General features: G+C 41.7%; 1 pseudogene; it reads left to right on the top strand.

Annotated features, from left to right (window-relative positions):
- The first annotated feature begins 23,398 nt into the window (after positions 1-23,398).
- Positions 23,399-71,502, top strand: LOC129626888 (S-phase kinase-associated protein 2-like; annotated as a pseudogene).
- The last annotated feature ends 587 nt before the right edge of the window (positions 71,503-72,089 follow it).

The raw sequence follows: 72,089 nt of genomic DNA, 5'->3' as shown, positions 1-72,089 counted from the left end.
TATTTGATTAAAGTTGTTTTCATGAAAAGAGAATTAATCAGATTTCATTGTTTCAGTTTTTATAATTCTGTATTTGTTTATTGGGGCTTCCCAGGTGGCACTGGTGGTAAAGAACCTGCCTGCTAATGCAGGAGACTCGAGAGGCACAGGTTCAATCGCTGGGTCGGGAAGTCCCCACATGCAATCCGTGAGACCTGGTGGAAAGATTCATTAAGACTGTTTACTACAAGTTACATGAATTCCATCTGAACAAACTCAAATAGATAGAAAGGGGAGAAGGAGCCTTGGGGAGTGTCTGACGACCTCACAGTAGAGCCGCTGAGTAGACAGGGTTCCAGGAAGAATTGGACATAAGCACTCCCTCCCTCCCATATGACGGGGCCTTTCTTTCCCTCCTCCTGCCCCAGACTGACTTCGAGCATCTCTCTTACAGAAGATCTTTTCCCCAAAATTTCAGATTAAAGTCCTAATAGGCCCAATTTTGTTGGTGGCCCATTTTTAATCCCATCGTTGGTGCCAAGAAAGCAGTGACATGTTGTGCAAAGTGGTAGCTCCTGAGATAACCACATGGGTGGGAGGGAAGACAGGATGTGATGGCAAAGCTGTGTGTCTAGTTTAGTAACTTTAAAAAATGTGGCTCTAACTTAGTTGCTTGGGAGTTGATGGAGATATTCTACATAGTGGATGAAGGTCTAGAAACAAAGATCCTCTCTGTTCTGTGAAACAGTAATTCTAATGATGCGCTCAGTATCATGACACCACTGTGAAGACCCACTTTCACTGCATAAGGAATTTTTCCCAGAGAGGAAATCTCACTAAGTTTTAGCCTCACCTTTGAATCTAAACATGGAAACCCAGGAGTGAATAAGGGGTACTCTTAGCACCTCTCTGAGACTCTGGATCCCTGAGACATAGCTTAAAAATTTTTTTTTGTTATTGGAGTACAGTTGCTTTACAGTGTTGTGTTAGTTTCTTGTTGTGGTTTAGTTGCTAAGTCATGTCTGACTCCTTGTGACCACATGAACTGCAGCCTGCCGGGCTTCCCTGTCCTTCACTATCTCCTGGAGTTTGCTCAAACTCATGTTCATTGAGTCAGTGGTGCCATCCAGCCATCTCATCCTCTGGCGCCCCCTTCTCCTCCTGCCCGCAATCTTTCCCAACATAATGGTCTTTTCCAATGAGTTGACTCTTTGCATCAGGTAGCCAAAGTATTAGAGCTTTAGCTTCAGCATTGATCCTTGCAGTGAATATTCAGGGTTGATTGCCTTTAGACATAAGCAAGGAAAAATGATTAGTTTTTTTGTAGATGGGCAATATTGACTTAGTAACTGTAACAGAGGGAAAAGATGATGCTAAAACTATAACAGCAAGTATAAAGTGTCTACAATAACACCTAACCAAAATAACCATAGTCTTTATGGAGAAACCTATAAAAAATTAATGAAGCCCATAAAATAAAACTTAAATGAATGTAGAGCTATATTCCATTCATGGGAAGTCTGTATGTTATAAAACTGTCCATTCTACTCAAATTATAACAAGTTTTACACAAACTATAAAGCTTGCGAAAGTCAAGGGTAGGTGAGAGTCTGGGCACAGGTCTGCCGTGTGCTGCTGAGGGGAGGCTAAGCCAGCATGGGCACCTGGACAGCATTTTGGCAGAAATCGCTTGAATGTAAAATATGTATATCCCATTACTGTGAATTCCACTACATGGTATTTATACTTAGGAAATATTTGCATGTGCAGTTATACTTCAAACAACAACCACATAAGCTCATAGAAAAAGAGAGCAGATTTGTGGTTCTCACAGGCAGTGAGTGGAGGGGAAATTGGATGAAGGTGGTTGAAATGTACAATCTTCCACTTACAAGATGGATAGGGATGTAATGAACAAGTGCGTAATGACACTGTGGTACATCTTATCAATATATGAAAATTGTTAAGATAGTAAATCCCAAGAGTGCTCATCACAAGGAAATTATTTTTTTTCCTTTTCTTTTGTATCTTTATGACATGATAGAAGTTCACTAAACTTATTGTGATCATTATTTCACAGTATATATAGGTCAAATCTTTATGCTGCACATCTTAAACCTACACAGTGCTGGATGTCAGTTATATCTCAATAGAACTGGGAGAAGGAAAATAAAGGAAAAGGGGTTTAGTTTTAAAAAATTTGCACATGAACCAAGGAAGCCATAGTCAATGATGTCCAGACAAGCTTGAATGCCCATCATGAAAGTGTTAGTTGCTTAGCTGTGTAGCCTGCCAGGCTCCTCTGTCCATGGGGTTTCCCAGGCTAGAATACTGGGGTGAGTTGCTGTTCCCTTCTCCAGGGGATCTTCTTGACCCAGGGATCAAACCTGGGTCTCCTGCATTGCAGGCAGACTCTTTACAATTTGAGCCACCAGGAAAGCCCATCGAGAAGGCAATGACTAAAAAATAAATGGTAGTATGTTCACATGATGAGAGTCTAATTGGCAGTTTAAAGTTTGCCTGTGTGACCTAAAATGCATACCCTGCTTGAGACATTTAAGTTGCAGACTATGTGCAGTCTGATTCCTTTCACTTAGTTCGGGATGGGGAACACGTGTATACCCGTGGGGGATTCATGTTGATATATGGCAAAACCAATACAATATTGTAAAGTAATTAGCCTCCAGTTAAAATAAATAAATTTATATTAAAAAAACAAACATCAAGATTCTTCTTTTGGAATCTGCGGGAGAGGGAGAGGGTGGGATAATTTGGGAGAATGGCATTGAAACCTGTATAATATCATATATGAAACGAGTCGCCAGTCCAGGTTCGATGCATGATACTGGATGCTTGGGGCTGGTGCACTGGGACGACCCAGAGGGATGGTACGGGGAGGGAGGAAGGAGGAGGGTTCAGGATGGGGAACATGTGTATACCTGTGGTGGATTCATGTTGATATATGGCAAAACCAATACAATATTGTAAAGTTAAAAAATAAAAAAAAACAAACATCAAGATTCTTCTTTTTTAAAATTTGTTTATTTTTTAATTGAAGGATAATTGCTTTACAGAATTGTGTTGTTTTCTGCCAAGTATCAACATGAATCCTTCTTATTGGGCCTGTCTCTGGGTGTGTGAATAAGTAGAGCAGGCAGTGAAGGGATACACCTCAACCTCCTCGCAGACTCAGAGTGATGCCAGATGTCGGTATTATCTGTGATGTTTTTTAAGAGGAGGATTTCTTCTTCTTTGTCCTTATTTGGGGCTTTCCAAACAGCCTCTTCCAACAACACAAGAGAGGACTCTACACATGGACATATACCGAAATCAGATTGGTTATATTCTTTGCAGCTGAAGATGGAGAAGTTCTATACAGTCAGCAAAAACAAGAATAGGAGCTGGCTATGGCTCAGATCGTGAACTTCTTATTGCCAAATTCAGACTTAAATTGAAGAAAGTAGGGAAAACCACTAGACCATTCAGGTATGAGAGAAGCCTGCATGCCATAATGAAGACCCAGCATGGCCAAAAAACACTCTACCCCAGGGCCTGTCATGGGGTGCAGTTTTCAGTACAGTGTCCAGGGTGGCCTCCTGGGAGTGGGGACATGTGTGTGAAGCTGTGCAAGTGGAGAAGGGGCTAGTGATGTAACTCATTTTCTGAGGTTGGCTTGAGGAGGGAGTGTCATGGGTGTTTAAAATGCATTGTCTTCACAATGGAGCCTCTTAAGTTCTGAAAACCACATCAGAGCAGAGTGTCGCCACTGAGGTATGATAAAGCCTCACTAATTCCCTTATCAAATAGAACCCATTTTATTTTCCTACAAGGGTGAAGTAGAATATGATTCAATCCAACACTGCTCTGACAGTTTTAGTCTGTTTTCTGTGTGGATAAGCAATGAAGAGTCAGTTGGCCATCTATGAAGGGGGAGCGCGGATGAGTCTGCATGGTAGAGACCCCGCCAGCATCTCAGTGTCATGAAGGGTGCTCTGAGGCTTCCCCTCAGCACCTCCATGTTATTACCAGTGTGGGGGAGATGGGGTGCACCCCTCCCCCTGCCTTCCTCTCCAGCTTCAAGCTGCTCAGAAAAGGTGGTTTCCATCTCTCAATGAGACCCACTTGCTTTGACATCAGGGATGGTTGGTTTTTTCAGGGGTCAGCTTCTCTCTGTGGGGTGAATATAATGGCTCAGGGTGGGGAGTCCAGGCAGAGGAAAGACACTCCCACAGAGGGTGGGAGGGAAGGTGCAGACAGGGGTCCATGGCGGGCGAGTGCTGTGCCGCTGGGGCTGAGATGCTGGGGGATTTTAGGTGACCCGACTCGATGGACGTGAGTCTCAGTGAACTCTGGGAGTCAGTGATGGACAGGGAGGCCTGGCATGCTGCAATTCATGGGGTCGCAAAGAGTCGGACATGACTGAGCGACTGATCTGATCTGATCTGGGACAGGAGCATGGTAGTGGCCATGGTTGGCCAGCAGGTCTGAAGTAACAGGCATCCTCTGTATGTGGGAAATGGTCACAGTGGAAGGAGCAGCATGGCCGCCAGGTATGATCTGTGGAGCCCAGATCTGAGGAGGACAATGCTAGCTGCCAGCTCATGCTCCTCCCCATGGCTCCAGCCCCCATGGCTGCCCACTCGCTCGTGTGCTCAGAGCTGTGGGGACTCTTCAAGTAGGATTTGGTCACAGCACTCCCCTGCTCACTGCCCCCAGGCTCCCTGCTGCCCCTGGACTGAAATCCAAGCTCCCGATTAGGGTCCACCTGTCCACCTGCACAGCTGCCCACCTGCATACCTGTGATTAAACTGGAGGCCGTGTAATGGGCGAGTGAGAAAGATAGGGGGTGGGGAGGGGGCAACAGGAGTCACACTGCAGTGTCCTGGAAACAAGGAACTCATGGTGGGGAAGTGAAAGTCCCTCAGTCATGTCTGACTCTTTGCGACCCCATGGACAATACAGACCATGGAATTCTCCAGGCCAGAATACTGGTATCCCTTCTCTTCTCCAGGGGATCTTCCCAACCCAGGGATCCAACCCAGGTACCCCACATTGCAGGCAGATTCTTTACCAGCTGAGCCACCAGGGAAGCCCAGGAATACTGGAGTGGGTAGCCTATCCCTTCTCCAGGGAATCCTCCTGACCCAGGAATTGAACCGGGGTCTCCTGCATTGCAGGCGGATTCTTTACCAACTAAGCTATCAGGGACTATATTGGGGAACACGGTAGGAAAAAAGGAGTTGACTTTTCAAATTTCCCTTCATTCTCCTTCAGACTTCATTTCTTTCTTCAACAATTTTTTTTTTCTATCAAAGCCAAGTACAGAGTAAGACTAACAGTCCCCCTTCACCTGGCTGGCTCACAATTTCTATATAATTCCAGTTGATTTTTACTTTAAAAATTAGTTTTCATTGGAGAGTTGTTGTTCAGTCACTCGGTCATGTCTGACTCTTTGGGACCTCATGGACTGCAGCACGGTAGGCTTTCCTGTTCTTCACTGTCTCCTGGAATTTGCTCAAACTCATGTCCATTGAGTCGGTGATGCCATCCAACCAGCTCATCCTCTGTTCCCTTCTTCTCCTGCCCTCAATCTTTCCCAGCATCATGGTCTTTTCCAATGAGTAGGCTCTTCTCATCAGGTGGCCAAAGTATTGGAGCTTCAGTATTGGAGTAGAATTGCTTTACAATGTTGTGTTTCTGCTGTATAGCAAAGTGAATCAGCTGTATGTATACAAATATCCCCTCTTTTTTTGGATTTCCATCCCATTTAGGTCACCACAGAGTAAATGAGTAGAGTTCCCTGTGCTATAAAATTACAACACAAAATCAAACTGCCATGGAAGCCAGACTTTCTAGAGGAAATATTGCCCTCCATTAGCGAGAATGAAGGTCATGCTAGGCACACAGCCCCATGATGTGCATAGTGTGTGTAGGTGTGTGGAGAACTCGACTGTGGAGTTGTTGCTGTTTTGTTATCATAAACAGACATGGTCTAGAGTCCCAGTTGCTTCATCTGTCTTCTCTCTGTTCCTAACATGGGAATATCTGTAGCAACCATGGTATGTAATTGCTGTGCCAGCACCAAGTCCAGTAAATGGTGTGTAAGAAAAATGAGGTCTCTTTTTCTCTCTCTCATCTGCATCTTAAACATCACAGTGGCATGGGTGTGGAACATGCCACAAGGTGGAGTTGAGAATATATATGAACTAAACTCCAAGCGAGGTTTTAAGTGACTGAGCATGCAGACCAGTGGTCCCTGTGAATTCAGGATGCAGAACAATCATGAGTTTTGTCTTTCTCTCATCCCTGCATACAGCATGTGATGTGAAAGTTGCTCAGTCATGTGCAACTCTTTGCGACCCCATGGACTCTACAGACCATGGAATTCTCCAGGCCAGAATATTTGAGTGGGTAGCCTTTCCCTTCTCCAGGGGATCTTCCCAACCCAGGGATCAAACCCAGGTCTCCCACATTTCGGGCAGATTCTTTACCAGCTGAGCAGCAAAGGAAGCTCAAGAATACTGGAGTGGGTAGCCTATCCCTTCTCCAGTGGATCTTCCTGACCCAAGAGTCAAACCAGGGTCTCCTGCATTGCAGGGGGATTCTTTACCAGCTGAGTTATCAGGGAAGCCCTGTATACAATATGCATTAGGACTACTCTGTAGGATGTGGAGCAGGTTGAAAAAGAAAGTGTTAACAGCATCCAGATTTATACCTGAAGGACTTGTGTTTCTGAGTCCTGGGCAGAAAATTAAAATATTCGGGGGTCCCCAACTTCTGGCCATGGACTGATATCTCCAGTCAGATCAGCAGAGGCATTGGCTTAGAAATAAAGTGTTGTGGCGGATTCATTTTGATATTTGGCAAAACTAATACAATTATGTAAAGTTTAAAAATAAAATAAAAAAAAAAAAAAAAGAAAGAAAGTGCTCAGTAAATGCAGTGCGCTTGAATCATCCCGAAACCATCCACCTCACCCACCGTCCTTGGAAAAATTGTCTTCCTTGAAACCAGTCCCTGGTGCTAGAAAGGCTGGGGAACACTGATAAGGGATCGAACTGATGACCATGCATTCTGTCCTGTCTGAGTCTGATGGAGCAGTGCTGGTCCCACTGCAGAGACCTGCAGACCAGAGAACAAGGCAGAAGAAGGTTGTTAAGTTCCCCATCCCTGCCCCAGACATCTGCCATTTGGGTACCACTTTCCTAAATATTTTATATCTCTGTATCACTTTACTATTATTTATCAGTATTTTGAGCCTTCGTGAGCCTCCAGTGGGCTTGAGACATGAATTATCTGAGAAACACTAGAAAGAACATTGGCTGTGATGTGGAGAAAACCCAAGAGGTGATGGTGGAGGTGAGGGTCCTGGCAGGAGATGTCTCAATGGCTCCCAGAGAGGTCACGTTGCTCACTCATGGAGGGGGTGACAAGTGGCCTTGCTGGGTGTCAAGCTTTGAAGAAAGAGCTTAGAGATTTGCCGATGCACTGGATATGAGGAATGAGAGAGGTCAAGGGAGCTCCTGGGACTTTGTGTTGAGCAGCTGGAGGGATGGGTTGTCTTACACTGAAATGAGGAGACTGAGGCTGGAGCAGGGATGGGAAAGGGGGAGGAGGATGCACCATTGGATGTGTTACATTTGAGATGTCCACTTCCCACCCCAGAGGAAGGGCAGGTCTGCAGGGCAGCGGAGACATTCAAGCTGGAGCTACAACTCTGAGACCCTTACAGAGACCACACTTAAAAACCACAATGCCTGTGATATCAGTATAGGAGTGAACACAAAAAAAGGGAAGTCTGAGGATCGGGCCCTCATGCAACTCACCTCGCCCCCTACCCCACCAAAAATAATTGTGCATTTGCTAAGGAGAAGACAGCAGAGAGAGGACACAGCCATGCCCATGAGGTTAGGAGAAAGTGAGTTTTCCAGGCAGCCAAAGCAAAAATTCTTTTCCAAGAGGAGGGTGAGGGGCTGTGTTAAGTGCACCAGTCTACTCTGGGGTAAACTCTTTTTATTCATATTGATGAGACGTTACCTAATATACATTTTATTCTTGAGCCAAATAGGTCTAGCGACTTCCATGAATCATATTCTAAAAATTCCTGTGTTCCAGCTTTATTTATAAAAGAAATCATCTTCTCTCACATTTTAGTTTGTGAGATACTTCTTAAATTTTTAAGTATGTGTGTTACCTAGTCATCATTTAATCACTGGAGAAAAAAGAGTAAATGCAAATAAAGCATACTATAGACTGAATATTTGTGTCTCCACCTCTTCCAGATTCATGGGTTGAAGTCAAACACTTGATGTGATGGAATTAGGATGTGGGGCCTTGGGGGTGATGAGGTCACGAGGGTGGGGCCTTCCTGAATGGGATTAGTGCCCATATAATAGGGACTGTTCTCCTGCTCTTCTCAGATGAGGAAACCCAGGGGAACATGGAAAAGCAGAACCTCCCCACACCAATCTGCTGGTGCCTTAATATTGTACTTCCGGCTTCTAGAATTGTGAGAAGTTAATTTCTGTTGTTTAAGACACCCAGCCTGTGATATTGTACTGTAATGGCTTGAACAAATTAAGAAAAAGCATAGCTAAAAAATAATCCTAAATCCAACAATATGGGTATAACTTCATTTAATTTGTTTCTAAGTTTTGGTATGATAAATATAATTTTCATGAGTATATATTGAATATTAAATATATATATATATATTTGAGTAATATAAAATAATTTCCTTCAAGTGAATTTCTAGAATTAACATTTCTGGGTCCAAAGCATTTGCAAAATTCCACTGAACTTCTTAAATCACTGCAATTTATAATATATTTTAATTCTCAGATGTTAAGTTTCTTTCACTATTTTTTATTTTATAAGTATAGAAATGTGTATATGCACAATATGTTCTCACAAACTGAATTTTTTCAGATTTACTTGGTATGAAAAAAATCTCACTGGCATTTTAATTGGAATTACTTAAAATTTACATGATAATTTCATTTTTCATGTATGTATTTTTCTGTCTAGGAGAATGGTATGTTTCTTCATTTAGCTGAATTTATTGTGTATTCCTCAGTTATTTTTATCTTTGTCTTTTGTATGCTAAAGTGATGATTATTTTTAAATAATTTTGGACTTACAGGAAAGATGCATGACTAATATAAACAAAACTTCCTCCAGAACTATTATATAAAGTCAGTTATACACCACATAAGCCCCATCACCTAAAATATTTCAGTCATTTTTACAAGTAAGACATGTTTGCCATGTAGTAAATTTCCATCAAAATCAGGAAATTAACTCATTATGTTTCTACCATGCAACCCATAGACCCATAACTGCCAGTTGTTGCAAAGATGTCTCTTACAGTGTGTGTGCAAGCATGCTCAGTGGCTAAGTCTTGTGTGACTCTTTGCAAGCCTATGGACTGTAGTCCTCCAGGCTCCACTGTCTATGGAATTGTCCAGGCAAGAATATTGGATTGGGTTGCCATTTCCTTCTCCAGGGAATCTTCCCAACCCAGGGATCAAACCTGTGTTTTTTTTGCATCTCCTGCATTGGCTGGCAGATTCTTTACCACTGAGCCACCTGGGAAGCTGGAAGACAGTCAAATCCAGGATGAAGCATTGCATCTAGTGTCATGTCTTTTTAAACTTCCTCAATCTGGAATAAATCCAAGTCTTTCCTAATTCCCATGACCTGACACTTTTGAGTGTGACAGACCTTTTTTATGGATCACCTGTGAATGTGAATATCAACTTCTTCATGATGGCTTTGAGTTCATGGACCACTGGTAGGAGCATCCCAGGAGTGATGCCACATCCTCCTGGTTGTCCCATGGCTGATGTCCACTTTGGTCTCTTGAAAAAGTGTATCTGTGTGTTGGAGTGTCTTTCTTATGTTGAAGTCTTAAGCCCTGCTTTCTGAGTGTGACCTTATCTGGAAATAGGTCTTGCAGATGTAATAAAGTCAGGTTGAGGTCACGATGGATTAGAGAGGGCCCAAATGCAGTGACCGGTGTCCTTATGAGAGGAGAGAGATCTGACAACACAAACAGAGGGATGAAGCCACGTGATGATGGAAGCAGAGAGTGGAGTGATGCGGCCACAAGCCACGGGCACCGGGGACTGACAGTCGCCACCAGAAGCCAGAAGTTCCAGGAAGGACCCTCTCCCAGCACCTGCAGAGAGGAGCCTGGCTCTGGGAACACGTGGACTCCTAGCTCCAGTGTCTTGAGAGAATACACGTGTGTCATTTTAGGTCACCCCGTTTGTGGTAATTTGTTGTCTGCAGTCCCAGAAAACTAATACAAGGTGGTATCTGCCAGATTCCTTTACAATAAAATTAGTTTTCCCCTTTATAGTAAATAAGTTTCTTTTTCCCTTGGGGAGTCCTTTGAGATTAAGTAAGGAAGTCCTTAAAAACTTTTATTCACCTGTTTTTAGGATCCATTGATGCTTCCTGACTCAATTATTACCATTGTTGTTGATGTTAAAAAATAAAAAACTAAGTAAAAAATCAAAAGAATTTCCTTTTTTGATTTTTCATTTAGTTTTATTTTTTTAAATAGTTGTTATAAATTTTTTAAATTAATTTTTATTGGAGTTCAGTTCAGTCACTCAGTCATGTCCAACTCTTTGCAACCTCATGGACTGCAGCATGCCAGGCTTCCCTGTCCATCACCAACTCCTGGAGCTTGCTCAAACTCATGTCCACCAAGTTGGTGATGCCATCCAACCAGCTTATCCTCTGTCGTCTCCTTCTCCCCCCGCCTTCAATCTTTCCCAGCATCAGGGAAAGATTTAAAAAATTTTTAGAATATAGTTGCTTTATAGTGTTATGTTAGTTTCTGCTGTACAGCAAAGTGAATCAGCCATACATGTACATATATCCCCTCTTTACTACAGAGCCCTGAATAGAGTTCCCTGTGCTATACAGTAGGTTCTGATTAGTTATCTACTTTATCAGTCAGTTCAGTCACTCAGTCATGTCCGACTCTTTGCGACCCTATGAATCGCAGCATGCCAGGCCTCCCTATCCATCACCAACTCCCGGAGTTCACTCAAACTCACGTCCATTGAGTCAGTGATGCCATCCAGCCATCTCATCCTCTGTTGTCCTCTTCTCCTCCTGCCCTCAATCCCTCCCAGCATCAGGGTCTTTTCCAATGAGTCAACTCTTTGCATCAGGTGGCCAGAGTATTGGAGTTTCAGCTTCAGCATCATTCCTTCCAAAGAACACCCAGGACTGATCTCCTTTAGGATGGACTGGTTGGATCTCCTTGCAGTCCAAGGGACTCTCAAGTCTTCTCCAACACCTCAGTTCAAATGCATCAATTCTTCGGCGCTCAGCTTTCTTCACAGTCCAACTCTCACCTCCATACATGACCACTGGAAAAACCATAGCCTTGACTAGATGGACCTTTGTTGGCAAAGTAATATCTCTGCTTTTGAATATGCTATCTAGGTTGGTCACAACTTTCCTTCCAAGGAGTAAGCGTCTTTTAATTTCATGGCTGCAATCTCCATCTGGAGTGATTTTGGAGCCCCCAAAAATAAAATCTGACACTGTTTCCACTGTTTCCCCATCTATTTCCCATGAAGTGATGGGACCAGATGCCATGATCTTCGTTTTCTGAATGTTGAGCTTTAAGCCAACTTTTTCACTCTCCTCTTTCACTTTCATCAGAGGCTTTTTAGTTCCTCTTCACTTTCTGCCATAAGGGTGGTGTCATCTGCATATCCGAAGTTATTGATATTTCTCCTGGCAATCTTGATTCCAGCTTGTGCTTCTTCCAGCCCAGCGTTTCTCATGATGTACTCTGCATATAAGTTAAATAAGCAGGGTGACAATATACAGCCTTGACGTACTCCTTTTCCTATTTGGAACCAGTCTGTTGTCCCATGTCCAGTTCTAACTGTTGCTTCCTGACCTACATATAGGTTTCTCAAGAGGCAGGTCAGGTGGTCTGGTATTCCCATCTCTTGAAGAATTTTCCACAGTTTCTTGTGATCCATACAGTCAAAGGCTTTGGCATAGTTAATAAAGCAGAAATAGATGTTTTTCTGGAACTCTCTCGTTTTTTCGATGATCCAGCAGATGTTGGCAATTTGATCTCTGGTTCCTCTGCCTTTTCTAAAACCAGCTTGAACATCTGGAAGTTCATGGTTCACGATTGCTGAAGCCTGGCTTGGAGAATTTTGAGCATTACTTTACTAATGTGTGAGATGAGTGCAATTATGTGGTAGTTTGAGCATTCTTTGGCATTGCCTTTCTTTGGTATTGGAATGAAAACTGACCTTTTCCAGTCCTGTGGTCACTGCTGAGCTTTCCAAATTTTCTGGCATATTGAGTGCAGCACTTTCACAGCATCATCTTTCAGGATTTGAAATAGCTCAACTGGAATTCCATCACCTCCACTAGCTTTGTTCATAGTGATGCTTGATACATAGTAGTATATATATGTCATTCCCAACCTCCCAATTTATCCCTTCCTTCACCCCTTGGTGTCCATAGGTTAAAATTTCTGTTCTAATTTATGATTCAAAAGAGTGAAATAAAATAGAAATTATTTGATTTGAGGTAACTGCCTTGTAAAACATTAGCACATAAGGCCAGTTTGAAGAAAAGGAGATTTATCTCCATGACAAGGTTAAACACTTCTTCCATCATCAGCCAGCTACTCAGGCATTCTACTTCATCCTGATAACATGCCAGTAATGGGCGTCTTTCTAGAAATAATATGTTTAATCAACATTTTCAAGTTCACTTTCAAAGGGAACTATAAAGTTTAACATCTCTTCTGTATTTGTGTTTACATTGCTTTTTTAATGTGTGTTACATGTTTCTATTTTTTTCTCTCTCTTGTATCTCTCTCTCTTTGGCCATTTTACCTGAGGTTTATTTCGAGGCTCAGCACATTTATCTGTAAAGGACCAGGGAGTGAATATATAGGCTGAGTGAGCCATTCGGTCTCAATCACAGCTATTCAGCTCTGCACTTGTAGCAGGGAAGTAGCCAGAGACATAAATAAATGAATGTGACTCAGTTCCAATGGAACTTTATTATGGCCACTGAAATTTGAATTTCATTTAATTTTCATGTGTCACAAAATATTATTCTTCATTTTCCCATAACTATTTAAAAATCTAAAAACCATTTGAACTCGAGTATCGTACAAAAACAGGTGGCAGGCAGGATCTGGCCTGCAGGCCATGGTTTTCCAACCTCTCGTCAATTTTACAGATTTGGTCAAAGATGAAACAAACAAAAAAACACAACTTTGTTTATCATATCGATAGCTAATTCTTTGTTCTTTAAATTACTTAACATTTTAAGAATTTAGTCATCCCTTCCATCTACTGTTTTAGTATTTATTTTTACTATCTTCTTGAGTTTAACGTTTAGGTTTCCTTTTACTATTTTTCATGAATGTTTAAGTATACAGCAGTCTGTATAATAGTATAACAACCGTATCCTCATTACCATGCTTAATAAGGAAGAGATTACAAAGAGAGAAAAGCACTTCTATGCTTGGCAGCCTGGTGGACAAGCTAACTTTCATACCCTCCCAATGGAAACCATTAAAAAAAAAAAAAAAGCTGGATTAATTGTTTTGAAATATATCGCCGAGCTGGATAGACAGGAGTCAGCAGAAGGCTGAGAACAATTTAAAGTCAGGGACCTCACAGGCCAGATTAAACAGTGTCACAGTGGCTTTGGCTCTCAGAGGGTTAGCTGCCAGCTCTTCGAGACCCAGAACTTGTGCTGTGGTTCCTAAGGGAACATGGGACAGGAGGCAGGCTCCCACCGTGTCTGGAACAAAGAGCTGGGGGCCTTGGGGTTCCCCCTCCTTGGGAAGGGTGGAAACGGGATTAAAGCTGCATGGCTTGGGCTGGGCTCATGACCATTTGTAACCCTGAGGAGCTGTCACTCTGCTTGTCGCCTGAATTCACACCATGGGGTTGAAAAGCTGACTTTGAGAATTTCCTGTAAAGTGGTCTCAGGTTGATAATGTCTGCAGGTGATGGAAGTGATGCTACTTCAGGTAGATCTGAAAAGAAAAATATCTGCAAGACACATGAACTCACCATTTAAAAACCTCCAAAGGAAAGAACAGAAATAAAGCAAAACTCAGCCTGAACAGAATTGGGAAGTATACTGATCAGATTTAGAATATAAACTAAGTAGGTTTAATATGTTTTAATAGAGAAAAGAGAGGCTCGAAAATATAAGAATGAAGCATGGTATTGAAAACTGACATCGAAAATTTGAAAAAGAACAAAATGGAACAGCTGAAAATGAAAAACATGGTAAAAAATTTCAGCACTACTGGTAAAGAGTGAAATAGACAAAACCAAAGACATAATTGAATCCATGAATAGAAGACAGACTAAAAGCATCACCCAAAATGCAGCCAAAGGAGAAACAAAAAAATGGGGGAAAAAACCAGGTTTGCTGGGACATAAAATGAGAAGTTATTATATATATTTGCATATGATATATACATATATACTGATTATATATATGTATATACATATATAAACACATGTGTGTGTATGTGTGTATGTATCAGACTCCCAGATTCAGGAAATAGTGTGAGGATGAGGCAATATTCCAAAACACCATCACTAAGAATTTTACCAAATTGTTGCAAAATACCAAACCTTTTGCCAACAAAGGTCCATCTAGTCAAAGCTATGGCTTTTCCAGTAGTCATGTACAAATGTGAGAGTTGGACCATAAAGAAGGCTGAGGGCCAAAGAATTGATGATTTTGAATTGTGGTGTTGGAGAAGACTCTTGAGAGTCCCTTGGACAGCAGGGAGGTCAAACCAGTCAATCCTAAAGGAGCTCAACCCTGCATATTCATTGGAAGGGTTTTTGCTGAAGCTGAAGTTCCAATACTTTGGCCATCTGATGTAAAGAGCTAACTCATTGGAAAAAAACCCTGATGCTGGGAAAGACTGAAGGCAAAAGGAGAAGGGGTGGCAGAGAATGAGATGGTTTGATAGCATCACACTGACTCATTGGACATGAGTTTGAGCCCACTCTGGGAGATAATGCTGGACAGGGAAGCCTGGTGTGCTGCAGTCCATGGGGTCACCAAGAGTTGGACATGACTTAGCGACTGAACAGAAATGCTTGTTGTACACAGTTAGGAAAAGAGAGGAAAGTAGAAAATAAATGTAAGGTAGCTGTAATTTGTCAATTGTTAGTATTTTGGTATATTACTTTTCATTGTGTCTATTAGTATTTTTTAGTTAATTGGTTTCATACTGATTATAGGACCCATTTTTGAATCACTTCTATAAAATGAGTCTTTTTCCTTATCATTGAATATTCTTCAGAAATATCACCACAGCTACTGAATGTTCCATGGTTTGAATGTAGTGTAGTATGCGGAGATTAGCTACTTGCTTGCCATTCTCTACTTGGGTACACAGATGATTTTTTTTCCAGGCCTTAAAAATTGTTTTATTTATTTATTTTTGGCCATGCTGGATCTTTGTTGCTGTGCAAGCTTTCCTCTAGTTGTGGCGAGTGGGGGCTACTCGCTAGCTGTGGTGCGCGGGCCTCCATTGCGGTGGCCTCTCTTGCGGCGCACGGGCTCCGGGGCACACAGACTTGGGTAGTTGCAGCACGTGGGCTCAGTAGTTGTGGCGTGCAGACTCAGTTGCTCCGTGGCATGAGGGGTCTTCCCGGATCAGGAATCAAACCTGTGTCTCCTGCATTGGCAGGTGGATTCCTTATCAATGAGCCATCAGGGAAGGCTTTTCCAGGCTTTTTGGCATTACTTTGGGGCCAGTGACTGTGTTCGGTGGTGAAATACGACAGTGCTGATGTGTACCGTTTCCAGGCTCCCAGTTCCTCGTGGGATCCTGGCTGAAGGCAGTGGCAAGGAGGGGATGCTGAGGGCTCTGAGGACCCCCCAGTGGTCGGTCGCAAGTGGGGACCTATATTCTTCTTATTGGTGTCAATTTAGAAGTAGACAGCTGGGTGCAAAGGGCAGAAGAATGAGGTTATAGAAGAAAGCATAATCACTTGGGGAAAACAGCTGAAAAAATGTATACAGATGTCAGTTACTTTCAAAAGTGAAACTCCAGTCTTAGATGACTTCTGCATGCAGCTCTCATCAACGCAGAGAGAGATGGTTCACTCAAGGTTTGTAATGAACATCCCACTCCTGGGCATGCAGAGCAGGTGCTTTAGAAAGAGTGCCCAGTTAGCTTCCTTAGTGTGTGACTTTCTGTTTTCTATCCTTTGCTGGTTTACAGTTGTGCTTAGAATGTATTTGTTTTAAATTTATGCCCTGTTTGTGTACTATGAATACGTTATCAATATTTCCCACTTTGCTGATAACTTTTACAATTCATGTTTTTTATATATTTCTTTAACTTTTTAAATCTTACGAAGTCAGACCTATTTTTGTTGTTATTGTTTGTAATTTCTTCTACTGATTTTATTCTCAGACCCTTAACCCTCCTAGAACAAGCATTTTTTAAGGCAGATGTTAAGTTCTACATTGTTTTTTACTTTGCACTTTATGGTTGCAGGGGTCCGACTCTTTGCAACCCGTGGACTGTAGCCCACCAGGCTCCTCCGTCCATGGGATTCTCCAGGCAAGAATACTGGAGTGGGTTGCCATTTCCTTCTCCAGGGGAATCTTCCCAACCCAGGGATCGAACCCAGGTCTCCCGCATTGCAGGCAGACGCTTTAACCGCTGAGCTACCAGGGAAGCCCATAACACTTAACACAAACATTTTAAAAATAATTGTAGTAAACGAAAACTTAATTGTGCCATTTATCTTGTGCTTTTTGAACAAGTGCTAACAGCTTAAGTTAATCCTTGCAACGATGTAGGAAGAGAGTACTGTTATCAGTGTCCTAGTTTAGAGATGCAGAGGGGGCTGAGGAGCCTTAAGTATTATGATGATGGAGCTCAGAACTGGTGACCTTGGTTTGCACCCAAACTGGCCAACTCCACACCCCCAATCCTGCAGCCTGGGTGCATATATGTGCTGGCAGCACTGTGTTCATGCAGGTGTGGGGGGCATGCATAGAGTGGAGGGGACACTCCTCATTGTACACAGATTCTTATAGGAATTTAAGGTCTCATCGTGGCTATCAGTTCTGTTCTATTGATCTCTCTGACTCATGCATTATTATCTCATTATTAAAATTTTAGTAATTCTCAAAAAATCATATTAAATGCCATTCTACATTAGCGTTTAGCTTTCCTCAATGACTTGCAGCTTCATCTTTCTTTGAACTTCATTTAATACTGATATTTTCTTTTGGAATTCATTCTAGGAAAATGTTTAACATTCATTCTGTTTTATTGATTACTTCTTTGCACACTTGTCTTAGATCTTGTACTAGACAGCAATGTTTTAAGACAAGGGATATATTTTTAATAACTTTTTTTTTTTTTTGGCTGTACCAGGTCTTAGTTGCAGCATGTGGGATCTAGTCCCCTGACCAGGAATTGAACCTGAGCCCTCTGCATTGGGAGTATGGAGTCTTAGCCATTGGACCACCAAAGAAGTCCCAAGACAAGGGATATTTACCTGTAGCACCTACACTGTGATTTCTAGTGGTCATTCAATAAAAGTGTGATTTAATTCTTTTCAAATGGATCACATGGGTTGAGTTTAGTTTATGTAGCACCTATACATAGTAACACTGTAACAGCTCCTGCTACATGCCAGGCTTTGTTCTAATGCACAGGACATCTTGGTTAGGCAGGAGTGATTACTACCCTATTTTACAGGTGCGGAAGCTGAGGCCAGGAGAGGTCACACAGCCTGGCAGGGTTGGAACACAGGCCAGCTGAGAGCCGGCTGGCCCCGCCACACATTTGGTGTTTACTATGCTACTCGGTCCCCAATGACTGGAGTGTTAGATGGTGAGAGATGGGTGGTATTTGAAGTTCCCGCAGAGGCCTGTGGTCCCCACCCACCGGATGGGTGGTAGAATCCAGGTAGGCTGCGAGGAGGCATGGATTTGGTCTCCGCAGAAGAAACAACTTGCATCATATGGGAAAAGCAGAAACAAGCTGTTTGTGGAGATTCTGTTGAGAAATCACATAGTTTTGGGAGGGGGCGGTGAATATGCTACAAACCAGTCATTGCTATTTTGAAACTAAATTTAAATTAAGGATTCTTTATCAAATCTAAGCAATTAAAAATTTCACTTAGTCGTAGTATTGCAGTATATATATGTGTGTGTGTGTGTATATATATATATATATATATATATTTTTTTTTTTTCTGTCTGTACAGACAATGTTACAACAAAAATGGTACCAAGCAGCAGAAGGATTTTCATGTTAGGTCTGGCTTGCATTTTCCAGGTAGGGGTTGTGTTAAGTTGAGGAGATTGATTATGTTGTCCCCAGTTTATTCCAACAAGGCATCAGAGTAGATGATCTGACTGCCACATGCATGGTCGTGCAGCTGCTCCCTGTTCTGTTTGTCTCCAGCTCCCTGAACTCTGTGAATTCAGTTGCATGCAGGACAGCCTGGGAGGAAGGCAGGCATCACAATGATAGGGGGTTGGGTTGACATCCAGGGAGGAGGCAGGATGGATGGGGGTGCAAGTCCAGCTTCTTCAAGCTAGTTTCTGTTTGCTGTGTTACTTTGCTGTTGGAGCTTGTCTCCTTTCATTCAAAAGAAAAATAAAAAAGCTTTTTTCCTTGTGCCCCAAAATGATCCCCCAAGCTCCTCTACTTTTTAGGATTTGACCTTAATAAAAAGGTTCCATAACCATTCCATTTGAAAAGGGGCTGGGGAGTCAGATGTCAGAGAGCAAGAAAATGAAATTTTGCATCAGGCAGAATTTCCTCACCAATATTTCAGAAGGATTCATAATTCTGTGGCTGTGTACAAATGATCCATTTTGTTAATCTGAATTTCTAGGGTCATTAAAATTTTTTTCCCTCTGCTCTGGAGTAGTTTATTACTTTGAGAGAGAGGGGGAAAAAAGCCAGTTTAAAACCAGGTAAGGGAGAAAGCTGACAAAAACATAAATTAGAGGAAGAACTTAATTTAAAAAGTGTCAAAAAGGATAGATAGTCTTAGTTCAATAATAAAGCCTGGTCCGAGAGCCTTCTATCTTTAAATAAAGTGCTCCAGCACTCTATTACCTGTGTACAGCCCATCTTTGATTTCCAATCTAAGTCTATTTTTGCTTCTCGTGATTAGCATACAAATGTGAAAAAAAAGAAAAAAGTGGTTACATGCGTGACGATTAGGACATGCCTTTGACTTGAATGTCAGTGTTCTGTCAGCCTAGAGGTGAGGAAATGAATGGCCATTTGCGGGCTCCTTCGAGGTGCATCTTGTCTGAAAATGACTCCAATCCATCTCCTTTTATTTGCATGCTAAGTTCATCACACAGATCGCAAGTCTATAAGCATATATTTGTTTTAAAAGAAACAAAGGGCAAGAGCATGCAGCAACTTGTTAATCTGTGGGAAGCGGCCTTTCCCTTCCTTCTGCACAGGAGCTTTGAGTCCAGGATGGAGTCCACACGTGGGGGCCCTGCCCTGTCAAGAACCACATGCCAGGTACAGGGATGGGAGGGCTGAGTCCTGACACAGACGTGAAGTTGGGCACCAACCCGGTGCATGGGAGGATGGAGGCCAGGGATGCCTTCCCCTAGTTTTACCTCTGAGAATGGTGTTGGGAGGCATCACCTGTCCTTGGGTTTGATGAAGATGGCACCTAATTTACTCTCTCTTTTTTTAAATTGTTATTGTATTATGCTGTGTTAATTTCAGGTGTACAGCAAAGTGAATCAATTATACATATGCATGTATCCATACTTTTTCAGATTCTTTTGCTATTTAGGTTATTACAGAGTATTGAGTAGAGTTCCCTGTGCCCTATAGTAAATTTTGTTGGTTATCTATCTTATATATAGTAATGTGTACATGTTAATCCCAGTCTCCTAATTTATCACTTCCCTCCACATTTCCCCTTTGGTAACCATAAATTTGATTTTGAGATCTGTGAGTCTGTTTTGTAAATAAGTTCATTTCTCTCATTTTTAAATTGGCTTCCACATATAAGTGATATCATATGGTGTTTGTCTTCCTCTGTCTGACTTACTTCATTTAGTGTGATAATCTGTAGGTCCATACATGGTGCTGCAGATGGTATTACTTCGTTCTTTTTTATAGCTGAGTACTATTCCTGTGTGTGTGTGTCTGTGGTACATCTTCTTTATCCATTCCTCTGTTGATGGATGCTGAGGTTGCTTCCATGTCCTGGCTATTGTAAATAGTACTGCTATGAATATAGGGGTGCATGCTTCTTTTCAAATTATGATTTTCTCCAGATAAATGTGTAGGAGTGGGATTGCTGGATCATGTGGAAGTTCTATATTAAGTTTTTTTTTCTTTGTAGGAGCAGGGAGTGGGCCCACAATAGCTAAGACTTCAAATTCCCTAATAATATGTTCAGAGAGTCCCCTGCCAGACTCCTGCCTACCAACTTCCTCGAGTCCCCATCGGAATCCTCTCTGAAGAGAGTGTCTCTGGGTGGAGGGAGTCTGCCTGCCTCCTGGCACCTGGATGGGCTTCGGTCCCCTCGTGCGGGGCTGGAAGCAGTGGGGGAGGTCACTGCTGTGCCAGTGGCTGCTGACGGATGGCCCCATTTACATCAAAGGCAGTTAGTATGCATGAAACCACTCAAGCATCGTTTGTTTCAGGGAGTCCAACCGGTCCATTTTTCAGTTCCTTTCTGGTTCAGGGTCAGAAGCAAATGAAGGATCTCAGATTGGCTTCATTTGGGGTCAGTGATGCTTCCTTCTTCATTTATAGCAAATTTGTTTAAAGTTATCACACTTTTACCATGTGGAAAGGTCCTTCTCTAAAGGCCAGGGAAGCTGTAGCAGGGCTGGAGCCCCTGGTGATGTCGCAGGCAAGTTCATGTGGATGGTCACAGTCACACACACCTGTGTGCAGTGAGGAGGCAGCCATGGGCAAACGTGCAGAGACGCCGGGCTCTGGACTGCTGGCCAAACCCAGGTCGGCTTGCAGTGCTGCTTAAATCCGATCTTAAAGGAGACAGCCCCTTTCCAGTTTGAGAAAAAGCTTCAGATTCCACTCCAGGACAGGAAATGATTAATATGATTTTGGAGTTCCACTCAAAAGATTGCTAACATTTGTGTGGTGCATTATAGTTTAAAAACAATCTCTTACTTGTCAATAATGAGGAAGATGTTATTGCCACTTAGTAAGGAAACTGAGTCTCTAATTAGTTTAATCAAATTTCATAGACAAAATAAAATAAAGTCATGTCATCAAAAAAAAGGAAAAGTTCTTTTTCCATGTAAAGAATTCATCAAAAATCATATTCTCAAGAAATGAGAACCAAAGTGCTGTGGCAAATGCAGCCATGGCAGCTGACCCAGTGTTTGGAAATTGGGGCCAAAAGCTCCTGTCTTTGTCTTTGAACATGGAGTAAAGGAAGTAGTGTTACCACTGGGCAGGTACGACGCTGCACATGCTCGGTAAGTTACTGGCCACAGTGGTGTGCGTCCTGTGTGTGCATCATGTTGCCCTGGCTTGACGTTTTTGCCTTGAGGTGATCTACATGGCCAGCTCCTGGTCCATGCTCAGGTCCAAGCCTCTATGTTACCCAAGAGCCTGCAGAACCAAGTTAAGCCTGCCTTCTGACTCTGCCCTTACACTGAGATGAAGAACTGAAAATCTTCATCTATAATGTTGCAAGGATTGAGGCTTCTGCTACTTCACACATGTAGCAAAACCACATTTCCTGGGGTCTGTATGGATGCATAAATTCTCACACACACAGAAGTCAAGCTCAAGAGGCAACTCATGGATTTCTTCTGATCTTCTACCTTCCACAGACATCATCTGGGCTGTTGTAGGATGATATTTAATTTGATGAGTTCTGCGTACCTGCTTTTCCTAGGAAAGGGGCCAGAATAACTTCATTATACACAGATCCCATATCAGAGATTTTCCTCCTTTATTTGAAGAGAAGAGACAGAGTTGATTGACAACTTAATTTCTAAGTCTTAGTGTCTCAGAATGACAAAACTGAGGCTTTGTGCTGATCTGCCTGTGGAATGAGGTTTTGTCAATGAGCCCCATCATTTAAAAACACTAAGTTGTCAATCTGAATAAAAGTAAAAACAATTAAACTCAGTAGACACACACAGGAGTTATATGCCTTCCTCATATTCCCAGAGATGGCTGCAAGGGTATGCAGACAAGAAGGGTCCCCACAGGACACCCTGTTGGAGTTTATTCATTTTATGTTAATAGCATGTTAGGGTCCAGAGTGAGAAGGGTCTGTGAGATAGACACACACCTGAGGCTGCTTAAGGCATTAGATGGGTGTCTTCTGTGACCGTCATGTCTCCGAGCAGATATATATATTCCTTGGAATATATTTAATCAGACGTTTCTTCCATTGAGACACACACATGATCACAGCGTCACCGCTCTCTCTGCCTCGGTGCTCTCATCATCTGATGTGGAACCGTCTGGCTCCCAAACTCAGGCATCTTACCTCGGTGCATTTCTGCCTGTAAGTGAGGTGACACCACTTTATTAAAGCATATAAACACGTGGTTCTTCAGCCCAGTGCAAAAATAAATGTTTTTTTTCCCCCACATTAATGCATGAAGGGCTGGAAGTGGCACGAGTGATTTCTAAATTTTGCAAGTAAAATTTCCTGAGAGACGTTAATAACATCTATTTTAGTGATTTTCAGCAAATAATAGTCAAGTTTCTGTACATATTCTGTATGAATATTGTGTGAAAGAGTGGGGATTATACCTATTAATGAAAATGAAAGGTGAGATAGGAGATGCTGTATATAACAAGGGCTATTAGTAAACCCAGACATGAAAACATATGGATCTATTTTGAACAAAAGGGAGCCATTGTGGCTCTTAAATGTGGCTAAATCCATCTGGGAGTATAGTTAAGGTAAAGTCTTCATCGCTGTGTTGTTATAATGATAAAGTAGAAGAGAAGCACTTAAGATCACTTTAGTTTTCAACTTAGAGAAGGCGATGGCACCCCACTCCAGTACTCTTGCCTGGAAAATCCCATGGACGGAGGAACCTGGTAGGCTGCAGTCCATGGGGTCCTAAGAGTTGGACAAGACTGAGTGACTTCACTTTCACTTTTCACTTTCATGCATTGGAGAAGGAAATGGCAACCCACTCCAGTGTTCTTGCCTGGAGAATCTCAGGGACGGGGGTGCCTGGCGGGCTGCCGTCTGTGGGGCCGCACAGAGTTGGACATGACTGAAGCGACTTAGCAGCAGCAGCAGCAGCAGCAGCTTTCAACTTCACAATTTCACTGCGCACCAAAGTGGGAATCTGGGAGGCAGGCACCTCTGCAATTAATGCACGCATTTAAAACTCCTGAACCTGCGATGCCATTCACAGGAAACACCTCCAGGAGATACCTGACCAGAGTAGCAACGTTACTGCCAGTTTCACATGGGGATGGGGTTCTAGCAAGACTTCTGAAATGCTTTCAGGCATGGGGGTCTCAGCCCTGGAGAAGGAGGAGGTGGACAGTGAGAACATCCCCCAGGAACTGCTTTCAAACCTGAGCCACCCACAGAGTTCCCCACGAAAATGGCTGAAAAGCAAAGTGAATGACAAGGACATTGTGATTGTCTGCAGACCTAAGCTAAACTGAGAGAACTTACCAGGTGTTTCATGGGACCTCCTTCTAGATGAGCTACTATTAGGAATCTTTTCCTGTCTGTGCCTCCCTGAACTCCTGAAAGTCTCCAGTGTTTGTAAGAGATGGTATCATCTAGCATTTGATGAGTTTCTCTGGCAAACTGTAGACCTCGTGGGCAGAAACCTCTACCCAGATCGTGGTTGGTCGGCTGCTGTCCCAAGGGGTGGTTGCCTTCTGCTGTCCACAATCATTTATAGACCAACCGTTAGTTGAGCGTTTCAGCCCTTTTCGTCTACAGCACCTGGGCCTGTCAAACTCTGTATTCGATGTGTCTACCCTGCACAGCCTTCTGTCTCACTGCTCCAAGTTGCAGAATCTCAGCCTTGGAAGGCCTCTGGCTTTCGAATCCCATTGTCAATAATCTTGCTCAGAACACAAATTTACTGCGACTAAACCTTTCTGGGTATTCTGCATTCTCTGAATCTGCCCTGAAGACTTTGCTGAACAGCTGTTCCAGATTGGATGAGCTGAACCTCTCTTGGTGCTATGACTTCACTGAAAAACACATACAGGTGGCTGTTGCACATGTGTCGGAGACCGTCACCCAGCTGAACCTCAGCAGGTACTGAAAGAACCTGCAGAGATCAGATGTCTCTACCTTAGCTGGAAGATGTCCCAATCTTGTCCACCTAGACTTAAGTGATAGTGTCATGCTGAAAAATGACTGCTTTCCAGAATTTTACCAACTCAACTACCTCCAACACCTATCATTCAGTTGGTGCTATGACATGATACCTGAAACTTTACTTGAACTTGCAGAAATTCCCACATTAAAAACACTACAAGTCTTTGGAATCATGCCAGACAGTACCCTTCAACTGTTAAAGGAAGCCCTCCCTCATCTACAGATTAATTGCTCCCATTTCACCACCATCACCAGACCAACCATTGGCAACAAGAAGAATCAAGAGACATGGGGCATCAAATGCTGTCACTGGAGAAGCCCGGTTATATATGAAGCCCCTGTTGCAAGATGGTGTCTCCTCTTTTCTTTGGGCAGGGAAAGTAGGCAGGAAGCCCAGTGTGGAGAGCCCAGCTATCTTTATTCTTGGTTTTCCATTGCCTTCTTTCTACAAGTATATTAAAGAAACATTGGAGAGAGAAAACTATGAAGTGTTGCTTTTTAGAAATGACTGTGAAAGCTTTTATCACTGCTACTTTTAAGAGTTCAAGCTCTATGCTTTTTGAAATTTTAGGGAGAGTGAGCCTATAATTTCAAGGTACCTTATATAGCAAAATTTGAACCATGTCTTCCAAGTTGCCATTCTTCATAAATCTGCTTAGAATCAAGCTTAAAAATCACTTCCAGCAAATCATTTTCGTAGCCTATATGGCAACTGAACTTTCTTCTATTTAATTTTTCAGCACTGCTTTATTATAAGACATAGGTTGCAAAAAATAATAAGCTATTTGTATTGTAAGCTAAAAAGAATGAGAATCATAGAGTAGATTTGCAGCAATCTCTTCTGAGGATGGCAAGAAAAATAGACATTTCAACTGTGCCTTTAGATTCGCAGTCATGTTGATGGAAACAAACAGCCCCAGGTCATTCACCTTAAAACCTAAATAAAGAAACAAACACTCTGCCAACCAGAGGTATAGAATTGGTATAGAATTTAAAGACTCAAAAGACAGTTTTCTATAACAGGTTAACCTGGGGTATCCTCTAATGCACATTAATGAAGTCTCCTTTATGTACAGTTGGGAAGGTCCCCTGCAGGAGGAAATGGCAACCCACTCCAGTATTTTTGCCTAGAGAATCCCGTGGACAGAGGAGCCTGGTGGGCTACAGTCCATGGGGTTGCGAAAAGCCAGATACAACTGAGACTAATACTACTCTACTCACAATTTCCAACAATCTAAAACTTTCCTGATATGAGCTTAAGCTAAAGGTGGTGGTAGATCAATTCTGCTTTTCTAAAGCAAACAACAGCAACAACAATCATTAACAACAATAATTCAGGATCCCAGCACAGTCAGTGAGCTCGTAAGAGGTACCAGGTCTTACCAGCCACCGTGGGTGCAGAGCAAGGAAACAGCATGTGTGACCTGCCTACTGGGAAGATGGCATCTACCAGAAAATTGCATTTATTTGGCAGATGTTTGGTGTCACCTGCTAAGTGTTCAGGGCTATCTTGGTGGTTCAGGGATAAAGAATCCACCTGCCAATGCAGGAGACATGGGTTTGATCCCTGGGTGGGGCAGATCCTCTGGAGGAGGAAATGGCAGCCCACTCCAGTACTCTTACCTGGGAAATCCCATGGACAGAGGAGCCTGGCGGGCTACAGTCCGTGGGGTCGCAAAGAGTCAGACACGACTGAGAAACTAAATAACAAAAACTGGGTGCCCAGCACTGGGAGGGCACCTCTGATCTTTCCGAGCTTACACTGTGGGGGGAGGAGATGAGGTAGGCAGTGCAAAGATGGATGCTGTGGTGAAGGCAGCCAGCTGCTGAGATGGAGAGAGAAGACGGGTGGGTGGGGGGCATGCTGACATTGTGAAGGCTTCAGACCCTGCCTAGTACTCACAGGTTTCTAAGTGTGTGCATTTTGAAATTGACTAAAACTAGCTTCACATGAAGGAGCATTCAGTTATATATGATTCTTTACATTGTTGGGGTTAACAAAGAGGCCCAGAGGTGGCATCATTTTCATTTGTACATGAACATATGAAGGGGAAAGCATACTTCTTGAGGGAAAGAGCTGGTGAGGACCCATGGGAAGAGCAGCAGAGATTGGACATTCCCCAGTTGGGGAGCCAGTCATGCTGGGTGATGGCCCTGGGCTCCTCATCCTCCACTCTTGTGCCTTCAAAGTTGACCTTGTCCCTGCTCTCTCAGGTTGGAAGATTCATGTGTTTCTTGTCATCGTCAGCCACATTTACCAAGGGCCCAGAAACACATTTTGTTTGCCATACGATCCTCATTCTGATCTGTCAGAGCCAGAGAATGGTGTCTGACCTCGCCCTCTCACAGGAGAGGGTGGAGCCAGGTGAGAAGGATGGAAGGAAAAGACAAGGTGACTGTTGTGGAAATGTGGAGAGCATGCTAAATCACTTCAGTCCTGTCCGACTCTTTGCGAACCCATGGACTGTAGCCTGCCAGGCTCCTCTGTCCAGGTAGAGTTCTCTTGTTGCCAGGATCAGAGCCTCCTAACTAGTCTTCATGCTTCTACCCCTGTTTTCTCAGACACTGTTCATGACACAGTAGCCAGAGCATACATTTTAAAAAAATCAAATAAGATGTCACTCTCTGCTCAAAATCCTCTGCTTCCTTGGGAGTGAAGGCCAATTCCTTACATCCCAGGTCTTAGACTGTCCGAACCCTGAATGCACCATGGACTCCACCTCCTCGGGGCTCTTGTGAGCTGCTCTCCCACACCCATAGCAGACGCTGGGAGAGCTGCATCCTTACCCACCAGCCTCCTGAGGGCTCCTCAGCTTTGAGGATTTTCCTTCTCCGGGGATCTTCTTGACCCAGGAATTGAACCCAGGTCTCCTGCATTGTAGGCAGATTCTTTACCGTTTGAGCTATCAGGGAAATTAGTTCAGAAACCAGTCAATCTTAAAGGAAATCAACCCTGAATATTCATTGGAAGGACTGATGCTGAAGCTGAAGCTCCAACACTTTGGCCACCTGATGCAAAGAGCTGACTAATTGGAACAAAACCCTGATGCTGGGAAAGATTGAGGGCAGGAGGAGAAGGGGGTGACAGAGGATGAGATGGTTGGATGGCATCACCGACTCAATGAATGTGAGTTTGAGCCAATTCTGGGAGATAGTGAAGGACAGGGAAAGCTGGTATGCTGCAGACCATGTGGTCGCAAAGAGTTGGACATGACAGAGCAACTGAACAGCAACAACGGGTACAGACCAGGGATTCAAATCTCAAGATTTTGAGTTTCTCTGCTTGAGGGCTGTCCTGTGGCTGGGGGACTGGGCTTAGCCTGCACGGAGCTTGTCAGAAGTGCCGGGAGGGACCTCACCTGATGGGGAGAGCAATACCCCAGCTTCAAGTCCTGGTGTGGCCATTCCCAGGTGTGTTTCTGAGTCCCCCATGGAGTTGAACCTCAAATGCCCATAGTGGTAATTCAGTCATCAGCACAGACTTTGTTCTCCTATTTTAAGCCATTGTATGATTAGAATATTTAATATGAATCAACCATGTATTACTGAAATTAACCCAATTTTCTCATGACAGATTATTTTTTTGGTATTTTATAAGTTTACAAATATTTTGCTTAGGATTTTGTGTCTAAGTTCAGACCTAAGATTATTCTGGAATTTTATTCCTCCCATTGTTTTTTCCCCTGGTTTTGATATCATGATTCTATTTAACCTCATAAAGCTAATTGGAGAGTGTGACCTCTTTTTCTGTTCTCTACATGCGTTTGCATATGATTGGAATCATCTGTTTGTTAATGCTCTGGTGAAATTCATTTGTTAAACCTTCTGGAACTGTTGGTTTGCTTTTCAGGGGAGAATTTTATGTAGCATCTCAATTTAGTTAATGCTATGAGACCATTAGACATCTAGATAATTCTGAGTCAAGCTAAATGTTTACATGTTTAGAGGAATCTGCTTGTTTAACTAATCTTCGAATGTATAGGCATAAAGTTGTTTCTATTATTTATATTCTTAATGCCTCTATGAGTAATTCCCATTTTGAGTATTGTTTATTTGCAAGATTTTTCTTGTTGATTATTGTTACCTGATGTTTCCCTTCTTAGAGAAGCTTTTTAAGACAGCTTTGACTGTTGAGCCTCTCAATTTTATCTTTATTTTTATTGCATTAATACCTGCTATTTATTAGTTGCTTTCTTTTCTTTATGATTATTCTGTTTATTTTTCTAACTTCTTAAACTGGCTGTATACTTGTATACTCACTGCTTTTCTTTTTCATGTAAAGTCTACTACATTTAAGGCCTCAGTGGATAATGTTTTCCATATCCCTTAGGTTTTAAGACTTTGTATTTTTGTTATCTTTCTGTAATGATGTTGTTTTTAATTGCCATGTACTCAGTGAGTGATTTAAACACATTGTAAATTTTAGTTTTCTAATATTTGTCTTTCAAGTTATTCTTTCTTATTGATTTCTACCTTAACTACCTTATGCTTAAAAAACATGGTCTTATGATGTTAATTCTTTGGTATTTATTTTCCAGTCAATATTCTATGTATGTTTTTTTTAAAAATTGGGTTCTATATATGTCTGTTAGCTCAGGTTTGTGTATTTTTAATTATCTACAGCCTTACTTATCTTTGTGTTATCAGTCACTTACTGGGGAAATTAAAGTCTACATCATGATAAGAGCTTTGTTGATTCATATTAGAGTTCTCTAAATTTCTGCTTTATATATTTTGAGGCTGTGTTATTAGATGCTTGCAAGACTAGAAGTGGTGTGTGTTCCTGATAAACTGACTTTTTTGTCATATAATGGCAAGTTATATGATTTTTGTTTATTTTCTCTTGCCTTATTTTAAACTGATAGTTTTTTTCCCTCAATCAATACTTCTTTCTCTTATTGGTTACCCTAGAAATGTTCATATACATGTTTTACATAATACATTTAAAATTAATCAGTACCCTTACCATCCTCTCAGATAATATAGCTACAGGCTTCTTTAAATCAAACCCTCTCCTCCTGACTTCAAAGTGGAGCTTCCCCACATTAGATGTTATTATTACTGCTTTATAAAGTCAGTGTTTATTTAGTTTGCTTGTATATTAACCCTCTTCTTAATTCATTAATCCTTTTGCACGTCAGACTTTCATTTTTTAAAATATTTTAAACTTTAATTTTAAATCTTGTATGTAATTATAGTTCAGGTTTGACTAAAGACCTGTTCCTTTAGGAAAAGTTGTATTTGTTTACCCCAGGCAGCAAACCAGACTGCTGTAAAGTCTTCACTTGGATTTGGTGGGGGGGATTCATGCACCAAACCCACATGCTGCTGCTGCTGCTGCTAAGTTGCATCAGTTGTGTCTGACTCTGTGAGACCCCATAGACGGCAGCCCACCAGGCTCCACCGTCCTGGGGATTCTCTAGGCAAGAACACTGGAGTGGGTTGTCATTTCCTTCTCCAACGCATGAAAGTGAAAAGTGAAAGTGAAGTTGTTCAGTCGTGTCCGACTCTTAGCGACCCCATGGACTGCAGCCTACCAGGCTCCTCCGTCCATGGGATTTTCCAGGCAAGAGTACTGGAGTGGGGTGCCATTGCCTTGAGGGACTGACTATTGCTTCTCCTCATTCCTCCTCCTTCTTGGAGGAGGGAGTGCTCACCAGGGTTGTCAGATTGGTGGCTTCCTCCCACCTTCACTCAGAGTCAGGCCCAGAGCAGTGGAGTTCACTCCCATTATACCTGCCAGTGCAGGAGACCTGGGTTTGATCCCTGGGTTGGGAAGATCCCTTGGAGAAGGGCATAGCAACCCACTCCAGTATTCTTGCCTGGAGAATCCCCATGGACAGAGGAGCCTGGCGGGCTACAGTTCATAGAGTCGAAAAGAGCTGGACCTGACTGAGGGACTGAGCAACTGAGTGCACACACACACACACACACACACACACACACACACACGGCCTTGATGAGGTATATTTTTACTAATCTTCATTTAGGGTGTTTCTCTCTGTTGGTCCAGGCTTTGCTAATGGTTTGAGGCGGGTGTAATATCGGTAAGTCACTTCTCTGAGTTGTACAGCCAGAGGTTCTCTGTCGTATTTCTGCAGAACTAACTAAAACCAAAGCTCCTGGGAACCAGGGACGGGCAGATGTCCCTGGAATTGTTGTCTTTCTCATAGATTAATGTTCTTTCTTTCATCATTTTGTTTACGTTTAAAAACATTCTGTATTTTTATTTTTCATGGAAAGTTTTTTTTTAATTACACAACTGACTCTAAATATTGCCAGCAAATGAAAACTACACAATGCCTCTTCTCTATGAAAAAGCCTCGTTTTCTGAATTTCTGATGCCAGGGGACAATTATTATGCTCATTTCTGGCTGGAGATCAGTTAGTAGGATAGTGGCAATGTTTAGATCAAAATCCATAAGCAGTCGAAAATTCGTGGCTGTCACCATCATTAGCAGATGTGGTATTGTTGGTATTGGCTTGGAAATGCCATCTACCTAGTGTATCTTTGCAAAATAAGTCATTTTTGCAGTATTTTCTGAATTGTTATAAGATTGTGCAAAAGGTGACAGTGTGTCATGCCCACTTCAATAATGGGATTGCTATCAAGTCTATGTGGTTGTCCTGGAAACAGAGAAAGTTAAGGGTTATGGGATAAAAATGGTCACAAAAGATCACCGCTTCCTCATATGGAAATATATTCATGCCAGCAACAAAGCCTGAAAAACGTAATAGGAATTTTAAAAGGAATCCTGGAGTTCAGAGATGACCTTAAAATGCTTTTGTTAGTTAACACTTTCTAAGTATTGCTAGTAGTAGGGTTAATAACCTATTAGTTCTGATTCTATCTTTTTAAAATGAATTAATTCATGTATTTATTTTTTGGTTGCCCTGGGTCTTTATTGCTGCAGCTGGCTTTCTCTAGTTGTAGTGAAAGTGAGAGTGTTAATCACTCAGTTGTGTCCAACTCTTTGTGACCCCCACGGATGGTAGCCCCCAGCCCATCCTCTGTCCAGGGGGTTCTTCAGGTAGGAATATTGGAATGGGTAGCCAGTCCTTTCTCCAGGGCATCTTCCCAACCCAGGGATCAAACCCGGGTCTCCTGCATTGCAGGCAGATTCTACGATCTCTAGTTGTAGGGAGGGGACTATTCTTTGTTGTGGTGCTTGGGTGTCTCCTTGCTTCTCTTGTCGAACTCAGGCTCTAGGGTCTTGGGCTCAGTAGTTGCAGAAAGAGTGGGCTCAGTAGTTGTGGCTCATTGGCTTAGTTGCTCCACAGCATGTGGGATCTTCCCTGACCAGGGATTGAAACTGTGCCCCTGCATTGGCGGGCAGATTCTTACCCACTGGACCACAAAGGAAGTCCTGGATTCTACTCTTAAAGTTGCAATTTGCCAGCATTAACCTTGATGGTAAGTACACTAGTTTACATGTTTAACATGTTTTAAAAAGCAAATGTATTCTTACTTTAAATTCTCTTTGGGACAAGGCATAGCCTATATAATCAAAATCACAAGCAGACTGAATATCTTTCTTCTGAGGTCTAAGAACATCAAGAGATGGGAACTCCTTCCCTTGGTTTGAAATCTCAAACCAAGGAGGAGGAAAGTACTAAATGTTGCAGCGGAGGAAAGTACTAAATTCTGCTGTTTTGAGTATTATTTTAATTTAATATTAAACAGATATCCATGATTTTTCATGACTTCAGGGACTGGAAGCAGGAGAGGATGTAAGGTGACCCGTTAAGAAATAGGGCTCACGATGAGCAGGGAAAAAATTGAGTGTGTCAGACCCTGGCCCCCTTCACATGGGAAAGTGTTAGCCATTCTGAGCAGGCTTGCTCACAAACTGCCCTCTACCCTCATCCATCCTCAGATAATCTGAAGTCTCAAACACAGCTGAAACATTAGGTGTTTTTTAGTTTTGAACATAATTTGGACAAATAATTTATTGTTTTTGACTTTCAAAGTAGATAAGTCCCTGTGGAGTTAGAAGGGCTGGACTTGGTCTAGGGAACAGTGATAGAGCCGGTTGTTGGGGGATGGTGGGGGTTCTGGGTGCAGATTCCGAGTTGGGACCTGGAGGAGGGAAATACAGGGTCCCAGATGTCAGTCAGAGTTTATCTACAAGAACTGGGAAAATCTTTCTGGGCTTCTTGGAGGACATCCTGTTCAGATACGTGTGTGTGTGTTTCTTCCAGAATTATGGCTCCCAGGAGAAGAGCATCTGGTGTTGGTTTCTTGCCCCATTGGTGGGCTCTGACCTTCCAAATTTTAGAAACTTCCAGCCTCTCTTTCATCTAGCTTCAGTGGTCTATGGGTGAGAAGCATTGTGCTCTGGTGCTATGAAAAATCTCGTGTTTATAACTGCTTGTGATTTGCCCAGCAATAGGGACCACAGCTTTTATCACCTTCACAAAATGGTTTTTGATACCCTCTCCCTAAAAACATATTAAATGATATATTATAACAGCCTGCCTTACAGATCAGTCTGCTTAGTTGCTAGAATTCAGGGCACCTTTTCTATGATTCCGCCAACTTTTTAGTTAGAAGGATGATAATTTACCACTGATAAACATCCGTTTGCGCTGTCCGTACGTTTCAATAATGAAGAAACTATGACTGTTTGGCCCTTCAACTGTGATGGATTGGATTTGGCAAAGCTTGATGATATGACACACCAAATGCACTGAGACGAAATTGCTTCCAAGTTGATAAACTGAAACAAATGAATTTCAACTTGAAGTGAACTTTAACAAAAGTCATCCATCTCAGTTATGATTTATTTTTTAAAAGGACATAATAGACAATATTATAATCTAGATAGTAGAAGATGGTGTGCAATTTTCTATTCACAAGGTTAAAAAGCTTTTATTCACCCATGTAGTTTCCCCATTTCCAAGTTCATTGGGTGTATCTTAAGATTTTACTTGTAGTAAAAAAAAAAAGACATAGAAGTACCCCTCCAATTATTTTTAAGTATTCTAATTTAAATTTTATATCAGTTAGTATCTAGGATTTTGACTAAACATCATAGAGAAACCAAACCTGCCAATACTGGTGGGTATTTGACCTGGCAAAATAAGTAATGTTTTTAGTAAAAAAAAAAATCAGGATTTAAATGTTATAAAACTGTATATGGTTTGGCTTAAGATAAAAAACTTTTCTCTGTTTATTTGACATATTTAGACAAGTAAATATGTAAAATTTAAGTAAAATTTCATTGTCTTATTAATAAATAAATAGCTTCCTATGAATTCAAAAAGTTGGGAGAAGAGAAAATAATGCACCACTTATTAAACTATGAAATTAACTGGATGGTGTTTTTACAGACTTCAAAGTATGAGTGTACATGTGCTTAAAAATTGGGTTGTTATTTGTTAGTTCGATGGCTTTTTGGAAATTGATTTCTTACGTATCAAAGCTATGTGCCATTAGGATGTAATGTGGTGTTGCCATGAAACCAGGGTTTTCTGCTTTCCATTTCTGTGTTTACGGTTAGGTGTTTAACAAGATGAAGTGAACAGGGTTCACTTCCCACCTCCTCCCCTTACTTATTGTACATTATTGAAAATTATCTGTTTTATGGCAGAAAAATAGGTTGTATCACAGAAATACCATGCAACTCTTTTTTTCCATCTATTTTTTGTTACATTCATGAACGAAATTTTGCTTGAGAAATGCTGGTTTCTGAAAACTAAGTTTGGAGGTAAACGGCATACATATTTCACATACATATATTTTAATATATTTAACATACACATTTATGTAATATATACATACATGTGTATATAGATACGAATGTTTTACCTACATACATATATGACTTTAACCTTTTTTGATGTATTTTCTTCTAAAGGCAACCTGACCAGCACACAAACATCCATTATCACATTTCAAGGATGAATGTGTAGAAGTGGAATACTGCTTTGTGATGATTGCATTTGATATGTTTCCGTCTTTTAATTTTAATTACTTTTGATGCTTCTGCTAGTGGTTGATTTATCCTTCTTTAGCTGCTGTAAGGAAAGATGTCAAGTTGTCTGGTTTAAGGTGAGAAGTATTATTTCTACAGAGGCCATCAGTGTTGAGAGGGTACCCAGATATGTGATGGAATCACTGAAGAGAGGCATGTCAATGGGTTACACAAGTGCTGAACTCCTCTGAAGCATTGTGGAATAAAATATATGAGAAATAAAGGATTTGTCATTAAGATTTTTAATGAATTGCCTTGTTAATCCATACGCTGTATGTGTGTTACAACAGTTCTAGGCTTAATTAGTGTACTTGATGATTATGTGTATTTTCTGATGTACACACTGATTAAGCATTGTCCACACACAGGGGCTGGAAACAAGATTAGTCTTTAAAGTAGTATCTAGTCATCTAACCCAGGACTCAGGATGCAAATAGATCAACTTACATAAAATTAAATTAGTTCTGATACAACCGATTTTGTCCGAGCAGCTGGTGTCACATTTTAAGCAACGTTCTCTTGTTGTAAGAAATAAAGGGCTTCTGTTGGCAGAACCTTATATCCTTTTAAGCTTAAAAAACTCTAGGCAGACAGTGTTAGAGTTGAACCAAAAGTCTGAGACACCAGGAATCATGGAATATTTTCACTTAACTCATTGCACTGTGGTGTTGTAGAAATGCGGTTTATTACGCTATTTCGACAGCTGGGGGACTGAGTGCCAGGCTCAAAATGCTTTTCCTGATAGTCTTCTGTTTTTAGGCATTTACAACTTTTGTAGATTTTCTCTCATACTGAGATTCTTCGGAGAGTCTTTTAGGTCATATATTCAAACATACAGTGAACTCTTCTCTGCTTGAATTTGCAAATACTTTAGGTATTTTATCTTTTCTCTCTTTTGTTCAATAACTACGTTTCAATAACCTCAGATATGCAGATGACAGCACCCTTATGGCAGAAAGTAAAGAGGAACTCAAAAGCCTCCTGATGAAAGTGAAAGTGGAGAGTGAAAAAGTTGGCTTAAAGCTCAACATTCAGAAAATGAAGATCATGGCATCCAGTCCCATCACTTCATGGGAAATAGATGGGGAAATAGTGGAAACAGTGTCAGACTTTATTTTTTTGGGCTCCAAAATCACTGCAGATGGTGACTGCAGCCATGAAATTAAAAGACGCTTACTCCTTGGAAGGAAAGTTATGACCAACCTAGATAGCATATTCAAAAGCAGAGACATTACTTTGCCAACAAAGGTCCGTCTAGTCAAGGCTATGGTTTTTCCTGTGGTCATGTATGGATGTGAGAGTTGGACTGTGAAGAAGGCTGAGCGCCAAAGAATTGATGCTTTTGAACTGTGAAGTTGGAGAAGACTCTTGAGTGTCCCTTGGACTGCAAGGAGATCCAACCAATCCATTCTGAAGGAGATCAGCCCTGGGATTTCTTTGGAAGGAATGATGCTAAAGCTGAAACTCCAGTCCTTTGGCCACCTCATGCGAAGAGTTGACTCACTGGAAAAGACTCTGATGCTGAGAGGGATTGGGGGCAGGAGGAAAAGGGGACGACAGAGGATGAGATGGCTGGATGGCATCACTGACTCGGTGGACGTGAGTCTGGGTGAACTCTGGGAGTTGGTGATGGACAGGGAGGCCTGGCGTGCTGTGGTTCATGGGGTCGCAAAGAGTCGGACATGACTGAGCGACTGAACTGATTGAAAGTCAAATTTAGCATTTAAGAAGTTAAAGACCAGAAGTTTGTTTGAAAATTACCTGCAACATTGCCAAGAAAGCAATTGTCCTTCATTTGTGTGTGTTTCACATGTTTGTGGGGTATCTCTGACTGGATGTTCTATGCTGTTGTATGTGCTGGGTTGTGTGGAAGATGCTTTCTGCTCTCAGGAAAAAGGATGAGTCAGCGGGGAATAAATTTGGGAGGGGGGAAAAGATAGCTGCAGGGGGCTGAGTGAAATTGGAGGTAGTCACAGCGCATGAGTGGAGAACAGAGAGCTCAAAAGGAAAATGCTTTTTGTGAATGATAGAGAGACTCACTCACATAACTTAGGTAGGATCCATTTCCTGCAAAACCTCCCATGTCAGTTTCACAACCTTTTCGAACAAAGTCTTGAGATGTTCTTGTCCTTCCATAAAAATGTGTCGCATCATGTTCAGTTTTCACTGCGTCATCTGTAGACACTGCCATAGTTTTTTTGTGGGGGGGAGGCTACAATGGTTTTAGTTGCAGAATGTGGGATCTAGTTCCCTGACCAAGGATCAAACCCAGACCCCCTGCATTGGGAGCACATTCTTAGCCAGTGGACCACCAGGGAAGTCCCTACTGCTGTGGTTTAAAAAGTCAGTGTCACATCTATATGTTTATGTGTGACATTTCTTTTTTCTTTTTCTTTTTTGTTTTTAAGCTTTTTATTTTGTACTGGGATCTTCCCATGTGGCACAGTGGTAAAAAGTCTGCCTGCCAATACAGGAGACCTGGGTTTGATCCCTGTGTCAGGAAGATCCTCTAGAGTAAGAAATGGCAACCTGCTCTAGAACTCTGGCCTGGAAAATCCCATGGACAGAGGAGCCTGGTGGGCTACAGTCCGTGGAGTCACATAAGAGTTGGACATGACTGAGCAGGCACACTACTACTTATAGCGAATTAACAATGTTGTCATGGTTTCAGGTAAACAGCAAAGGGACTCAGCCATACATATACATATATCCATTCTCTCCCAAACTCCCCTCCCATCCAGGCTGCCACATGACATTGAGCAGAATTCCATGTGCTATTATATGTGACATTTCTATCCATCTTTATTTATTTGCTAGATTTAAGGTTGCATTATAATTTTGAGGACCTTTTTTTTTTTAAGTTCTCTTTGATGGATAGTTATCCCACTGCTCTTATGCATGTTGTATTTGAGCTCATAGAATTCTTTTCTCTATTCATTTAATAAAGTGTTTAAAAAAGTAAAATTAAAAAAAGAAAAAACCTCTGATGTCATGAATCCATGGACTTTAGGGGGATGAGTGGGTTGGGGGAAAAGACATAAAGTGAGGATGTTGAGTGTCCATTGATAAGCCCCTTGGAGAAGGCGATGGCACCCCACTCCAGTACTCTTGCCTGGAAAATCCCATGGATGGGGGAGCCTGGTGGGCTGCAGTCCATGAGGTCATGAAGAGTCGGACACAACTGAGAAACTTCACTTTCACTTTTCACTTTCATGCATTGGAGAAGGAAATGGCAACCCACTTCAGTGTTCTTGCCTGGAGAATCCCAGGGACGGGGGAGCCTGGTGGGCTCCCATCTATGGGGTCGCATAGAGTCAGATACGACTGAAGTGACTTAGCAGCAGCAGCAGCAGTGAGTGCATAGGGAACAGCACCTTAAGGAGAAGTGTTTAGCCAATTACTGACTCAGGATTGGAGGATAGACAAGGACACTTCTGCATCAGTAGTGATAGGTGACAGTACCCCAGTGTCACTGCAGGGGAATGCCATCTGGAAGGTGATCAAATCCTTTAAACATATCTAGACAATTTAGTGAAGCATTTTCATCTTTGAGAATCTTCTCTTAAAAAAAAAAAAACAAAAAACCCCTAATAGGAAAAAAAAAAAAAAAAACTTCCAACTAAGGATGTTCACCACAGCATTGTTTATAATGGACAAACAGTTAACACTCCTGTCATGCAGTGGGGGAAGACAGCTATCCACAGAACAGACGTTTGATGGAATTAAGTTTGATGGAATTAAGCTATTTTCCTGGAGAAGATCATCAGTTGTGCTTTGTAGAATGCATTCACCTGTTCACCTGTGTGTTGTAGTTCAACCTATAGGTTTCCTGGGAATAACCCCCCAGTCCGTCTATAAATAGAGGTTAAAGGATTGCCTTGACAGTGTACAGCCCTGGTTAGGGGCGTGGGTTTTCCCAGAGTGGGGTCTCTATTTGCCTTGATGGTGTTACAGGGCTGCGCTCCAGGAGGGAGGATCATGAGAGCAACGCTGCCAGCCATGGTCTAAATCCTCTCTCCTAGGAATGATATATGATGAAGGTCACTAAAGGATATTTTAGATATTCTAAAGTATATTCCTAGACTGAGTTACAGCAGCAAAGCTCCATCCAGCTTGGAGTCCATGCTCTATAGGTTGATGTCATCAGCCTGTCCTGAGTGACGGCGTGAAGTCTGTGTGTGTCAGGGAGGATGTGGCTGAGTGCAGTGTGCATCTCGGGATGAAGGTTCTTCCTGATGGAGCTGCAGTCCAGCTGGCCTCGCCACTGGTGGTGGCTGCACTTCTCAGGGCAGGGGTCTGTTGTGAGGTTTCAGGTACTGCGGACCACGCCCTGCTGCCCAGGGCTGCTGCCACATGCACAGTGAGGGCACAGGGCTTTCTGTTCTGCTTCCTTCAGCCATCTCCCTCCCTCCTTCTATATTCTGCAGCTTGGCTTCTCCTTCCTTTACTCCTCCGTTAGATTTATTATGACAGTCTTGCCTTTTGTGAGTTCTTATATGCTGCTTTAAGTTCCTTCTGTAACGAGCATCACACATCACACTAGCAAGTAAGTAAATAGATCACGGTTGCTCCTTTGAAGAAACTCTACGACAAACCTAGACAGTGTATTAAAAAGTAGAGACATCATCTTGGCCAATAAAGGTCTGTATAGTCAAAGCTATGATTTTTCTAGTAGCCATGTATGGATGTGAGAGTTGGACTCTAAAGAAGGCTGAGCACCAAAGAATTGATGCTTTCCAAATGTGGTGAAGGAGAAGACTCTTGGAGTCCTTTGAACAGCAATGAGATCAAACGAGTTAATCCTAGAGGAAATCAACCCTGAGTATTCATTGGAAGAACTGATGCTGAAGCTGAAGTTCCAATATTTTGGTCAACTGTTGAAAAGAGCTGACTGATTAGAAAAACACTCTAATTCTAGGAAAGATTGAGGGCAAGAGAAGAAGGGGGCAACGGAGGATGAGATGGTTGGATGGCATCACCGACTCAGTGGACATGAGTTTGAGCAAACTCCAGGAGATAGTGAAGGACAGGGAAGCCTGGTGTTCTGCAGTCCATGGGGACACAATGAGTTGGACACGACTCAGCGACTAAACAATAACAAAATAGACTGGCAGTCTTCTGTGCTCCAGCCTGGTTACCCAGTGATCTGGAGGTGTGGGGGAGATGCTAAGAGGTGCCTCTAGCCTCATGCATGTCCTTAGTCTGCTCCAGAGTTGGGGGCCAGCCAAAGAAGGAAATCGTTCAGTCATGTCCGACTCTTTGCAACCCCATGGAAGGCTTCCCTGATAACTCAGTTGGTAAAGAATCCATCTTCAATGCAGGAGATCCTAGTTTGATTCCTGGGTCAGGAAGATCCACTGGAGAAGGGATAGGCTACCCACTCCAGTATTCTTGGGCTTCTCTTATGGCTCAGCTGGTGAAGAATCCACCTTCAATGCAGGACACCTGGGTTCAATCCTTGGGTTGGGAAGATCCCTTGGAGAAGGGAATGGCAACCTACTCCAGTATTCTAGCCTGGAGAATTCCATGGACTGTATAGTCCATGGGGTTGCAAAGAGTTAGACATGACTGAGCAACTTTCACTTTCACTTTTTTTCAAGGAAGGAACTGGTCTCTATCTTAGTCAGTACTTTGTGGAGTAGGTGAGACAGTAAAAAGTTGACTCAGGAGTCTCAGGAGGGATGCTATCCCAATTGTGGTTTCTATCCCGATTGACACTTGATGTTTGGAAATGAAGAGGGCTGGGGAATACATTCTTCATGGACAGACACGTTCACACTGGATCCACATGCTCTCTGCTCTTCCCCAATATTTGAATTTTGTCATAATCATTGAATACAGAGTGAAGGGTTATTAGCTCACTCTCTTCTGTCCAAAGGGAACTTGCAAATGAGATGAAGAAGCAACCATAAATTTCTACATCGGGGTGTGCTAGGCTTGTTTTGAATATTTTCATAACTGCTTCTTCTTCATCTCACTCTGATCTCAACTGTCAGTGCCAAGATGAATTGTATGTCGAGATGAAAGGTAGGAGCGAGACAGCAGTTGAGGGAATCCCAGGGAAGATGCATCCGAGATCCACTCGGGGCAGCAGCAGAGGATGTCTCTGCTCTTTGCCACAGAGGTTGACAGCCTGCGCTCCTTGTATTCCAAGTGAGGGGGGGGGGCTTACAATCTGTAGGGGCACAGAGCACGTAGACACTTGTCTTAAATATGAGCTGCGTGGTAACCACTCTGCTGTGTGTTTGATGAGTTGATGCTTTGTATCTTCTCACTAGACCAAGAAGTCATGGAGGACGAGGACCTTTTGGTCCATCATCTTCCCTGAATCCTTCTGGGGAGGCCGTGGGGTTTCCCATTCACCTCTGAGTTTGAGGGAGACTTAGTAGCCTTGGCCCCATGGCTAATTCCCACTAACTTATCCTTCAAATTTTGAAAATTCCAGTTTTTGTGAAGTTGACGTGATCCTTATCACCCATTACTGCCCTTTGTGGTCCCTGCATGTTCACAGAAGTTCCAGCCCCACACACTGCTTCCTTTTCACCTCGCTCTTCAGGCTGCTCTTGGTGTTACGGTCACCATCTCTGTACTGGCCCCTTGATTCCTTGACCTCCCCACCTTCAGTGATCTTTCCCTCTAACCCCCTCAGGGTCCATTCAACCCCCTACGTGACACTCGTGACCTTGTCATCACCAGTAGCTACCACCTGGCAGAGTGGGTATTGTAAGCACCCTGTCTCCTGATTGTTTTCTCTCTTGTACAATGCAGGTGCCACAGCCCATCCTCATGCACCGTGGCAGCCCTCCTTTGCCCCACCTGCACCCTCCTGCACTCACCAGTCTACAGCAAGCTCCTCAGCTCTGTGCCTGTGCCCAGGCACCCTAGCAGGGCTGGAAAACCTGACTTCATGGAGCCTCTGTCTTCCCAACCCCAGCACTCCTTAACTTCTAAATAACAGAATCAGATGGGAACTTCTGGTCTCATCCTCCACTGGGCGTGAGTGCAGAGACTTGACAAGTACTTGTGAAGTATTTGCATCCACAAAGTTTAAAAACAGGTGTCGCACTCTAGGGCTTCCCTGGTGGTGGAGTGGTAAAGAATCTGTCTGCAATACAGGAGACATAAGAGATGCAGGTGTGATCCCTGGGTCAGAAAAATTCCCCGGAGAATGGAATGGCAACCCACTCCAGTATTCTTCCCTGGGAAATCCCATGGACAGAGGAGCCTGGCAGGCTACAGTCTATGAGATTGCAAAGGAGTCGGACATGACTTAGCGACTAAACAATGACAGTAACAACATCTCAATATAACCTCCATAAACCAGAGGCTTGTAGAATTAACTGCAATATCTTCTAACATTAGTGGTTTACAGGTCTATCTTAACACTTTGGGATTATTTATTTAGCTTTTTTCTCTGCAAAGATTAAAGTATTTCAGAGCCATCTATAGGTCCGCCTAGGAGCTGATTTAGATGGAGGAGAAGAGACAGAAATGACACTTCTTCCCCATAAGAGATGGAAGAATCCAGTCACCCAAATCACAGCACTGTCATCCCCTGTCGTTTTCCCAGTGGGGATGTGTGCAGAAAACAGAAACCACACTAACTACCTAAACCATTAGTTCCTCACCTCACCACAGTGAAGAACCCAGACTTCCCAGGTGGGACTAGTGGTAAAGAACCCGCCTGCCAATGCAGGAGACATAAGAGACATGGGTTCGATCCCTGGGTTGGGAAGATCCTCTGGAGAATGGCATGGCAACCCATTGCAGTATTCTTGCCTGGAGAATACAAGGGACATAGGAGACTGGAGGGCTATAGTCCAGGTCGCAAAGGCTCAGACAGGAACAGACAGTGAGGACAAGTGACTTAGCCTGCACAGTGAAGAGTGACGACAAAGGTAGAAGAAGCCCTTCCAAGAAGCACCAAGACCTCAGTTTTGCTCCAGATATTTGGATTTCTGGAAAAAAACCACAAGCAGTGTCTTACTCTGAGGACAGCAGTGAGAAAAGTTGGGTCCCTTTTGAGAGGAGTCTTCCAGGAAGTGGAATCACTTTTAGTGCCTCTTTGTTGAAACTAAAATATATTTGACATACGGTACATGGTGCTGTGCTCTGTCACGTCCGACTCTTTGCAGCCCCATGCCCTGTAGCCCGCCAGGCTCCTCTGCCCATGGGATTTCCCAGGCAAGAATACCGGAGTGGGTTGCCATTTCCTCCTCCGGAGGATCTGCCCTTCCTAGGGATCTAACCCATGTTTCCTACTTGGCAGGCAGATTCTTTACCCCTGAACCACCTGGGAAGCCCATATCCGGCATATAACATTATATGAATTTAAAGTATACAATATGTTAATTTGATAAATGTATACATTTACATTACAAGTTTGATACTTTTGCATCACTGTAATGTGATTACCATTGTGTCTTACAAATGATGCTGGAGATTAAATTAAATTATCCCTGGGCAGGAATGAGCATGACATTTCCAGAAATGGTGAGGAGCTACCTGTGGAGTCTCTGTGTAAAGAGAAACACTTAAAATAGCTGAAGAGGCGAAGTGGGGTCAAACCCAGAAACCCTAATAGTACTGAGACAGCTGGACTTAGTCCTGCAGATCAAAGAGGTTTCTAAGCAGCGAATGTCTTTATTAGGCTAACTCTAGCTGTCTAAGAAATCCACACAAAAATGTACAATAGCACAAATACAAGAATAGTTTCATTTTGATCATGTAAATAGGCTCAAAAGCTCTTGTTTTTTAAGGGGAGTTGGGGGTTTTGGTCTATGCAGTCATTCAGGGCTCAGACTGACTGACTGACTGGGGCTCTGCCATCTTCATTGCATGATGTTCAAGGTCATCTCTGCATTTGTCTGGAAAGGATGAAGCTTGCAGGCAACAGGAGAGGCTCTGTGGGCTGGACTGGAAGTGACTGACATGTGCCACCTCTGCATGTGGACATAGCTAACCTCAAAGGAGGGAGAGAGGCTTAGCCTGGTAGTTGTCCAGGAATAAAAGGAAAGCCATAGAATGGACATAATGAGATTTGCCTTCTAGGAAAATAATACTGGAGGTGGGGGAAGGATGCCCTAGAAAGAAGCACCTTCCTGGGACTGTGGACAAGCCTGGGTACCAGGATGTATTAGGAGTTCAGACGACGGATGATGGGAGTTTGGGCAGGCCCTGGAGGTAGGCTGGGAAAGGGATCCTCATGGGGGTATGTAAAGACATATAACTACAGGGATGGCAGGGGCCTTGGAGTCTGGATTCCTGTATGATGTGTGGGTGGGGTTGTTGTACAGAGCCTGGAGACTGGTCAGCAAGGGGCCACCCAGTGACTCCACGGGACTGGAACTCTAACAGCTGAACATCCCTCTCAGATGAAGAAAGCTGATGTCTGGGATTTAACCCCACGTGGAACAGACAGTGAGAAGGACAAGAGCCCTGAGTCCTAGACCAGTGGTATGGTATTTACAGGTTACTGAGGACCTGGAGCTGTGCTGGCCACCAGGGGTGAGCACTGGACTGCAGGAGGCCCCCTGAATCGAGATATCCCAAGTCACATCATGTATCATTCTTGCCTGGGTTCTTAGGATGGAGTCCTGAGCAGTTTCTGATTGTATCATCTGTTCAGCAAAGGGTCAGAAAGTATTGTACAGTCTCTGGAAACTTGCTCAACATTTTTAGTCTTTCCCACTGATTTATTTAGATGTTTCCTCTTCTCACTTATTTAAATGTCAGTGGTGGGAGCTGGGCACCCAGAGTGCTGCACCAGCCTCCCCTGCCATTCAGGACATTCAGAGTGTGGCCAGCAGCCTTGCTGTTTTCTCTGTCTTCTCATTCTGAAGCCATCCTTCCTCTTCTGCTCTGTCTTTTCTTTTTGTTGCTTTAAAAGCTAGTTGTTCAGTCATGAAACACTTATTTCAAACACCTTCACAAAATGAACTGTAGAAACCACAGAGAGGCCTTTCTTGGAGACCTCATGGTCCACTCCATCAATCTCAGGGAGATAGAAACCAGGAAGTCAGAAGATGCAGGGCTCTTCCCAAGTGGAATTGTAATAGGCTTGGTCTGCCTTTCTGGGAAGAGGGAGCAAGCTGGTCATGGACAAATATTTCTGTCTTTGCTACAGGAATATGTTGAAAGCTTAACCCCCAATATGATGGTATTTACAAGTTTCACCTTTGGGAAGTGATTAAATTCAGGTGAGATCATGAGGGTGGGGCGCCCATGGGGGGTTAGTGCCCTTACAAAGAGAGTAAGAGACCAGAGCTCACTCTTTCCACCCTGTGAGGACAGTGAGAAAATGGCCATCTGCAAGCCAGGAAGAGTGTTCTTCCCAGGAAAGGAATCACCTTGGTCTTGGACTTCCAGGACTGTGGGAAGTCAATGTCAGCTATTAAACCTGCCTAATCTGTGGTAACTGGTTGTAGCAGCCTGAGCTAAGACATTCATGTAAGCCCAAATCTATCCAAGTGGAGTAACTCCTGTGTGTGTATGTGTGTGTGTGTGTGTAGGAGGAGCGGTTGTGCAGATAAATGCAACAGCCCACACACCTAGAATGATTTGTGTGTGCCCCATGCGTGCACAGAGCTGGACCTCCAGCCACAGGGATGTGATCCAGAACCAGCAGAGCGTGGAAGGGAGATGCGGACGAGCCATCACCATGGCGACCCTGCTCAGATCCCTGACTCCAGGATCCAAGGCCACCATGTCACCACGAATGACACAGGTACAGGGATCTTAGCACAGATTTCATGCAGCTAAGTGATGTTGCCATCACAAGGCTGAGTGAGCTGCCTGCCCACCATGGACCGAATGCAGTTCAGCTGCTCAGTGATAAGCAACACTATATGTATCTGATGTCAAGGCCATATTGCAAATATATAGATAGGAACATAATAGGTAAGAACAGATACAGATATAGGTGTGGGTATAGATACAGGTAAAGATGCACCTACAGATGCAGAAGTACATGTACCATGATTCTCAGCAAACTTTTTACTTCTCACTGTATTTTAAGCTGCATCTTAGTGTTTATCTGATTCCTAAATGAAGAGCATCACCTGGCAAAAGAAAGATCTTAAAATTTCTTATTGACGCCATCAATTTTGCATGAACAATGTTCATTTTCCTGAATGATAACAACTTTGTAGAAGTTCAGAAAGTGGAACATTAGAAAGCTTTTACAGTGGTATCTATTTCTAAGATCATGGAATGCAGTCCCATCACTTCAAGGCAAATAGATGGGAAAAAATGGAAACAGTGACAGACTTGATATTCTCGGGCTTCAAAATTACTGTGGACGATGACTGTAGCCTTGAAATTAAAAGATGCTTGCTCCTTGAAAGAAAAGCTATGACAAACCTATACAATGTATTAAAAAGCAGAGACATCACTTTGCTGACAAAGGTCTGTATAGTCAACCTGTGGTTTTTCCAGTAGTCATGTATGGATGTGAGAGTTGGACCATAGAAGGCTGAGTGCCAAAGAATTGAAACTTTCAAACTGTGGTTTTGGAGAAGACTGAGAGTCCCTTGGACAGCAAGGATACCAAACCAGTCAATCCTAAAGTAAATCAATTCTGACTATTCATTGAAAAGACTGAAGCTGAAGCTCCAATACCTTGGCCACCTGATGTGAACAGCCGATTCATTGGAAAAGACCCTGATATTGGGAAGGATTGAAGGCAGGAGGAGAAGAGGGTGACAGAGTATGAGATGGTTGGATGCCATCAGTAAGTCAATGGACATGAGTTCGAGCAAGCTCTGGGAGATAGTGAAGGACAGGAAAGCCTGGTGGTGCTGCTGTCCATGGGGTCACAGAGAGTTGGGCATGACTTAGAGACGGATCAACAATAACAACAAGATGCCACAGCAGATTCCATACCGGGTTCTTATAAAATTGTAGAGCTGGAGGACTTCTTTCTGGTCTCCCCGGGAGTTACACCAATGTAGGGCAGTTTACTGTGCCAGGTAGATGTTAGTTTTTCTGTTTAAAATGTTTTTAAACCGAGCTTTCAAAATTCCAAAGTTAGCTCCCATAATGCATAGTACAAAAAAGACTGAATTTTTACCTTCTAAGATCAAGAACAAAACAATGGTGTCTGTTCTTTCCACTTCTGTCCTAAATTAGAAGTCCTAGCCAGGACAGTTAGGCAAGAAATGGAATAAAAGTCATCCATTTTGAAAGGAAGTAGTAAAACTTTTCCATTTGCAAATGATGTGATATGGTATATAGATATGTATACAGAAAACACTAAGGAATTCACTGAAAAGACTATTAGAGCTAATAAGCAAGTTCAATAAGGTTTAGAGTTACAGCATAAATATGTAAAAATCAATTGTATTTCTACACACAGTAATAAACAAAACATGAAAGTAAGAAAATAGCTTTACCTACAATAGTATCAAAAAGAATAAAACACTTAGGAATAAATTTATCAAGAGAAGTGTAAAACTTTGAACACCATAAAACATTATTGAAAGAAATGAAACAAGGCCTAAATAAATGAAAAGGCATGTTCGTGGATTAGGAATTTCAGTGTTGTTAAGATGGCATCACTGACTCAGTGGACATGAGTTTGTGCAAACTCTGGGAGATAGTGAAGGACAGGGAAGTCTGGTGTGCTGCAGTCCATGGGGTCGCAAAGAATCGGACATGACTGAGTGGATGCACAACAAGATGGCAATACTAAGCAAGGTGATCTGCAGATCAAGCACATCACAAACCCCAGCTGGCTTCTCTGCAGGAATTGACAAGTTGATCCTAAGTTTCATGTGGAAATTCAAGGAATCCATAATAGCCAAAATAGTCTTGGATAAGAACTAAGTTGGGGGGCTCACAGATCCCAATTTCAAACCTTGCTCCAGAGCTACAAGGATCAATGTAGTGTGGCATGGACATGAAGACAGACCTATAGATCAATAGAATTAAGAGAGAGTCTGGAACAAAATCCCTGCCTCCATCATACATTGATTTCAACAAGGATGCCAAGACAGTGCAACAGGGAAAACATATTCTTTTCAATAAAGTTACTTGGACAGCTGGATATTCACATGCAAAGGAATGCAGTTGGACACCTACTTTATGCTAAGTACAAAAATTAAGTCAGAGTGAATAAAAAACCTACATGTCAGGGCTCAAACTATAAAACTCTCAGGAGAAAACATAGATGTAATCTTTGTGACCGTGAATTTGGCAATAGTTTCTCGGTTATGACCCCAAAGCAAAATTTTGCAAATTATATATCTGATAAGGGACTTGTATCTATGATACATATATAAAGAATTCCTACAACTCAATAATAAAAATACAAACCCAGTGTAAAAATGGCCAAAAGATCTGTTCTCCAATAAATTATATCAAATAACCAAATAAGCACATGAAAAGATTCTCAATACCCTTAGTCATTAAAGAAACATAAATCAAAACCATTAGTAACACCCACATGACCAAGAATGGCCATGCTGCTGCTGCTACTGCTGCTAAGTTGCTTCAGTCGTGTCCGACTCTGTGCAACCCCAGAGATGGCAGCCCATCAGGCTCCCTCGTCCCTGGGATTCTCCGGGCAAGAACACTGGAGTGGGTTGCCATTTCCTTCTCCAATGCATGAAAGTGAAAAGTGAAAGTGAAGTTGCTCAGTCATGTCCGACCCCCCACAACCCCATGGACTGCAGCCCTCCAGGCTCCTCCATCCATGGGATTCTCCAGGCAAGAGTACTGGAGTGGGGTGCCATTGCCTTGATAAAAGATAATAACAAGTGCTGGTGAAGATGTGGGGAAATTAGAACTATCATGTACTGCCAATGGGAATGTGAAATGGTGCAGCTGCTTTGGAAAACAATCCAGAAGGTAAGGTTACCAAGTGACCTAGTTAATTCCACTCTGCAGAATACACCCATGAGAAAGGAAAGCATACCCTACATGCAAAAACTTGTGTATGAATATTTACAGCAGCACTATTCACAGATGTCCAGTGGTTGGTGAAGGGATAAGTAAAATAGGGTGTGTCTCTAGGGGTCTCCAGGGGCTTCTCTGGTGGTCCAGTGGTTAAGACATAGCACTTCCAGTGCAGGGGGCATAGGTTCCACCTCAGGTCAGAGAACTAAGACCCTGCATGTCACGCAGTGCAGCCAAAAATATATCCAAACAGTGAAATATCATTCAGTAGTACAAAATAATGTCCTCACACATGCCACAACATGGATGAATCTTGAAAATATACCAAGTGAAAGAAGCCAGTAACAAAGGACAAGATATTGTACGATTATTATGAAATGTTCAAAATAGGCAAATTCATAGTGACAGGAAGTACATTAGGAGTTATATGGGCCTGAAGAAGGGAGTCAGCTGCGGGGGGCTATAGGGGGTGGATGGAGACTGACTGCTAGTGGTTATGGCATTTCTTTGGAGGGTGATAAAGACGCTCAGAAATTGTGGTAATGGTTGCATGACTGTGAACGCACTGAACATTAAATTGCATAATTTAAACAGGTGGCTAATCTGGTGTGTCCTTTATATTTCAGTAAAGCTGTTCTTTTATAATTTGTCAATAATAGGTGATGGTTTATTCCATTGTCAATAATATCAATCAAGTCACTGAAATTAATCAAGTGTCTGATCTACCAGCTAGAAACCCATGTTATTACTACCCTGGAAACATTTGCGTCTTGTGTGGGTTCACTAGTGGAATGGCTCAGAGCTCAGGAAAGGGACTCATTTCACAAGGCAGAGTCAAAGTACTGTCCACTCCCAAGTTGGGTATTCTCAGATTGCATATCCTTGGCTCCTAATTTGCATTGGAGTATTACCTTTAATTTTTTATTAAGGTATCTTCTGAAATGTATTGATAACATGAAACCATTATGAGTTCTATTGGAGTATGTGTGTGTATGCGTGTGCTCGGTCACTTCAGTCATGTCTGACTCTTTGAGAACCTAAGGACTGAGCCCACCAGGCTCCTCTGTCCATGGCATGTGGGATTCTCCAGGCAAGAATACTGGAGTGGGTTACCATGCCCTCCTCCAGGGCATCTTCCCCACCCAGGGAATGAACCTGCGTCTCCTGAGGCTCCTGCATTGCAGGCAGATTCTTTACTGCTGAGCCACCTGGGAAGCCGTTTATTGGAGGGCTTTAAATATCACAGTGAAATTTTGCACTAGGCACTTAGATTATTTACATGCCAAACTGCTGCAAAACATGAATAAGTTGATAGACCACATGCTAGGAAGGACGGTGAGTCTAAGTGTAAACCATCCCTCCCCTCATAGGAAACGGAACTGTGAAGTGAAGTGAAAGTCGTTCAGTCATGTCTGACTCTTTGCGACCCGTGGACTATGCAGTCCATGGAATTTTCCAGGCCAGAATACTGGAGTGGGTAGGCTTTCCCTTCTATAGGGGATCACACCCAGGTGTCCCACATTGCAGGTGGATTGTTTATCAGCTGAGCCACAAGGGAAGCAAAAAGTCAGGTCAGAAAGTGTTTAATATTGTCCCTGCCCAAGCAAGAATGGGCTGCTTGTTTTGGTGAACAGAGACTTAGAGGCTGGATGGGTTCTATCCTGGGCCGGGCCTCCAGGTCCTTGGAGGGCGTTTGGCTAGAAGGAAGTCTGCAGACAGGGAAGAGGGTGGGATTCTGGTCCCTCTCAGAAAACCGAGACACAGAATGGTGCGGGCAAAGGGTCTCCAGCCATTCCTTGAGGCCCTGCTAGAGGAGAAGACTGGGGTCCTTCATCTCATATCATACCCTCCTCTGTTCAGAGAGCCTGGTGCAGTGGCTGTGAGGTTTGTTCAGTGTTGAAAGGATGGGAAACATTTTTAATTCTTAAAAAAATTTATACAGTTGTCCTTTTTTTATGACAATAAACTCTTACCAATCAATGCCTTTTTTTTCTATTATGGACACAGATTCTAATTTGCTCTAAGATGCTACTGCCATGGTGGCTTATTCTTTGAAATATAAATCGTCTCAAACTTTAAAATGTTGCCATGTGGTTCAACCCTACAAACAAATAAGAAGCAAGATCTTCATTCTGTTACTAGTTTGTTGAAAAATATGACCAAAGGTGTTTTAAAAATAGCCTCCAGGTAAATAATTGGAGGCAAGATCGTCCCTGCCGATTTTTTGTCCCGTTTCCCAAAAACTCCCCTCATCTTGGCAGTCTGGGGGTCGTCCCTTTCCGAGGTAAAAGGGCTTGCTGCACAGTTTGAAGGATCTATTGTTTTTTTTCCCATGATTTCATTTCTTTGATATGGTTAGGAGTGAGAAGCAGACTGAGGATCTGCTAGGAGCCCGGATGAAAGCAGGCACATGAAAAAATTCCCTGAAGAGCTGGACACGACCTGCTGAGGGATCGAAACCCGGTGTGAGAGGCAGGGGTGGAATTGCAGGGGTGGGGGCACTGGGCTGGGAACCCAAGACCATTCATTCCTGGCAGCATCCAGCTCCCCTAAGCTCCACCCAGAAGTGTGGTCGCCTTTGTCATTTTAATTGGTCTGTGTTTGTGAAGTGGGGCCTCTATTTACTTATAGCTTGGGGCTTGTGTTTACCAAGCCTGGTGGAGGCCAAGTGACAGGGCTCCCGCACGCTCTCCCCTGTATCTTGAGGCCCTTTTCTTTTCAGTATCTGTGCCTGTCTAATTCGTGAGCTTCTGTGAAGCAAGCACAGGAGGGTACAAGGCCTACAGGGAGGAATTACACCTAATTACTCAAATAATTGCTAGGCTGTTGCCTTCTTAGTCACTGAAAATAATTTCCAGGTCCCTGGCTTTTATAGATAGTCTTCTGGAGGCAGGAGGACACAGCCCCCTTTTCAACTCGGCCCATTCACTCACAAAATCAGAACACTCGAGCCTGCAAAATTAATAAGCACCACTTCCATTACATATATTTTAGGTTGTTGTTGCCGTGGCGATAAAGTCAGGGACATTGAATCTCCTCTGTTGAGCCATTGTTATCATGCCTGGCCATCTGCTGCCGAGGAGTGATACTCCATCTCATTTGCATGATGACTGATATATGGGAGGTTTGGAAGGACATATGCCACGGCAATCATGTGATGAAAATTAAAGTGAAAGTTTTGGGCCCAGAGCCGAAAAAAAATCTGTGTATGCGCATGAGGCTGTTGATGTGCAAATGTGAGTCATATTGAGAAGGTCTGAATAGGGAGGTGTGACGTAAAGAGGGGACACAAGGCAGGTGCTTATCTCTCGGCAGTCAAAGGCACTGGATGTCATATCATGGGAACTACCTTCCAAAGAAACAGCTTTAATATTTCCGTTCAGCACACAAGGGAGGAGAGAAATATAAGTTTTGGAAGCGAACAAAAAAGTAAGTTGAAAACTTTGGAACTGCGTTACTGCTAGCATAGAGGTTTAAGTCACTCAGCATTTTAGTAAGTTTCTGTGTTTTAAGTCGTCATGTTGAGTTTTGTTCCTGGGGGAAAAGATGATACCACTAAAGGTTGAAGTTTGGAAGTATGTAGATGGTTTTTCTGATGTTTGTTTGGAACTTCGGTTTCTGGTTTCTGCTGTGGTAGATACTTGGTCAACATTTTAAATGCCCTTTCTATCTCTCTTTTTTAAATTTTTGCAAAAAAAAAAGATTTTTGGATCTTCATGGAGAAGGATTTCAGAATAAAATATCTTGGTGCAATTGCATTTATACTGCATCAGTATTGTCTTTGCTCATATACATTTTGAAATGTGCAAATTTGCAACAGAATATTTGATATGAAATGATACTTGGTACACTTCTTTCTCTGAAACAAAGTAAAGTGAAATGATTTCTGAGATCACAAAAACTGTCCTTGAGATCGCAAATCTGACATCTCACTAGGACAGAGGAAATCTTTTCTGGGGAAGTGGGGGACAGGCGGGGGGGCTGGTAAGTGGGTTGTCAGCACAACAATATAGATTATTTTTATAAACAAATTACCAATATCAAAGATGTTCCATATTTTTTTTGTAAAGTCAGAAATTCCAGCCATTTTTACACATAAGGGAAAGAGTTTGTCTGAAGTCCTAGAGGTATTTAAAATGTTAAGTATGGTCTTTATAATCTTGTCTTTAAATATTTAGAGAATTGAATCAGAGCAGCCTTCTTAGAAAATGAGATGGTTCATTTTTTTATAAATGCAGATATCAGGAGACTCTTTAGAAAGTTAAAGAGTGATAGTAGAAAAGGCTGAAAAAAGAGACAGACTTAATACGAACCTTGAACAAAATTTTGCTGAAGGATGAGTTCAATGAAATATTACTAAAAGAGAGAGAAAATTTTCAAATACCTTGATAAACAGTCTTTTGCCTCATGTTCCTTTCATCCTAACAAGGCATTTATTAAACATGCTTTGATACATGTGGAAATAATAGATGTCTCCTAAAGGGGTATAGTGAGCTTTTTCTCTTTCAATTTCAAAGAACAAAGCAGCTAATAGGCAAAGTGTGCAAAATAACTTCTCCAATATTTTTTTTAATGAAAGTGGCTTATTGTCAGAAAAGTTATACCAACTCTTACCGTATGTAATAACTAGCACTGCAAAACTCAAGAGAAAAGAACTGATGAAGAAATATTAAGCATAATTGTGTACACTATCTTTATGTTGAAGAAAAAAGTAAATAAGGACCAGGAAACCATCAAATTCATAGTCTAAAATAAAACTGAAATTAGACTTTCCTTAACTTTTCCCCTTGCAAATATCATCTGCATATTATCCTACTTTTATGCGTGTAACCTAAGATTACCCATGATCTCTTTTATCCTTATTCTAAATATTCAATTACTCACTGGTGATTATTGTGGCCTTCTTGGCTTACTCCAATATTAGATTAATATAGATTTCTTGTGCCAAATTAGCGGAAATCACTGTTGCACATAAGAGTGATTCACTCTTTTTTAGTTGTATTTATGTTATAGAAGCTGCATCATTTTAAGCTTAAAAGCTTTTATATTTTAAATTTGGATATACTGTACCTTGGAGAGTATAAGGTAGTTGTATTTAAAACCTTTTAAAGTACATTGGAACTTCTATGGAGATTCTAATTTAGTTATGGTTAAAGGAGTCTTTTTTTTTTTTTTTTTAAGAGTGGCCATTGCTATTCTGCTATAACATCAACCAGTAAGTTTTAAAGTTTCTTGTTCTTCTTAACTTAGACATTTTAAGTGCAAATGAAGAGTGGAAATGCTCGGAGCTGTCCATGGTAGCATGCTCTTTAAAAAGTTAGATGTTATAAAATGTATATCTATATACTCTGTATAATTGGCCTTATTACCATTTTAAAAGGTCAGGATTAAATTCTTACTAGGTAAATTAACTGGGTATATATAGTAATTATTTGCAGATAATGTAACAACCTTACTCTTACAATTCAATTGCAAAACTTTAAGCTTCCATAACGTAATAAATGTTTCAGTTGCAGCTTTAAAGTATTTATGAATAAGTAAACAAAAATCATAAGCTATTAGTTATGTAATTATTTAGGTTTACATTAACAGAAAAGCACAGTGCAAATAGTTTCCATGGTAGTAGGACCATGCGAACAAACATCAAAAAATGTAACTTGTATGACTTTACTGCTCTTGAAATTAATTCCTGTCCTTATGTGACCTGCCATGTCTGCTATAGAAATCTAAAAGATCATAATTGTTTGATATGAAATGCAAAAGGAATAGTTAAATTGAAAGTTTAACATCATGCAATTCAAAATCCCAAGCGGTATATAAACATTAAAAGAAACTTTGGACTGCTAATCCTAGGAAATGAGTTTTATGGATTGAATTCAACAAGGCTTCAGAAATGGTTCCATCTGCTGCCTAGCAGCTGGTGAAAGGATAAATTTAATTCATTAATTCATTTGGAAAAAAGGATCCGAAGTAGTAAAGACTTCATTGCTCATAATGCATAGAGGTGAAAACACAAACTGAAATCTGGTCCAATTGATCATCCAAGATAATGAGCCACATTTTGTCTTCCCTTTTTTGGTAAAGGTCTTAGTGATGGAGTCAATACGGTGTTGATTTTTATGAGAATAACCAATCATTCCCAATCATTTCAATGATAAAAATGAAAAACTCGGGGAAATTTGAAGTAAGTCACATTTTTTTAAATCTAGGGAACATTAGAAATTATACATGTTCTCATTGTGTGTGTGTGTGTGTACATGGGTAGCAGTGTGTGTCTATGCTTAAAGCACATACATATTTATTCTCTAAATCACATATATTCTGAATCATTCCAATGAACTACCTATATTAATTGGCATCCTCCCATTTGTCAAGATATTCAAACTTCCTTAGTCCTTAAGATTAATGTAGGCATCTTTCAGATTCAGAATTCATATTTACTCAAAAGTTACAAGGTTCAAAATGACACTTGTTTTGTTTTCTCCTCTTTCTACACTTCAAACCAGTTGCTGCAGCCTCTGTTTTTACTCACAGGCTGCAAAGGACTTCAAAGATAAAAAGTTGTACTTGAAGTTGTCTTTTCCCAGCATCTCTTCTCTGTTAATCATACTGACGTAGGACATGGAAAAAAGATTCAGTTGGCTGCATGGCATGGAGCTTTTAGTATCTTTATATAAAAATGATAGAGGTTTGATGCTCAGTTTCTTGAATTGCTTAAATTTAACCAACATGGTGAGGTATTGAAAAAGTTAATGTGTTTGAATTCCCTTTAACTGATAATCATCATCATATTGGTGGATCTTTTCCCCATCTGCTGGCATTTTAATGGGAGCGAGTTTTCCTTCAGAAGTGTGGTGCTCACCTTCCCAGGAGAGGTAAATATGTCCTGTGTGACAGTGAATTGATCACCATAGAGATAAGGATGCTCCTGACCTGCTTCAGAATCAGCATCCATTTGAGCCCCTCATTTTGGATGGTGATTTCATGAATGGTTTTTGACTATTCTTTCTCTGTGGCCATAGCTCACTGTGGTGGGTTTGTTGGATTTGCTCTAAAGGTTCTGTTTGCACCCTGTGGGTTGGGTTAGGAATCAGGGTTTATGCATTTACTTGTGCTGTTGTATTGTTTATACAGCTTTGGTTTAGTTTTGATCTTTTTTTTTTTTTGCCTTTTTTTTTTTTGCCTTTGAGGCTCTTCCACAGTGTCAGCTGCTGACTGATAGTAGGGAAAACGGCCTCATGGTGTGAATGAAAGGGACCTAGCGGTTGGTAAACAGAGATAAGGAATAAATAGAGCACAGGCAGAAGGAGATAGTTCTGTGGGCGCCCAGACTGCTGCCAGTCTGTTCAGGGGAGAGGCAGAGCCTGCCTTTTCCCAGATTAAATTAGTGTGCGAAATCTCCAGTGACCTCCTCCGCTTCTCCCCACACTCTGTGGCCAAGCTGAACAGCCTCTGCTGTAAAGTATTGGTTTTATCCAGGGACTGGCTGGACAATGGAGCTCTCCCTGATACTTATGGACAGCTGTCGTCATTCACCGTGCTGTCAGCATTTCATTTTTCAGAGGAGTTAAAAGGGTTTCTACCTTGTCACGGAAAGAGGGCAGAAAGGCAACTTTGCCAGTCCTGAGGCTGCTCGGGCTGGTGGGGGGGGGCGGGCAGGGTGCGGGCAGTAGAACTGGGGTGGGGGTGACATGAGGGTCCGGAGAAACTGTGAAAGGGAACACTGCTTTTGGATTCTGCTGATATGATTAAGTGAAGGCAGAAATTCAATTTCAAATCTGGGGTCCTTGCTCAGAGAAAATATCTTTGATGCTAAAAGTTCTTTTTTTTTTTAAATTAAGGTCACCCGTTCCAACCAGAGAATTCATCTCTGCCTGCTCTACCCTTGTTTTGGCTAAATATGCATGTATTTTATTACCTGCGAGTAACCACCCTTAAAACAGTGAGACTGCAGTATACCTCGGGAGTCTCATTTTTTTTTTTCTTTTTCTTTTTTTTTTTTTTTAGTGATTTACTGCAAATATATTCAGCATTTGACTGATTAAATAGACCTTCGGCAACCTTGAGGGTCACTGTGTAGAGTATGTACATAGAAAATGCATCAGCCCATTGTACCCTGGCAGCTAATGAGATTGGTCGTTAAGTAAATGACACAAAGCCCACAAAAAAAGCTTAGCAGCTCACTAGAGTATCACAGAGTGTCCCTGCACACCACACAACGACACAAACACTGGACTACCCTGGCCCACCCCTGCTTTATTCTACATCACTGCTTCCCTGGTGTCAGCATGAGAGCAGAACAAAGGCAGGAGGTGCGGGTAAGTCAGTCTGGCAATTAAACCCCAGGGAGAAGTTGAACAAATCTTAGCCTAACCGTGGCGAGGCAAGTCCGATTCTCGACAAGTAGGTCAGAATGAAGGGGTTTTGCTATCACTTCTGGAAATGTTGCTTCAGTGATCAAAGCTCTTCTGTGGCCATTCTGCTCGTTTCGTTTTTGCCATTTCATAAAAGTTTTTACATTTCAAAGTCGAGTGTCCTCCAGAATGCAAGGGGACTTGAATTGGAAAGGCAGGCTGTTGGCTGGAGGAAGGGGGCTTTTGCGAGGGACGGCTGTTCAGGTGTGTGTGAAGGTTTGAGAAACTTTCAGATGCATGAGGTAACTTTGATTTTAGTTAGTCCTGCTGCTTTTCAGAGAGAAGGGAAACCGGGGTGTGAATGGGGGCAGTGAAGTTGTTTCTTGTCAATATGAAATTGTCCCGTCCGCTAGAATGTATTTACATGTGTGAGATAACCATTTCCTCGATCAGTATCTTAAAAATCAATCAATCAAACACAACAGAACAAGGAGATGAAAGCTCCTTTTTTTGTGTGTGTGCATTCCACTTCTCTTGAATCTGCAAATAAAATCATTGCTGTGATTTTGTAATGTTGAATAGGATTAGTGGTTATTTGCTTGCTGTACTTGGGGAGAAAAATCTAAGCTCTCTGACACTGAGCAGCATGGGGGTACTGTATCCCTTGAAAAATGCAGTTAGTATTGAGCTCTAACATTGCAGGATCCTTTTAGAGAAATATGGCAACAGGAAGTTGCCAGAAAGTCTTATCTGCCTTGCTGAAATGTCTGTCTGCCTTAGATGTGTGTACTCAGAGGCTGTTTAGTTCAAGAGAGAATGACGTTGTTACACGGCATTCAGGTAAATTCAGTATTTTATTCTAAGGACTGTCAGCTAAGTGGATTGTCAATGGTTTAATAAACCCTGATACTCTCATTGAAAACATTTAAAAAAGTATTGTTAAGTGTGATGTTTTAAAATAGTTGGATTCATAATATTGTCAGGATTCAATTTTTGAAGACATTGTCATTTAATATTAGAATAGCGTGTCATCTGTTCATGAATTAAAACTGTCCGTGTTACACAGAAACTGATTTCCAAACTTGCATTACTTGCCCTGAAACATTTTTATTTATGTAAGAATATGGAAATATTAGGATACTGAGTGATTGCTCACAATTAGTATTCATGGGAGATTCATAATAGAAGTTTAGAATGGGATCTCACTGAACCAGAGGTCATATACTTTTTTTGTGTCTTGAAGTACTTTTCTCTTTCCAGTGTGTTCCCAGCATTCATTTTCTTTATGAGTCATTTAAGACTATATGTGGACAGTATATAATATATACTATGTATTATGAACTCTAAGTATTATTTTTATAGTGACCAGAATTGAGAAGGAAATAAATTTTGTGAAGAAGGTGTTCTAACAGTGTCTTGTTCTTTCAAGTAAGAAAGAGGTACTTTGATTTTACTCAATTCAGATATTTGGAATATGTCATCTCATCACCAGGCCTTTAATGGGGTAGAAATTGTGGAAAGCCCAGGCGGTCTGAAAGTGGCTACAATTACCACTGACAATTCTAGCTTAAGGCAGAGTTACGCAAGTTAGGCAGTCAGTCTTTCTTTCGGACATTGTAGATCCATGAGGTTCTCTTCTTGTACTGAACATTTTAAATTTGAATCTCATGTAGTATAGTTTATTTTTTTCTGTGGTTGCTTATGTTCATCATGTTAACACGGGAATGAGACGTTCAGAACACACACAGTCCTTTCGGATGGCTGTACATGTCTGACTCCTCTCCCCATCAGTGCAGCTAAGGTTGGGCAAGCGGGCCCAAGTGTGATACTCGTGTCACTGTGGATAAAACTGAGTGGGATTTGCTTCCACAGAAATATAGTTGTCACTCTTCCAAGCAAATTGGGCTGCGTTGCAATTGAGATCAGAGGGCCTGGGTCATTACTTTTGCTTTATGGGAACTTGTTTGCATCAGGATTGGTCTTGAACTTAAGAGATGTTTTTAAAAATCTAACTATGAAAATGCACGAAGAAAATGCTTCTACCTGCTGTTTAACTTTCTTCTTCAAAAGAAACGGGAGGAACTTCATTTCTGCTGATAGAAGGAAACTCTGTGTTATTGAACTTGTATTCAAATTGATTTGAGAGAGAAGTGTTGTAAGTTCAAAGGATGGTGTGGCTTGGGGTGGGTAGTGCAGGGGGCTCATTTCCAGTCCTAAGGAAAAGAACTATGACACGTTTGCTGGAGATGAGGCCGTCTGAGTGCCATGTGAGTGACACAGAGTAACCAGAGAACCTGCTCTACTCCCTTCCCAAGTTCATATGTTTGAAACCCGGTTCTTCCACTGCCTAGATCTGTGTTCCTGGAGAGTTATTTAGCTTTCCTGGGCCTCAGTTTCTTGGTCTGTTGGATAGGGGGTGGGTGGATAAATCTTGCTCTTGTCATAACTTCTGTTAAAATTAAATAAGGTGATATAAGTATTTGAAAAGCTTTTCCTGCCTTAACTTTCCCCTGGAGCTTAAACCAGTGGGTGGACCTAACAACATCACATGAAGACCCCTTCATGCTTGCCTCACTAGTACAGAACTCTTTCTCATGTTTTCACTTTCAGAGCCCTCAATTTTGTGAGATTCCTTGAAAGATTGTGAAAAGTCCATTTTACGTGGCTGTGTGCTCATACCAAGTCTAAGGTAAACAAGTTAAAAATACCAAATGTATATTGATACATGTGATTCGATGGGCTTCTTATGCATAGTTTTATTAATAGCAATTAAATGTATATTAAAATTTCATTACATTTGAACTTCAGCCTCCTATAACCAGAAATACTGAATTTCATTTCATTTCAGAAAAGAATTTGAAATGAAATTCCGTATTTCATTCCCTAATTTAAGTACTTAATGAAAGCAAAGGTCTTTATCTACTATTAGGATTACTTCTCATTTTTTTTGTTAACTTAGTATCTTTATTTTTTGTCCTTTTGGGGTTTATTTCATAAGGTTTTGGTGTAGATTATTTCTTATAATTGATACTTTGATTTGGTAAAAAATTTTTCTTCTTCAGGGACTTTATGATTGGAAAATATTTTATTCCATTAACTAAAGAAACTTGAACCTAGTTGACTGATAAATATTTTAAAATTTCATTCCAGTGAACTCTAAGTGTAGTATCAAATTGATAAGCTTTCAGGTACAAATTTGTTACTTTTTTGATTTAAGTCTTCATATTTAATTGTAGAAACACTTGTTCTGCTAGGGTTTGACCTGTATATTTAAATTGCAACTTAGAATTTCATTGCTAAGAAGAATTTCTGATCTTGTGTCTATAGGTACTCTCAAAAATGTGAATACATCCGAAGTCTTATTAGTGACTTATTTATACTAAGTAGTATTAACTACAAAAGTATAATAGCTTTTAAAATACAAATATTTTAATTTATTTGACTTACACAGTATAAATATGAAGGAACAGAGGTACTTGACACAGTTTATGTTCTCCAAATATTCCTAAATACTGTTGGTTTGTCAGAGTAAAATATATATTAATTGATATGCTACTAAGATGAAAAAATTACACTTGGTATTCTGTGAAAAATGTTTGCATCATGATTTCATTGCAGAACAAGTCTACAAATGGAGATGGTACATTTTCCCCACCTTTTTCAAAATTTAAAAGTAACAAAGACAGTTTCATTTCCTAAACTTTGAGTTTTTCCATGAAGGAAGCATGGCACAAGGCTACTGTGGAAACCTGGTCTCATCCTTTTTTCAGGCATGCCCGGTCTGTGTCCAGTTTCTATATGAGTGAATGCATGCTTGGCATGAGACAAAACTTACTTGTCTCGACTTAGTGTTATGCAGAAGCAGACTGAAATGAAATAGTTAATTATTTAAATAGAATAAACAGTATTTTCATTCCTGGCATGTAGATTAAAGAGAATAAGAAAACAATAAATGAGAAATTTTGTTATTGAAAACCTAATTTGTAAAGGAATACCGTCAGCTAGGAAGATGCATGAGTGTGCGCTCTTTTGTTTCTACAGTATATTTGGTATGAATTAGAATGAAGGTATTTACCTCTTTTAAATTTTCTTCTTTCAAATAACAAACAATGGTAGGGAATTAGTCTTAACATTTCTATTCTGAAGGGTGAGAAAGGGGTGAGGATGAAATATGCTCATGAAGAAAATGAAATCAAGAAAAGATTGAGGCTGACAAAATGACTACTCTAGAAAGGGGCAGAGATTCGAGTACACAACCCATTATGTACACAGCCCTTGATCTTTTTTTGTGTGTGAAATATACCAGTGTCTACCAAAAGGGTTAAAGAAAATGCATTCTGTTGCATCTGCTTACTAAATCCCTTACTTTAGTAGAAATTCAAATTTTGTAAAGATTATTCGTTTTATTGATGCATATAATTATAATCACAAGCCATCTGCTGATTTGGCAGGCATGGTTAAAATTCTCTAACTCTCATAACCTTTCAAGTACAGTGCCCTTGGGACTCTATTTCACTTTTATATTTTGGAAAACATGTAGGGACAAATAAGGGCGGTCATCTACAGAATGTCAGGCCTGAGGAAGGGAAGGAACAGAGATGGGGTACTGCAGAGGGCATTTTTAAGGGTAGAGGAAGTTCTTTTTCCATTTTCTTTTTTTGCTTTTGACTTCATGAAGGATTATCCTAGTTCTATGATGTATTTAGGAATTTTTTACCTAAGGATTAAAGCTCTACCATTTTACTCCCGAAAGGCAGGTTCTAAGTCTAAACAAAACAAATAAAAAACCTTTCTGAATAATCCTCACATTGGTTTTCACAGGTAAGTGGAATGCATTTCACTGAGACTTTTTGAGCTAATAGAATATTCCACTGGTTTTATTTTTTCTGAAATACATTCTGAATCACTTCCCAGCCATCGATTTCAGATTGTAGGACAGTTTGTGCATTTTGACACGGACCTTTGGTTTGAAGGTCAAATTTCTAAGTGTTTTTGTAGGAAATCTCGTGCTGAGTAGAGGACTGGCAGGAATCTTCTGGGGTCCCTTTTTAACTCCCGTGAACATTTGAAGCTTGGTGATGTCCCATGCCTGCTTCCCTTACTTCCTTGGGACTGTTTCTACATAATGGGACCTGGTGAACCAGGAGACTCCAACAGTTAGGTTTTGTGGTTGGAGATGGTATCTAGGCCGTATCTCAGCAAGACTGCAGGTGAGCCAAGGGCGACGCCAGCAACTGTGGGATCCAGGACTTGGCTTTGTCGAATGATGGAAACACACACTTCCCTTCTTCCTTCTTCCTCTCTAACCCCCACACTCACACATATTCACACACACCTGTTAAGTCATTGACCCAAGGACTATTTCTTAGGTTTGGCCAATAAGGAAAAGAACTTCTGGTACAAATGTTGTGTATGTGACAAGGATGATATATGTGACAGTAATAACAAAATGATAATCTTTGACCTTCACTGATGCATGCACAAGACCGATGTGCCAGTCTTGTGTTAAGCCCCTGTGTTATGCGTTATGTGATTTATTACTTGTAATATTTCCCTTTGTACCCCTTTTTGTGGATAAAGCAAATGATATTGAGACCCATACAGGTGTTTTCCTGGAGGTCAGCAGCAGGATCAAGGCTTGAACCCAAATCTAACTGTTCCCCAAATCCATGCTCTTAATTTCTTTCTATGTTGTGTGGTCTCTGAGTGCAGAGATTAGGGGGAAAAACATTGTCAGCGACAGTGTCAAGTGACACCAGATCCCATGGACTTTGGGTTCTGCTGCTGCTAAGTCACTTCAGTCGTGTCCGACTCTGTGCTACCCCATCGACGGCAGCCCACCAGGCTCCCTCATCCCTGGGATTCTCCAGGCAAGAATACTGGAGTGGGTTGCCATTTCCTTCTCCAATGCATGAAAGTGAAAAGTGAAAGTGAAGTCGCTCAGTCATGTCAACTCCCAGCGACCCCATGGACTGCAGCCCACCAGGCTCCTCCACATTCTACTCACAGTCAAATATCGTTAAGTTGTTGAATGATCCTGACCCAATAACTTGCTTTATTTTGATAACATCTGTCATATTCATGGTTGAGTGTGGTGGGTCCTTTTCATTCCCTCAATTCTGTAACTTGATGAACTTTTTAAAAATGAAAACATCCCCAAATTTGAAAAATAGTTCACAGACAGCGTAAGTCTTCGATATACTTCATACATAGATATTTAGCTGGCCATAACCTGGTATCAGAAGTAGCCTGTTCTGAGAACTATATGAGCTTTAGCACTGGTGCTAAACATTAGCACATCGAAGTTACATGTTTAGCCAAACAGGCAGAATCTTAGGTCTGTGAGCGAAAGCACACACTCACCTGAAAACACCTGATCACTAAATTCTTCCTCTGAGGATGTTAATGTTGAGCAGAAGACATAATTTTTTTGACTGTGATAATAACACAGTGTTGACTTCATGCAGGCTGCTATTTTGAATCCTTTGCAGCTATGAATTCTTTTAATTCTAAGAACAACCAGAGGAAAAGCCCATGAGTGAGGTCTGCCATCATCCCTTTCATAGACGAGGTGACCATGCCCTGGGGACATGGGTGAGCCTGCCCAGAACTCAGGGCTTCAGATCAGAGCCTGGCTGACCCTGCTCGACACTGTGGCCTCAGGCAGCATGAGTTACACAGTCAGCCACTGTGTTCCCTTTCTCTCTGTGGACTCGTTAAGATTTCACTTTGCTTAAGAAAAAATGACATCGATTACGGATTATGAATTACATGTAGATTCATCATAGTTATTTATTTTTGCATTTTAGATCTTATTTAAGCAGCTACTATTATAATACTCAGTTTCCTTAAATTATTATAGAAGATTAACCCAAAAACATTGTCTAATCTTTTGCAAATACCATGTTGAAAATAGAATACCGAGTAAGAAGAGTCAAGTTAATGCGATTTGACAAAAATCCTTTAGAAGAGAAGCTGTATTTAAAATAATTTTTCAGTGTCTATCACAGAAACTTTGAGAACTGTGTTAGCTTTAGCTCTGGTGCTGAACAGCATCACATCAAAGTTATCTAGCACAGAAACTGTGAACGCTGTGCAAGATGCAGAAGTGTTTGTTGGAAATAAAGAATCTAAGGATGAAGAGTTTCGATCACAGTGGAACTCTTCTAGGTAGATACCACGTCAAGTTCACAAATGATTAAAATATTTTGTTCTGGTTGGATATGATTTAAGATAGTGTTTGTATTTTATAGTTTCCCAGTGAAGTAAAAAAATGTAAATATCAGCCCTAGAAAACTGAAACAGGTTATTCAGGCCCTCGGTTGACTAAGAAATAGTGATGTGTCTAGAATTTGCCAGGAGTTTAGACGATGCATGTAAGTCATGCTACCTGCCCTCGGGGACTTTGTGAGCTGGAGTGAAGCACAGTGATGTGGTTGAAGTCACCAGCCTTGGCTGGGTCATTGTTCATGTGATAGGGAGGTTTCCTCGTGGCCACATGCCACTCCACTCTGCCACTCGTCCCTACTGTATGTGGGGCCAGAGCACCCCACCAGGCCTAGGTGGTTCCATTTTCCCCTAAAAGGTAAGGTTATGACTTAAAGAATAGAATGACTGCTTTTGCTTAGCTGTGGCCTCAGGGAAGATTTTGTTGAAGAGCCATTTAAAGAGGCCTGAATCCATCCATCCATTGACCAGCTTATTGAGAGTCTGCTGTGTTCCAGCATTGTGGATATAGACACAAGTATTGTGAGATGTCATACCACAGCAGGTGACACGGGCAAACTGACATTCACAGGCCAGCGGGGCCCATGCTATGCAGGAGGCAGGCCCAGAGCATAGGTTTGAAAACTGGTCAGGAGTCGTAAGTGACAGCCCTGTGGCTGGGATCACAGTGGGGGTGATTAGCAAGGTTAAGAGGTTCAGAAGGAAGAGGTTATTTAGAGGAAAAGCTGATAAATGCAAGACAACCAGGTAGTGATATTGAGTATCCAGTTGATCCATGGATCTGAGATACAAGGGCAAGATCTGAGAGGGACATTTGGATGTGGTTTCCAAGGAGAATGTACGGAGTGCGAAGAGGATCAAAATTAGCAACACCGGGGACGAGCAGTGTTTTAGTGGAAAGGTAGCAAAGAGGAGCCAACAAAAGAGGAATGAAGAGAACTGGAGAAATTCGAGAATTTCTCCAATTTGTAGAAAACAAGGGTGTAAACAACTAGCTCAGAAAACAGACTGACAATGTGCTGTGAGACACACTGAGTAGGAAGACACTGGTGAGCTCAGCCATGGACACTCAGGTTGACTCAGAGACTGGGAGCCAGGTCACCATGGGTCCTACTGGAAAGTAAGGTGAGAACAGAAAGCCTCTGGGAATTTTAAAGAGTTTGAAGAACAGAGTCAACAATATATAGAGGAGAAACATGTTTATATACTGAAGAGAAGGAACCAGAGGGTATAGAAGGCTGAAACAAGAGATGGATGAAAAACAAACTTGATCAGGTAGGAAGCATGTGTAGTGGAGCCCAAAATCGGGAGGGAGCATTCTCCTCTAAAACCAGAGAGAAAAAGAGACAGATGAGAGGATGCAGATAACAGGGTGTCTGTACATGGAAAGGTGAGACCTTGGGACCATTCCTAGTAGATAGCCCCATGTTTTCCGTGAAGTTAAGCAGCAAAGTCCTGTATCAACTCTGTGTGGAATAGCTTTAAAGTCTAAGTGCCTTTAATATGTTTTTGTTATTACATTTACATCATGTTAAAAACAAAAGGTTCCACTTCACTCCTAAATGTTATATATCAAGGATGTTGGTGCAGAAACTCAGAAGACGGAAGAGAACCAGAGGAGCAAGGGCTTTGAGCTGTCCTAGAAGATGCAGGTGGTGGGGGCAGGGAAGAGGAGCGTGTCCCCTGGGACTGAGAAGGAGGAGGTGAGCAGGAGGGGCAGGCGTTGGCTCCTCTGCCCTGAGGACTCATGAGGACACTGGGAGGCGTGGGCTTAGATCACAGTAGGCTGTAGATCCAGATCTGTCTTCTTTTTGTACTTTTCCTTGATTTACACTGAAGATGGACCTTTAGCCATTTGCCTCTTTTTCTCTTTCCTGTCTCTACCCCGGACAAGGTCCACCTCCTTGTACCCAGGTGACTGCCACAGCCTGGACACTGCTCTCCCAGACTTCCACGCCTCTGTGCACAGCTGCCCAAAGTCATCTTTATCACACTTAACACAAAATGCAGACTCCTCGCTACGCTCTGTATGGTTCCACCTGTTTTTTCGAATAGCTTTGTTGAGATATAATTCACATACAGATATAATACAACTTACTTATTTAATGTTATAGTTCAATAGTCGTCAGTATGTTCAGATTTACACATCAGCTTTAGAGCATTTCCCTTTCCCCAGAAGAGACTCTGCATCCCTTAGCCATCATGCTCATGTTCCCTCTGCCCCAGGCTCCAGACAACCACTTGTCTGCTTGTGTTTTCGTAGCTAAGCCTACTCTGGAGATTTCATCTAAGTGGAATAGCATTGCGTATGGTCTTTTGTGACTTTTCTCTCACACGGTATAATATTTTCAAGGCTCATCCATGTTGTATCATCTATCAGTGCTTCACTCCTTTGTATTGTGGAACAATATTCCATTGATTGGATAGACCATGTTTTATTTATCCACTTATTAGTTTATGAACATTTGGGTTGTCTCCTCTTTTCCACTGTTTATGAACAATGCTTCTGTGAACATTGATGTACAGTTTTTGTGAGTGTGGACATATGTTTTTATTTCTCCTGAGTATGTACCTAAGGGTTGAATTGTGGATTACATAGTAACCCCATGTTTAACCATTTGAGGTACTGCCAGACAGTTTTCCAAGGCAGCTGCACTGTTTGACTTTCTCACCAACATTTGACATTCTCACCAACAGTGTAGGAATGTCTTATTTCTTCATCTCCTGACCAACCCTTATTATTGTGTGTCTTTTTATTATAGCCATCCTAATGGATGTGAAGTGGTATCTCATCATAGATTCGTTTTGTTTTTCCCTAGTGACTAATGACGTTGAGCATCTTTTCATGTGCTTATTGGCTATTTGTACGTCTTCTTTGGAGAAATGTCTGTTCAAGTCCTTGACCCATTTTCAGTGAGTAGCTCATCTTCCTATTATTGAGTTGTCATCTTTTTTAGATATTCTGGGTAGAGAGCTCTAACTGCTTTCACCACAGGCACAGTTCTTGTACTTTCTTTTAAATGAGCAAAGATTACTATTATTTCAATTTAAAATACTCCTCAGCTTCTTGAGTATTTTTCCATAGTACTTATCACTGCTTCAAATTGCACAGTATATTCATTACTTCCTTTTCTCTTGGTTTGGCTCCCAAGAATATAATTTCTGTCTCATCTAGCCCTGCTTCTCCCTCTACTCTCTCATGATAATGAGAGGCTATTGTGATTAACACATGTACCTTTCAGCAGGTGTCCAATTCCCAGGGCTGCTTCTCAAGGGCTGGGTGACTCTGGGCAAGTATTTAACTTCTCTGTGTTATAATCTCGTCATTTGAAAGATGGGAAAAATTAATAATCGCTGTGTACAGTCATTATGCAAAATGAATTATTATATAATAAAGCATTTACAATAGTATTTAGCACAAAGAAATAAAATTAAAAAGTCAGCAAATATTTTTGAATGAATACTTAATGAATTTTCCTACTAACAAGGAAAATGAGCTGTTAAGTTTCCAAAGATTTAATCTGTTTCATCAACACATATCCTCACTATGACCAGGAGAGGTTTTTAATTGGGTACCAGCTACCTGTGGGCTTTGCATGAAAACTGATCTCTGTGGGGATTGTGGAGTTTTACAGAATTTCTGTCATGTGCCATGCCTTTTATGAATGACAGTTCAAAAGTCTTCAGGGCTCTAGAGGGAGGTTCTGTTATGGTACACTTTTAACAGTTGAAGACCCTGAAGATCCGTTAGGGAGGTTAAATGCAGTCCTGAGATCACAGAACTAGCAAATGTTAGAGTTAGGATTTAAATTCAGGTTGGTGTCACCACTTTACCCCTGCCACCTTTGGTGAGGGCTTGGAGTGTCCCTTCAACTATGAGCATTTCCCAGGTTATTTGTCACTGTCTTTCCCCACAGACTGGTTTTATGATTTTTACCATATTTCATTGTCTCCATAATCTTATCACTCATCACCGACTTTCTGAACATTCTCTCTAGGCAGTTTCCAATAAATGACACAAAGAAATTCCTATTTTGTGAGCTCTCAGTTGTGGGTCTTTCCAGGATTTGCTCAGAGAAAGACATGCAAGCTCCACCTGCCATTTTAGCCACAGCTACACAGCAGGAGAAACCTTGGCATCATAAAGGGTCTTGAGCATTAGCTCAACTTAAAATAGGAATAATGATGTCGACCCCCTTAGGCTGTTGTGAGACTTAACTAAGATAATATGACCATGAGATGCCTAGTCCAGTGCGTGAATTGGTGTCCAGTTATGATTGAAGACGGCAATTGCTAAAAGCCCCCTCTGATTCTGTGTTTACCTCTTGCCTCCTGCACATCACTTAAAGCACCCTCCACCATTCCCTACTGCCTCTGCCTAATTTAGGGTCAGCATATTGCTTGGCATATTCATGATAAATAATACTGTATTTCTTCCATTGCCTCAATTTTATTTCATGGTATCTTAAGAACTGCCCAATTTAGTTTCTTTAGGCATTTGTAACACACCAGTCACTCTTCTGTTTTTAGCATATGATTGAATTGGCTATGACAATCCTTAAGTTTTAATACACCCCCACTTGGAATTAAAATCAATAGTTTTATGTATTAACATTAAGGTAATAGCAAGATTGCATAATGTTTTGGGTACATTTTAACTTGCAAATTATTTTTAATTTGCTAAGTTGATCTTAATTCACAAGCAGACTGTTCATAAGATTGTTATTTTGTACATCCCTACTTTTCAGATATAACATTAATAATACAATCATTGACTTTAAGCATCATAGGTACTAGTCTTACAAGCTGATCTACCCTGTATATTTTCACCTGCATAACTTTTTGCTACATGCTATGGGTACTTTTGTATTTTATCTTTAGATATTATTTTCTTAAAATTCATATCCCAGAGGCAGTGCCCTTATCACAGTTCTCTGTTTTCTTAATAATTAATTGGTCAGCGGTCCTCAAATACTCAGCCCTCTCACTGGGTTTCTGGACTCTGGAGGAGGCAGAGACAAGGTTGCCCCAGCCCTGTGGGAGCTGTCAATAGGTGGGTGGTGAAGAGCATGTTGAGGGTGATACATGATGGGATCAGGGGCTGTGATCTGAGTAGGCATGGCTTCCTGTAGGAATACAGAACCACACTTGGGAGGAGGAGTTAGAATGTGAGAGGAAACCCATCTTGGTTCCTGGAGGCCAAGTCTTCATTTCACGAGTGTTCTTGTTATTCACTTTGGAATCACAGTATATAAACTAAGTTTTTAAAAGATGGATTCTGTAGTTCATCCAACGAATTTTCTTCTTATACACACCTTTTTGGAAAAATTTAATGTCTTCCCAAAATATGTAGTATGTTGCCTCTGACAGAAAACTAAGGTCAAATTTCCTCAGTAATCATCTACAGATAGTGAAATGTGGGGGTCGAGAGAGAAACTAGTGAAAACCAATAGGGTTCTGGAATTGGATAAGCACAGGACGAAGTGCCTGATGTGAGCTGTCCCGGTCTCTCTGGAAAACCAGATGTTCAAATGACCAGAGGCTCTTATTGAGTCTGATTCATTATAACTCGTAAAAGGCACCCAAGCAGAGATGCGGGTTAAGATCTGGACTCTCAGCAGTCTCAGTGTGACAGCACCATGCACAGCCGAGCTGCGTGAGTTCTCCTCTACTCACACTCTATACCTCATGTTTGTCCTTCTGCAGGCGAGAACTCATCAGACCCAGGACCCTCAGGTTGTTCTCCTGACTTACCGAGAAATAAACTCAGCACCTCCATCTCCTCAAAGACTTCCATTTCATCACCTCTTTGGTTTGTGCAACACAAACACTTGTACTATGAGAGGGGCACACACCTCACACCCCGCTCCACTCTCCAGGAGTACACCTGTTTATATGAATTCTTCCCCCTTTTTCTCTAGAAGAATAGGTGCTTAGTGAGGAGTAAATAAGTCAATGTGTTCATTTAAAAACACTGTTCTATATGGAGAAGGTTGGTTATACTGGCGTTGACCAGATTCCTTATTTGTGATGTTATCTTGTATTTAGGTGAGGTTAGGATGGCACCCCACTCCAGTACTCTTGCCTGGAAAATCCCAGGGACAAAGGAGCCTGGTAGGCTGCAGTCCATGGGGTCGCTAAGAGTCGGACACGATTGAGCGACTTCACTTTGACTTTTCACTTTCATGCATTGGAGAAGGAAATGGCAACCCACTCCAGTGTTCTTGCCTGGAGAATCCCAGGGACGGGGGAGCCTGGTGGGCTGCCGTCTATGGGGTCGCACAGAGTCAGACACGACTGAAGTGACTTAACAGTAGCAGCAGCAGTACTTTTAGAATAGCTTTGTTAAATAAAATCTCGGGGGATAGCAAGACCACATAAGAGGTGGCAAGAATTCCAGAAGGGCTACAGATTCCTTTAAAATTGTTCTTATTTGTGAATGAACTTATGGGAACCAGGGGATAGTGGGGAGGGGTAGATTGGGAGTTTTGGATGGACATGTACACACTGCTATATTTAAAATGTATAAAAAGCAAGGGCCTACTGTATAGCACAGAGAAATCTGCTCAATACTCTGTGGTAACCTAAATGGGAGAGGAATTTCAAAAAGAATTTTAAAATTGTTCTCATTGGCTTACTGTGATTTCTTAAATTGAGCCATGATTCTCCCAGCTTTACTGGAATATTGTTTAGTAAGTTCGTGGCTCAGGACACTAAATAGTTTTTCCTTGTCTGGGCACATCCCTGTAAAAGCACTTCACTTCTGTGCCATGTGTAACTTTCTGTTTGGGGAATCATCCTCCATCTCTTCAGTGATGTGTTCTTCTACAAAATAAATTGTTTTTTATAAATAAATTTATTTTACTTCTAACTGCTCTCACACTTCTAGTTCTAAAATATGTATTCCAATGAACAATGCTGGATATACCCTTGTAAGAGCTTTCTCACGGAGGTGTTTACCCTGACAGCAATGCAAATAGATTTTTTAGTTTTAGACTAAAAGGTATTTTCATCCTTCGAGAAGTTTTCGGGATGATGTGTTCTTCAATATAGCAGCGACCTGAACCCTTCAATAGTCTCTGAGAAACTTGCTGTACCATTTAGGGATAAGTGAAAATGTACTAAGGCTGGTAAAACATTGATTGTCTCAGGGAAAACTGCATTCTTGCTTGACATGGAAATTCACTTTTATGATATCATTTTTAATTAATTCATCCTCTTATTTTATTTGCTATGGGCTAGTTTCAGTGCTGGTGCAGTCTTAGATCTGTAATTTCTGAGCTTACATTTGTTAATGGCACCTGTAATGAAGAAGTGCACAATTACTGTTTCTTTCTCAACATGAATGGCTTCATCTGAAGGGAAGATCAAGTTCAATAAGCTATAAAGTGGTTCTCAGAACGTACTCCAGTGAGGGGCCAGAACATTCACTTTGTACCTGTTCTTTTCTAGCATAAAGTATTAAAAACAGCAGATACATAGCTTGAGAACAGAGTGGGGAATGCCTCTGCTCCATGTGGGCATAGGGAATTTAGACTGTGGGATGGGCTTGCCTCACAGCCTGTGTTAGCGAACATTGAAGGTGACAGTTCTGAGTGTGGTCCCCAGACCATCAGCACCTGCATCGCCTGGAACATGATGGGAAGGGCCTTGCTCACGCCCACCCCAGATGCCCCTGCGGGTGACCGTGGTGCTGGCTGAGGTCTGAGAACTGCTGCTTTGACACTGCTGTCCAAGCTGTGCTCCGTGGAGTAGCGGGAGCCCCTGGACCCTTGTTAGCAGTGCAGGAGTTTGGGGTATCGGAAGCAAGTGGTCCTGGTGTGGAGTAGAACCTGAGCTACTGACCTGAGGTCAGAGCAGGACACTTACCTGAGGTTAGAGCATTTAGGGACATTTGAGAGGCTGTCAAAGTGGGATCAGTGATGCTTTTTTTTTCACTGCACCAAATATTGGTTTGGCCAAAAAGTTAGTTTGGGTTTTTCTGTAACATCTTACAATATATTTAAACATCCTAATTCAACTTGTTTATATTAAGGGAACAGTGGGAATAACTCTGAGAGTACAGAAAGAAATGTTTACAGGTAACGCATGAGAAAAGTAGGGTTCATGTGTTTTGCTTATTTTATAAGATAGTTGGCAGGTCACTCAGCTAACAAAATACACAATCACTATGAAATACTACCTTTAAACCTTAATTATTTTCAAGAAAGTGTTACTTGTTAAATGTACTCTAGCCTTTTATAGTATGTGATTTCTATTTTTAGTTTCTTTTGGTAGAAGTTGTTAAT

The sequence above is a fragment of the Bubalus kerabau genome, chromosome 14 (genome assembly GCF_029407905.1).
Source record: "Bubalus kerabau isolate K-KA32 ecotype Philippines breed swamp buffalo chromosome 14, PCC_UOA_SB_1v2, whole genome shotgun sequence".
NCBI lineage: Eukaryota > Metazoa > Chordata > Mammalia > Artiodactyla > Bovidae > Bubalus > Bubalus kerabau.
This window is presented reverse-complemented; position numbering and strand designations above follow the sequence as displayed.